We start from the raw sequence: 60,948 nt of genomic DNA on the forward strand, positions 1-60,948 counted from the left end.
GGAGTAGGTCATGCTTTGTTTACACAGGACATAATTGTGACCACATACTGAATACCATATACTGCTTTGGTCTCCTTACTTAAGGAAGCCAGGAAATGTATTGAAGGAGGTGCGATGGAGACTTACCAGATTGATACCTGCAATCATCAGGCTGTCTCAAGAGGGAAAACCTTGACAGACAGAATTTATGTTCACTAGAGTTGAGAAGAGTGAGGGGTGATTCCATAAGATAAAGGGGTAGAATGAGGCCATTCAACCCATCGAGTCTGGTCCATCATTCGATCATGACTGATAGGTTTTTCAACCCCATTATCCTGCCTTATCCCCTTGATTCTGTTACGAATCGAGAACCTATCTATTGCTGTCTTAAAGAAACTCAGTGACTTGGGATCAACAGTTTTCTGTGGCAATGAGTTCCGCAGATTCACTACCCTCTGGCTGAAGAAATCCCTCATCATCGCAGTTCTAAAAAGTCATCCCTCCACTCTGAGGCTGTACCCTCGGATCTTAGTCTCTCCTACCGGTGGAAACATCTTCTCTATGTCCAATCTATCCAGGCCTCTCAGTATTCTCTAAGTTTCAGTCAGACACACCCCTCATCCTTCTAAACTTCACTGACTACAGACCCAGAGTCCTCAACCTCTCCTCATAAGACAACCCCTTCATACCCGGGATCATTTCTGGTAACCCCCTCTGGGCCCCCTCCAACACCATCACATTCCTCCTCAGATATCCCATTTGCCTTCCTAACTGCCAACTGAACCCTTATATTAACTTTAAGAAAATCCTGTGCCAGGACTCCCAAGTCCCTTTGAGTTTCAGATTTCCAGAGCCTTTCCCAATTGAGAAATTAGTCTATACTTGTCTTCTTCCAAACAAAGAAACTTAATATTTTCCCACACTGTACTCCATTTGCCACTTCTTTGCTCACCCTCCTACCCTGTCCAAGGCCTGTTGCAGCCTCCCCACTTCCTCAACACTACCAATCCCTAAACATATCTTTGTGTCATCTGCAAACTTAGGAACAATACCCTCAGTTCTTTTTTTCCTGATCGCTAATGTATAATATGAATAGTTGTGGTCCCCACACTGACACCCTGCAGAACCGCACTCGTAACCAACTGCCATCCTGAAAAAGAATCCTTTACTCCACCCTCTGCCTCCTGCCAATCAGCCAGTCCTCTACCCATGCCATTACATTGCCTTTAACACCATGGCCTCTTATCCTACTTTGTCTAAGGCCATCTGGAAATCCAAATAGATTACATCCACTGGCTCTCCTTTGTCTAATTTGCTAATTACCTCTTCAAATAATTGTAACAGTTTAGTCAGGCATGACCTCCCTTTCACAAAGCCGTGCTGACTCTGCCCTATTTTCCCACACACTTTCAAGCACTCCGCAATCTCACCCTTAATAATGGACTCTAAAATCTATCCAACGACCAAGGTCAGGGTAACCAGCTTATAGTTTCCTGTCTTCTGCCTCCCTCTCTTCTTAATCAGGGGTGTTACAGCAGCCATTTTCCAGTCCTCTAGGATCCTCCCTGACTCCAGTGATTGCTGAAAGATGCCACTAAAGCCTCCACAATCTCCTCAGCTATCTCCTTCAGAACTCTGGAATGTAGTCCATCTGGTCCAGGTGATTGATTCACCTTCAGACTTTTCACCCTCTCCAGGATTTTCTCCTTAGTGATGGCCACTACACTCGCCTCTGCCCCCTGACATTCTGGTGTGCTGCTGGTGCCTTCCGCTGTGAAAACTGATGCAAAGTACCTGTTCAGTTCCTCTACGATTTCTTCATTCCCCATGTCTACTTCTCCAGACTCATTTTCCAGTGGACCAATGTCCACTCCTGCCTCTCTCTTACCTTTTATATGTAGAAAAACTCTCCCAATCTACTTTTATTTTACTAGCTAGCTTACTTTCAAATTTCATCTCCCCCTTTATTGCATTTTTTGTTACCCTCTGCCGGTTTTTAAAAGCTTCCCAATCCCTTGGATTTGCACTAATCTTCACCACATTGTATGCTCTATCTTTTGCTTTTATTCTGTCCCTGAATTCCCTTGTCAGCCATGTGTGCTTCATTCTCCCCTTGGTATGTTTCTTCATCCTTGGGATGACTTTCTGCTGTGCCTCCCGAATTACCCGCAGAAATTCCTGCCTTTGATGCTCCATCGTCCTCCCTGCTCGGCTCCCCTTCCAATCAACTCTGGCCAGCTCCTCCCTCATGTCTTCATAGTTACCTTTACTCAACTGTAATATAGTTACATCTGATTTCAGCTTCTCCCTCTCAAATTGCACAGTGAATTCTATCATATTATGGTCACTATCCCCGAGGGGTTCCTTTACCTGAAGCTCCCTCATCAAGTCTGCCTCATTACACATCAACAAATCCAGAATCACCTGTTCCCTAGTGGGATCTACCACAATTTGCCCCAAAATACCATCAGAGACATTCCACAAATTCCTTTTCTTAAGATCCGCTACCAACTTGATTTTCACATTCGACCTGCATAATGAAGTCCCCCGCCAATCCCCACCCCACCCCACCCTCACTCCGGTTACTGTAATAGTGCCTTTCTTACATGCCTTTTATCTCCTGATTTATGTTCTTCCCCACATCCCAACTACTGCTCAGAGGCCTGTACATTACACCCATCCGGGCCATTTTTTTCTTTATTGTTCCTCAACTCTACCCACATGAATTCTACATCTTCTGACTCCATATTACTTCTTCCTATCAATTTAATTTAGATTTTATTCACAAGGCAAACAACCCCCCTCTGCCCATCTGCCTGTCCTTTTGATAGGAGGTGCCTCCTTAGATATTTAATTCCCTATCCTAATCCCCTTACACCCATGTTTCTGTGATACCCTCAACATCATACCTGCCAATTTCAATTTGCACTTTAAGCTCATTTACTTTATTTCGTACACTGCACATATTTAAATATAAATATACATATACCCTGTTGGTCCTGCATTGACTGCGCCCATTCTCATTGTTGTCCTCTTATCTGCTGCGCCTGAAGTTAGATTCCTGACCCTTACCATATGCTCTGGCCTATTACTTGTTCTGGAAACTTTAATAATCTCTGCTGAGCCCTCCCCTACTTTAATCTTTTCCATAATTTTCCATGCAGCTGAAACCCCCCACTACCGACCGCCAACCTTCCCCACACTATCAAGTTTAAAGCCCTGTCCCCAACCCTAATTCTGTGAATCACCAGGACTATGGCCCCACCCCGACTTGTGTGGAGACGATCTCATCGGATTTGATTGAAGTTGATAGGGTCCTGAGGAGTCTTGCCAAGTTGATGTTGAAATGATATTTCCTCTTGTGGGTCAGCTCAGAATTAAATCAGAATTTAATCATCTTTCTAAGACAGAAATTAGTGTAATTATTTTGGTTCAAAAGGTTGCTCTTTTCATTAGCATGTCCGTACGTGTTCATCAATTTTCATATTCTTGATACAGTGAGCAGCTCAATCCATCATATCATCCCACTGTCTATTTTCTGATGCATTTCTCATCGTCCACGGATTGTTATAAAGCATTTGCTGTTTCCGAATATATCCGTATTGCTAACAGTGGGTTCTCTCTTCATAGAACCACTACACTGTGGAAGCGGGCCAGTCAGCCCCTCAAGTCCTCCAAAGAGCATTCCACCCAAAGCCAACTGCTTATCCCATCCCTGTAACTCTGCATTTCCCATGGCTAACCCACCGAGCCTGCACACCACCACACACTATGGGGAATTTAGCATGGCCAATGCAAACTAACCTGCACATCTTTGGACATGGGAGGAAGACCACAGAGGCAGTCACCCGAGGCTGGAATTGAACGCAGGTTGCTGGCACTGTGAAGCAGCAGTGCTAACCACCGGGCTCCTTTGAGTATAGTCCAAGTAAGGGTGGAAGTTTCCTTCCCCTAAATGATCTTAGTGAGGTCTTTCCTGATAACTGTTTCATGTTTCCTCCTAATTCTAAGTTCTAATTGATCTCAAATGTCACCATCTGTCATGACAGGATTTGAACCCAGGTCCCAGAGCATGAATAGCCTAGTCATAAAACCACTGGGCCATCACCTCCCTGCACTTTAGGGATAGGTTTAGATTGGATTAACTGTGCCTTGAACAAGCTTGAATTGCATATATTTGGGGCATATATCATTCACCTGGATACTTTGTGAAAAAAATAACCAAAAGAACAGCAGATGCTGGAAATCAGAAACAAGAACAGAAATTTTGAACATTTCCAGTCCAGTTCTGAAGAAGGGCCACTGGACCTGAAATACTAACTCTGATTTCTCTCCATAGATGTTGCCAGACCTGCTGAGTTTTTCCAGCAATTTCTGTTGTCATTTGTGAAGAATGCTTTGTCCCGGTCTGTACACAGCTTGTAGTGTGGAGTTTAAAACTACCACTGTTCACCATGCAAAACATGACCATGGTCTGCTCAGCATGCAATGCTTAGCAGAGATCTTGTGCCACAGGCCAGACAGCGTATTATCACCAGTCTACATGAATTCATAGAGTTCTACAAAATCATGAGGACTATAGGTAATGTGAATGGCAAGGGCCTTTTCCCTAGGGTGAGGAGTTCAAAACTCAGGGTCATATTCTTAAGGTGAGAGGAGAAAGTTTTCAAAAGGACATGAGGGGCAACTTTTTTTACAGAGAGAGTGATCCGTGTGTAGAATGAACTGCCATAGGAAGTGATGGATGCAGATGCAGTTGCAACATTTAAAAGACATTGGAATAAGTACATGAATAGGAAGGGTTTGGAGTGATATGGGCCAAATGCAGGCAAGTGGGACTAGTTTGGTTTGGGATTATGTTCAGCATAGACTGGCTGGATGGAAGGGTCTGTTTCCATGCTGTATGTCTCTATCTTGTGACAGGCTTGTGCAGCTTTATATTGGGCTGGTTATGATTTAGTACGGCAATGCATTCGCGCACTCTGTACAGTGCTCAATGCAGGAGAGACAACCGACCAGGAGTACCTACCAATGCATTGGCATGATCTGTTCAGTTCCATTTGCCCGATGGATATTGCGCCTGGGTTTGCTGACAATCCATTGGCATGATCTGTTCACCACCCTTTAAGTCTGGTCTGAGTTTGCTGAGTGATGCCTCTGTGCCCTGTGCTCAATGCTGGACCTATAGCTAGCCCCTGCTGTGCTGAGAAATCAATCAGAGCTGCCTGCACAGTGTTTCAGGTTGGGCAGCAATCTGGCCTGTGTTAATGCCACAATCTTCTGGCCTGTATGCACCTCGCCCTACCTTCATAAAACTCAATCCGGGGTGCAGCGAGAAATGTGTTTGTATAGACATGGGCAGCAAAGAGGCCCATGTTAGGCACTGGCTCAGACCAGTAGTCGGAGTAATGCGCTAATGTGCCTGCGTAGCTCCACAGGTTGGGCAGTCTGCTTGATTAAAAGAAAACTTCTGCAGTTGCTGGAAATCTGCCATGAAACAGAATTTTCTGGAGACCTGAGCAAAAGACAAAGTGAGTGATAATGGGGGAAAACGGTGATGGCGATGCAGAATAAGAGTAAATCATCAATTTGAAAATGGGCCCACTGTGCTGAGAGTAAAGCCAGCAAGATATAACCAAGACATGGCTTGGAGTGATATAGCTGGTGGTGGTCATCAAAATGAAGGACAGACCTCATGCTCTGAAGTGGTTGAGTTCAATGGTGAATGCAAGAAGCTAAGTGTAAAATGATGTATATATATCAAATGCCATTAGAAAACGGTTGCAGACTGAGGATGGAAACATAAGTGCAGCTTATTGCAAAGGCAAGCAAAGAGACCATTTTTACAGAGAGAGTGGTGGACTGCCATGGGGCAGCCATCTTGTCTGCGATTGGTCGTACCTATTTAAAGGAAATCACATTGCGGGCAGCAAAGGTAAAGTTGAAAGAGGTACAAAAACTTCTTCATGTGGAAGGAGCTTTTTGGAGTCTTGAGTATTGAGGGGGAGAGGGGAAGGAATGGTTGGTGATGGTATCCTGCTGATTATGGCAGAAATAGCTCAGGGTGATCATCTCAATGTTGAGACCAGTGGCATGTAAAACAAGGATGTTGGGAGTGCAGAGGCTGGTGGTGTGGAAAGTGAGGATGATGGAAATTTAGAGGTTGGTGGCATGGAAAGAGAGGATAAAGGGAATGCATAGACCTGTGGCGTGGAAAGAGAGGATTATGGGAATGCATAGACCTGTGGCGTGGAAGGAGAGCATTATGGGAATGCATAGACCCGTGGCGTGGAAAGAGAGGATTATGGGAATGTATAGACCTGTGGTGTGGAAAGAGGGGATTATGAGAATGCATAGACTTGTGGCGTGGAAAGAGAGGATTATGGGAATGCATAGACCTGTGGCGTGGAAAGAGAGGATTATTGGAATGCATAGACCTGAGGTGTAGAAAGAGAGGATTATGAGAATGCATAGATCTGTGGTGTGGAAGGAGAGGATTATGGGAATGCATAGACCTGTGGCGTGGAAGGAGAGCATTATGGGAATGCATAGACCTGTGGTGTGGAAAGAGAGGATTATGGGAATGCATAGTCTTGTGGCGTGGAAAGAGAGGATTATGGGAATGCATAGACCTGTGGCGTGGAAAGAGAGGATTATGGGAATGCATAGACCTCTGGTGTGGAAAGAGAGGATTATGGGAATGCATAGTCTTGTGGCGTGGAAAGAGAGGATTATGGGAATGCATAGTCTTGTGGCGTGGAAAGAGAGGATTATGGGAATGCATAGACCTGTGGCGTGGAAAGAGAGGATTATTGGAATACATAGACCTGAGGTGTGGAAAGAGAGGATTATGAGAATGCATAGGCCTGTGGTGTGGAAGGAGAGGATTGTGGGAATGCCAAGACTAGTGGCATAGAAAATGAGGATGGAAACCTATCATTGTTCTGAGAGGGATGGCAGGGAATTCTTGGTTCAGGAAAAAGGAGCACTGTCAGAGGTATCCTGATAGAAAGTGACATCATCAGAAGTGATGTGGCAGAGACGGAAAAACTGGGAAAATAGAATGGGGAAATGCAGGAAGCAGGGTGCGAGGAATTGTAATCAAGGTAACTATAAGATTGGATGGGTTTGTAATGGATATCAGTGGATAGCCCATCCCCAAAAATGGAAATGAAGTCAGGGAAAGGAAGGAGAACGTCAGAGAGAGACCAGGTGAAAGTTAGAGAAAGATGGAATTTTGAAGCAAAACTGGTGACATTTTTGTCATGGAGGGGCAATCTCCAGAGGAGATGAGGCCTTTGACTGTCCTGGAAACAATGGCTTGGTGCTCAGTGGTGGGGTTATGGTCCAGAGGGAGACAGGAGGAAATATCTGAGAGTTGGCACTCAGCCTCTGCCAGGTGGAGGCTAGTACTCCAGACAACAACACCTGCCAGGTTTTATAATCAAGTCAGGGTTGGACCGGAGAGAATAGAGTGCAATGAGTTCCAAGGGACATTGGTTAGAGTGAATGAGTTCCAAGGGACATTGGTTAGAGTGAATGAGGGGTGCAGAGAAATGAAGGCAGTCGATGTCTTTGTGAACAGTTCTTGATGGAGAGATCAAATGCCAGTGAAAGGAGAAAAGGAGATTCCCATGTGAAAGGTATGTATTGAAGTTGGGTGAAAGGATCTGTGGAGGGGAAAGAGGACTCCTGAGTAAAGAAGTGGGCATGTAGGTGAAGATAGCAGCTGAAGGGATTTACGTCATGCCATGACTGAAACTCACTGCAGTGGCAGGCAGGGGAGGCTCCAGCTTCGCTTGGCACGGATCTTTTAGCATCAGACAGGGAAGGTCTGAGTGTATTGTGAAAACACAGTAGGGTGTGAGGTTAGAAGAAGGGGTGGAGTCAGAGGAAAGAGAGGGGAAGAAGAATTCAGAGGGCTTTCAGTCCTCTTGAGTTTTGGGAACTTACATTCTTTAATGTCTGAAAGGAAGAGAAAATACAGAGCTTAGCGTAGAAGCATCAAATGAGGTGAAGAATGTGATGTAAGTGGAGACAAAGAGAGCTTTGAGATAACATGAGGTGGTGCAGGTGGACAGGTTGAGAGTGTGAGTGCACATGACACTGGCCATGGGTCCCAAGGTTTGGCTGAGCTGCTCGAAGAAGACAATAGCATAACTCGAAGATGCTGGAGTTGAGGGTTTTGAAACATGAGCTTCAGTTGGAATCTGTGTGGGGTAGGCTGGAACAGGAGGCACAGTCACTGACGAAGGAGGTGTGGCTGTGAACACCAGTGTCTGCAAACACTTTTTTGAACTCCAAGAAGAAAGAACAATGAAGATGTGCACGCTAAAACATTCAAACATAAATCTTCTTCGCTCTTCTTCAAGGTCATTTATGAGCTGAAGAGCCATGTGGGATTTAAGACGATAACTAGCTTCCTCTTCCCATAGATTCTGCTAGACCTGCTGAGTTTCTACGGTAATTTCTGTTTTATTGCTATTTTATTTTCTGCGGTATCTTGCTTTCATTCACTGGCAATTCTCTTCCGGGTTTGTCCACCTTGACAAAGACCTTTGTTCCTGACTCTCAGCTGAACATATATCCAGCAAGATGAAAAAGCCCTTTCTAATTTATTGAAAAGGAGTTGACTTCCAAAATGCTGTCATAGAGAGACTTTACAATAAATCACGGAACACAGCAACACATTTGGAAATCCCAGTAGTCCTCAATCAAACAGCAGATATTGTCCCCAGAGTGATGTATAATTCAGATTGCTTGCTTTCCTTGCAGTTAACATAGTTACAATATTCATCCTGCTACATAAAGATTGTGGACTGTCTCGGTAAGTCAGTCATGACCTGGTAGCCATGGCAGCGGATGATCTACTGGCCATTATCCTCGACCTGATATTGAGACACATTCCAATCATTTATGGGGAACAGTTCTATCCCCTGATGTCCATCTCCATGTGCAACATCCACGCTGCCCTCCTTTATGTAGCCACTGACTGTTCTGTCTGGTTCACTGTCACTTTCACCTTTGATCGATTTGTGGCCATTTGTTGTCAGAAGCTGAAAAGTAAATATTGCAGTGAGAAAACGGTGGCTGTGGTTCTGGGAACAGTGACTGTGCTGAGCTGTTTAAAGAACATTTTCTGGTATTTTATGCTCACAGCTCGCTATTGGTTGTGGAACGTCCCCTGGTTTTGTGATGTAACAGACGATGTTCAAACGTCATATGTCTGGATCACAATCGAGTTCCTCCATTACATTCTAACTCTTGCATTTCTCCTGATTCTGATGCTTAATGTTTACACCATCAGACACGTTTTAGTGACCAGCAGAGCCTGCAGGAGACTCCGGGCTCACAGCAAAGAGAAGAGCCTCAGAGACACAGAGATGGAGAGTCTAAGGAAATCCATTATCTTACTGTTTGTTATCTCAATCACTTTCATCATATTATAGTCAATGCTTAGGATTTATTTGTTATGGAACTAGATGTTCAATTTTAAATATCAGTCTATGCTTCTGGATTATTTTGTTGAGGAATTGGACTTCATGCTGCAATTCTTCAGTTGCTGCACAAATACTGTGATTTATGCAGGAACCCAGATTAAGTTCAGACAGCAGTTGAAGAATATGCTAAAATACCCCTTTCTTCCAGTGAATCAATTAATCAAATCTAATTAATTAATCACTCCTGGATTTCAGTTTCTACTGTCTCACCTGAATTTGAATCTTTTCTAACTCAATTGATTTGCCATTTGCTCTGTCATTCTTCCAGTTTCAAATGTTGCCTCAGTTATTTCTGCCTTGCTTGCCCATACATTTGAAGTAAACCCTTCTCTGTTAATTCAATGAGGCTAAACTTGGCATTCTTTGCAACTTAGTGTCATGAAGTCATAGAGATGTATAACATGGAAACAGACCCTTCGGTCCAACTCATCAATGTCGACCAGATATCCTAAATTAATCTAGTCCCATTTGCCAAGATTTGGCCCATATCCATCTAAATCCTTCCTATTCATACACCCATCCAGATATGCCTTTTAAGTGTTGTAATTGTAGCTCCAGCCTATTCAACCTCTCCCCAAAGCTTAAACCATCCAATCATGACCACATCCTTGTAAACCTTTTCTGAACTCTTTCAAGTTTAACAACATCCTTCCTATAGCAGGGAGACCAGAATTGAAAGCAATATTCCAAAAGTGACCTAACCAATGTTCTGTACAACCTCAACATGACCTCTGAACTCCTATAGTCAATGCACTGGCCAATAAAGCAAGCATATTAAATCCTGTTTACCTGTAACTCTACTTTCAAGGAGCTATGAACCTGTACCCCAAGGTCTCTTTGTTCACCAACACTCCCCAGGACCTTACCATTAAGAGTATAAGTCCTGCTCTGATTTGCCTTTCCAAAATGCAGCACCTCAGATGTATCTAAATTAAACTCCATATGCCAATCCTCGGCCCATAGGCCCATCTGATCAAGGTCCCATTGCACTCTGAAGTATCCTTCTTTGCTATCAACTACAACACCAATTTTGGTGTCAACTGCAAACTTACTAACCATACCTCCTACATTCATGTCCTAATTTATATAAATGACAAAAAGCAGTGGACCTAGTACCGACCCTTGCAGCACAGTGGACTGGAGAGAATTGTGGCTGTTCCTATTATTGAGGCCGCTTTTAGTGCTGGAGATGATTTCCCCGATTTCTCGGCGCATTAATTACTGTTGCTATAAGTGGTACTTAAGAAAGAGAACAATACTTTAAACAAGAGGAAAGAGAACAGGAGGCCACATGGGAACATGGTTGGTTGCAGAATGGCTCTCAAGTCAAAAAACAATTACACAGGGTAAAGAATATTCCCTTTCCAATAACAGGTTGTAACTACCCCATCAATGCCACTCCTAATTATATAAACCTCCATTATATCCCCTCTAAATCTGTATTGCTCCAAAGAAAACATAAGAGCCTCTCTAGTGTGCTATAAAGTTACAACATCACTTGCTCACTCTTGGTTGGAATGTTTCATCTGAAAATAGCCTTTATCTAGTATGTTTTCCTAGCCATTTTATCTGCTTGGGTGGCACAGTGGCTCAGTGTTTAGCATTGCTGCCTCACAGTGCCAGGGACCTGGGTTTAATCCCACTCTCGGGTGATTGTCTGTGTGGAGTTTGCACATTCTTTCCGTGTCTACATAGGTTTGCTCTGGGTGCTCTGGTTTCCTCCCACAGTCCAAAGATGTGCAGGTTAGGGTGATTGGTTGTGCTAAATTGCCCCATAGTGTCCAGGGATGTGTAGGTTAGGTGGATTAGCCATGGGAAATGCAGAGTTACAGGGATGGGGTGCATCTGGGTGGGATGGTCTTTGGAGGGTCAGAGTGGACTCAATGGATTGAATGGCCTGCTTCCACACTGTAGGGATTCTGAGAGACTACTTGACTCCCCCCCACTACCGTCAGAGATTGTATGATGTGCATACCAAGATCAAAGATATTTCCAGGGCCCTCCAAGGGTAAAATATCCCCCAAATACATTACCTCACATGTTTCTGGGTTGAATTCTATATGGCTTTGTCCAATGAAGTTGCCCCATCTGCAAGTTATGGCTACTTTCCTCATTATTTAGGATGTTATCACTCATCATGTCATTCACAAACCTCTTCAGTATACACACAACTCACAAGTCCAAATCGTGAATGTGTACCACAAACAGTAAGTGTCCCAGCACTGATTTTGGCAGAACCCACTGGGAGCAGATTCCAGTCTCAGAAACACCCCTTTAACATGACTGTCTAATTCCTGCCTCTCAGCCAATTAGGAATCTGATGTGCTACTTTGACTTGGGTCCCATTGGATCTGACTTTGTTGACTAGGCTGTTATGGTTGGCATTATCAAAATCCTACAGACCACATCAAATACATTTCCATCATCGATTCTCCTGGTTACCTCATTAAAGAGAAATAGCGATCAAAACCTTCCCATAATAAATCCATGTTGGCTGTCCCTGATTCCTCCCCAGTTGTGTTCCTTAGAATTTTTTCTAATCATTTCCACATTTTTGTTGTTAGATTGACCAGCCTGTATTTTCTTGGTGTATTTCTAAAATTTCTTAATGATTGGAAAATGCTAATAACTTCCATTTCTCTGCTACCACACCTGTGCCAAGGATTCAGTAATAATAGATAACAAGGTGTAGAGCTGGATGAACACAGCAGGCCAAGCAGCATCAGAAGAGCAGGAAAGCTGACGTTTCGGATCTGGACCCTTCTTCAGAAAAATTTTTTTTTTCTCTTCTGAAGGAAGGTCCAGACCCGAAATGACAGCTTTCCTGCACCTCCGATGCTGCTTGGCCTGCTGTGTTCATCCAGCTCTACGCTGGCCTGCTGTGTTCATCCAGCTCTACGCCTTGTTATCTCAGATTCTCCAGCATCTGCAGTTCCTACTATCTCTGCAAGGATTCAGTAATGACGCTTTGGGCATCTGCTATCACCTCTATATCTCATGCAACCATCCATCTCACCCAGAACTGCAGAATTAGCCACTTTTGTGGCTGCTAACCCTTCCACTGTCTCTCTCTACATTAATTTCTTCAAAACATTCACAACTGTCCAAACTGATTTAGAGTTATAGAGTTGTACAATACAGAAACAGATCCTTCGGTCCAACTCGTCCATGCCAACCAGACATCCGAAATTAATCTCGTCCCATTTGCCAGAGGTTGGCCCATATGCCTCTAAACCCTTCCTATTCATAATTGTTCCAGCCTCCACCACTTCCTCTAGCACCTCATTCCATACACACACGACTCACTGTAGAAAAAAATTGCCCCTTAGGTCCCTTTTAAATCGTCCCCTTCTCATCTTAAATATGCCCCTCTAATTTTGGACTCTACTACCCTGGGGAAAAGACCTTTGCTATTCACCCTATCCACGCTCCTCATGATTTTATAAATCTCTGTAAGGAACCCCTCAGCCTCCAACACTCCAGTGAAAGTAGCCCCAGCCCTTTCAGCCTCGCTTGATAGCTCATACCCTCCAACCCTGGCAACATCCTTCGACGTTTTCTCTGAACCCTTCCAAGTTTCACAACATCCTTCCTGATATCTAAACCTGCATTGTTCTTTTCTTTTGTGAATCTGGTGCCAAGTAATCAGAAATACAAATATTTAGGTGCTGTTTTAAACCATCACTATGGCCACAAACTTCTGTAGTTTCCTTAATCCTAATCTTTATATCCAATATCATCCAGAGTTCTTCAGATATAATCGCACATTTGTTTTTAAGGGAACATTTTCACCGATGCTCCTGCTGTTCTCTACATGAGTACATCCCTTGGCCGTGATGGAAGTTTTTGACTCAACAAGGGGCTCCACTTGGACCAAATCGCAACTTTCTCTTATTAAAAGGAGGTTGTAAGAGTTAAGCGGGGATTTCTGTGTTTGCAGCAAAACCAAACGAGCAGAATTTCCCAAACTGATATTATACTCCAAAGTGGTTGATATCAGTGGAAGACGGTGGGAAAAATAAAGGATTATCTGGATAAGAAAAAAAGGGGAATGAGGATGAATTAAGCAGATAAATGAGGCATCAAGTGGTCAGAGAGACAGAGTCAGGCTAGGCCAAGTGACAGAAGCTTTGCTTGACTGCGGAAAGTGGTGCAGCCAAAACAGGAGACATCAGTTTATTACGTGATTCTGCAGTGACCAGGCATGAATTTCAACAATTAACTGTGGTAGTTACAGTGTAAAGTAGTAAAACATCTTTTCATTCTGAAATCGGCAGAGTCCAATTTGAAGCAGCAGAAGACAGAGACTTTCCGTGTTCCTTTGAACGAACAATCGCCTGAAATTGAGACTCATATAGAACATAGAACATAGAACAGTACAGCACAGAACAGGCCCTTCAGCCCACAATGTTGTGCCGTTCATTGATCCTCATGTATGCACCCTCAAATTTCTGTGACCATATGCATGTCCAGCAGTCTCTTAAATGACCCCAATGACCTTGCTTCCACAACTGCTGCTGGCAACGCATTCCATGCTCTCACAACTCTCTGTGTAAAGAACCCGCCTCTGACATCCCTTCTATACTTTCCTCCAACCAGCTTAAAACTATGACCCCTCGTGCTAGCCATTTCTGCCCTGGGAAATAGTCTCTGGCTATCAACTCTATCTATGCCTCTCATTATCTTGTATACCTCAATTAGGTCCCCGCTCCTCTTCCTTTCCTCCAATGAAAAGAGACTGAGCTCAGTCAACCTCTCTTCATAAGATAAGCCCTCCAGTCCAGGCAGCATCCTGGTAAACCTCCTCTGAACCCTCTCCAAAGCATCCACATCTTTCCTATAATAGGGCGACCAGAACTGGACGCAGTATTCCAAGTGCGGTCTAACCAAAGTTTTACAGAGCTGCAACAAGATCTCACGACTCTTAAACTCAATCCCCCTGTTAATGAAAGCCAAAACACCATCTGCTTTCTTAACAACCCTGTCCACTTGGGTAGCCATTTTAAGGGATCTATGTATCTGCACACCAAGATCCCTCTGTTCCTCCACACTGCCAAGAATCCTATCCTTAATCCTGTACTCAGCTTTCAAATTCGACCTTCCAAAATGCATCATCTCGCATTTATCCAGGTTGAACTCCATCTGCCACCTCTCAGCCCATCTCTGCATCCTGCCAATGTCCCGCTGCAGCCTACAACAGCCCTCTATACTGTCAACGACACCTCCGACCTTTGTGTCGTCTGCAAACTTGCTGACCCATCCTTCAATCCCCTCATCCAAGTCATTAATAAAAATTACAAACAGTAGAGGCCCAAGGACAGAGCCCTGTGGAACCCCACTCACCATTGACTTCCAGGCAGAATATTTTCCTTATACTACCACTCGCTGTGTTCTGTTGGCCAGCCAATTCGGTATCCAGAATGATCAATCAGTAGAACGAAAAACAACAAAATCTCTCTGTCTCCATAATATCCTCCAAGAACACGACCACTTCCTGATTCCATAAGCTCTTCCAACAACATCGACTCTCCATGTCTGCATAATCTCTACCAGCAACACCACCTCTCCCTATCTCCATCATCTGCGCCAGTAACACCACCTCTCCCTATCTCCAGCATCTCATCCAGCAATATCACCTCTCCCTATCTCCAACATCTCCTCCCACAACACCACCTCTCCCTATCTCCATCACCTCCTCCCACAACACCACCTCTCCCTATCTCCATCATCTCCTCCAGCTACACCACTTCTCCCTATCTCCATCATCTCATCCAGTAACACCACCTCTCCCTATCTCCATCATCTCCCCCAGCAACACCACCTCCCCCGAACTCAATCATCTCCTCCAGCAACACCACCTCCACCTATCTCAATCGTCTCCCTCAGCAACACCACCTCTCCCTAACTGCATCATCTCCCCCAGCAACACCACCTCTCCCGATCTCCATAATCTCCCACAGCAACACCACCTCTCCCGATCTCCATAATCTCCCCCAGCAACACCACCTCTCCCGATCTCCATCATCTCCCCCAGCAACACCACCTCCCCCGAACTCAATCATCTCCTCCAGCAACACGAACTCCACCTATCTCAATCGTCTCCCCCAGCAAAACCACCTCTCCCGTACTGCATCAACTCGTCCAGCAAGACCACCTCTCCCATACTGCATCAACTCGTCCAGCAACACCACCTCTCCCTAACTCCATAATCGCCCCCAGCAAAACCACCCCTCCCTAACTCCATCATCTCCTCCAGCAACCCCACCTCTCCCTATCTCCATCATCTCCAACAGCAACACGACCTCTCCCTAACTCCATCATCTCCTCCAGCAACACCAAATCTCCCTGTCTACATAATCTCCTCCAACACCACCTCTCCCTATCTCCATAATTTATTTCAGGGACATCACATCACCATGTGTCCAAAATCTCCTGCAGCAACACCACCTCTCACTAACTCCATCATCTCCTCCAGCAGCACCACTTCTGCCGATCTCCATAATCTCCCCCAGCAACACCACCTCTCCCAATCTCCATAATCTGCCTCAGCAACACCACCTCTCCCTGACTCCATCATCTCCTCCATGAATACCACCTCTCCCTAAATCCATTATCTCCCCCAGCAACACCACCTCTGCCGATCTCCATAATCTCCCCCAGCAACACCACCTCTCCCTGTCTCCATCATCTCCCCTAGCAACACCACTTCTCCCTATCTCCATCATCTCCTCCAGCAACACAACATCTCCCTATGCCCATCATCTCCCCCAGCAACACCACCTCTCCTTATCTCCATCATGTCCCACTGCAACACCACCTTGCCCTAACTCCATCATCTCCTCCAGCAACACCACCTCTCCCTGGCTCCATCATCTACTCCAGCAACACCACCTCCCCCTAACTCCATAATCTCGTCCAGCAAAACCACCTCCCGCTATCTCCATCATTTCCCACAGCAACGCCAACTCTTGCTAACTCCATAATCTCCTCCCTCAACAAAACCTCCCCCTATCTCCATAATCTCCCCCAGAAACACCACCTCTCCCGAACACCATCACATCCACCCACAACACCACCTCTCCCTATCTCCATCATCTCCTCCAGCAACACCACCTCTCCCTAACTCCATCATCTCCTCCAGCAACACCACCGCTCCCTAACTCCATCATCTACTATCGGCAACACAACCTCACCCTATCTCCATCATCTCATCCAGCAACACCACCTCTCCGACATCCATCATCTCCCCCAGCAACATCACCTCCCCCTATCGCAATCAGCTCCACCAGCAACACCACCTCTCCCTATCTCCATCATTTCCCCCAGCAACACCACCTCCCCCTATCGCAATCAGCTCCACCAGCAACACCACCTCTCCCTATCTCCATCATCTCCTCCAGCAACACCACCTCTCCCTGTCAAAATAATCTCCCCCAGCAACACCGCCTCTCCCGATCTCCAAAGTCTCCTCCAGCAACACCACCTCTCCCAATCGCCATAATCTCCCCCAGCAACACCATTTCTCCCCAACTCCATCATCTCCTCCCACAACACCACCGCTCCCTATCTCCATTATCACGTCCAGCAACACCACCTCTCCCTATCTCCATCATCTCCTCCCACAAGACCACCTTCTCCTTTCTCCATCATCTCCCACAGCAACGCCACCTCTCCATAACTCCATAATCTTCTCCCACAACACCACCTCACCCTATTTCCATCATCTCCTCCAGCAACACCACCTCTCCCTAACTCCATCATCTCCTCCAGCAACACCACCGCTCCCTAACTCCATCATCTACTATCGGCAACACAACCTCACCCTATCGCCATCATCTCATCCAGCAACACCACCTCTCCGACATCCATCATCTCCCCCAGCAACATCACCTCCCCCTATCGCAATCAGCTCCACCAGCAACACCACCTCTCCCTATCTCCATCATTTCCCCCAGCAACACCACCTCCCCCTATTGCAATCAGCTCCCCCAGCAACACCACCACTCCCTATCTCCATCATCTCCTCCAGCAACACCACCACTCCCTAGCTCCATCATCTCCTATCGGCAACACAACCTCACCCTATCTCCATCATCTCCACCCACAACACGACCTCTCCCTATCTCCATCATCTCTTCCAGGAACATCACATCTCCATGTGTCAAAAATCTCCTCCAACAACACCACCTCTCCCTATGCCTTTAAGCTACTCCCGCAACACCACATCTCCCTATCTCCATCATCTCCTCCAGCAACACCACTTCTCCCTATATCCATCATCTCCTCCAGCAACACCACCTCTCCTGATCTCCATCATCTCCCCCAGCAACACCACCTCTCCCTATCTCCATCAACTCGCCCAACAACACCACCCCTCCCAATTTCCATCATCTATCCCAGCAAAACAGGCTCTCCCTGCCTCCATCATCTTGTCAGCAACACCACCTCTCCCTAACTCCATCATCTCGTCAGGCAACAGCACCTCTCCTGTTCACCATCATCTCCGCCAGCAACCCCACCTCTCCCTGTCTCCATCATCTCATCCCACAACACCACCTCTCCCTATCTCCAACATCTCTGCCAGCAACACGACCTCTCCCTATCTCCATCATCTCCTCCAGCAACACCACCTCTCCCTGTCTACATAATCTCATCCAACACCACCTCTCCCTATCTCTATCATCTCTTCCAGGAACATCACATCTCCATGTGTTCAAAATCACCTCCAGCAACACCACCTCTCCCTACCTCCATCATCTCCTCCAGCAAAACCACCTCTCCCTATCTCCATCATCTACTCTAGCAACATCACCTCTCACCATCTCCATCATCTCGTCCAGCAACACCACCTCTCCTGATCTGCATCATCTCATCCAGCAACACCACCTCTCCCTATCTACGTCATCTCGTCCAGCAACACCAACTCTCCCTATCACCACGATCTCCACCAGCAACACCACCTCTCCCTAACTCCATCATCTCCTCCAGCAACACCAACTCTCCATATCTCCATCATCTCGTCCAGCAACACCACCTCTCCCTAAATCCATCATCTCATCCAGCAACACCAACTCTCCCGATCTCCATCATCTCCCCCAGCAACACCACCCCTCCCAATTTCCATCATCTTTCCCAGCAAAACCAGCTCTCCCTATCTCCAACATCTTGTCAGCAACACCACCTCTCCCTAACTCTATCATCTCGTCCAGCAACAGCACCTCTCCCGTTCACCATCATCTCCTCCAGCAACACCAACTCTCCCGCTCTCCAACATCTCCTCCAGCAACACAACATCTCCCTATCTCCATCATCTCCTCCGGCAACACCACCTCTCCATGTCTACATAATCTCGTCCAACACCACCTCTCCCTATCTCTATCATCTCTTCCAGGAAGATTACATCTCCATGTGTCCAAAATCTCCACCAGCAACACCACATCTTGCTATCTTCTTAATCTACTCCTGCAACATGAAATCTCCCTATCTCCAATATCTCCTCCAGCAACACCACCTCTCCCTATCTCCATCATCTCCTCCAGCAACACCACCTCTCACTATCTCCATCATCTCGTCCAGCAACACCACCTCTCCCGATCTGCATCAACTCCTCCAGCAACACCACCTCTCCCTATCTCCATCATCTCGTCCAGCGACACCATCTCTCCCTATGTCCATCATCTCATCCAGCAAAACCAACTCTCCCTGTCTCCATCATCTTGTCCAGCAACATCACCTCCCCCTAACTCCGTCATCTCCTCTGGCAACACCAACTCTCCGTATCTCCATATCTCGTCCAGCAACACCACCTCTCGCTAAATCCATCATCTTCTCCAGCAACACCACCTCTCCCTGTCTCCATCAACTCCCCCAGCAACACCACCCCTCCCAATTTCCATCATCTTTCCCAAAAAAACCAGCTCTCCCTGTCTCCATCATCTTGTCAGCAACACCATCTCTCCCTAACTCCAACATCTCGTCCAGCAACAGCACCTCTCCCATTCACCATCATCTCCTCCAGCAACACCAACTCTCCCTATCTCCATCATCTCATCCAGCAACACCACCTCTCCCTATCGCCATCATCTCCTCCAGCAAAATCACCTCTACCTATCTCTATAACCTCTTCCAGGAACATCACATTTCCATGTATCCAAAATCTCCTCCAGCAACACCACCTCTCCCAAACTCCTTAATCTCACCCGGCAACACCACCTCTCCCGATCTCCATAATCTGCCCCAGCAACACGACCTCTCCATAACACCATCATCTCCTCCAGCAATACCACCTCTACGTATCTAAATCATCTCCTCCAGCAACAACACCTCTCCCTATCTCCATCATCTCCTCCAGCAACACCACCTCTCCCTATCTCCATCATCTCCTCTAGCAAAACTACCTCTCCCAATCTACATCATCTCCTCCAGCAACACCACCTCTACGTATCTAAATCATCTCCTCCAGCAACAACACCTCTCCCTATCTACATCATCTCGTCCAGCAACACCACCTCTCCCTATCTGCATCATCACATCAAGCAACACCACCTCGCCCCATCTCCAGCATCTCGTCCAGCAACACCACCTCTCCCTATCACCACGATCTCCTCCAGCAACACCACCTCTCCCTATTTCCATCAGCTGCTCCAGCAACACCACTTCTCCCTGTGCCCATTATCTCGTCGAGCAACAACACCTCTCCCGATCTCTATCATCTCATCCATCAACACCACCTCTCCCTATCTCCATCATCTCCTCCAGCAACACCACCCCTCCCTGTCTACATAATCTCCTCCAACACCAGCTCTCCCTACCTCCATCATCTCTTCCAGGAACATCACATCTCCATGTGTCCAAAATCTCCTCCAGCAACACCACCTCTTGCTATCTCCTTAATCTACTCCTGCAACACGATATCTCCCTATCTCTAAAATCTCCTCTAGCAACACCACATCTCCCTATCTCCAGCATCTCCTCCAGCAACACCACATCTCTCTATCTGCATCATCTCGTCCAGCAACACCACCTCTCCCTATCTCCATCATCTCGTCCAGCAACACCACCTCTCCCTATCTCCATCATCTCGTCCAGCAATACCACCTCTCCCTATCTCCATAATCTCCGCCAGCAACACCATCTCTCCCTAGCTCCATCATCTCTTCCAGCCACACCACCTCTCCCGATCTCCATCATCTCCTCCAGCAACACCACCTCTCCCTATCTCCATCATCTCTTCCAGCCACACCACCTCTCCCTTTCTCCATCACCTCCTCCAGCAATACCAACTCTCCCTATCACCACGATCACCTCCAGCAACACCACCTCTCCTATATCTCCATCATCAGCTCCAGCGATACCACCTCTCCCTGACTCAATTATCTCGTCCCGCAACACAACCTCTCCCGATCTCCATCATCTCATCCATCAACACCACCTCTCCCTATCTCCATCATCTCCCCCAGCAACACCACCTCTCCCTGTCGACATAATCTCCTCCCACACCATCTCTCCCTATCTCCATCATCTATTTCAGGAACATCACACCTCCATGTGTCCAAAATCTCCTCCAGCAACACCACCGCTCGCTATCTCCTTAATCTACTCCCGCAACACGATCTCTCCCTATCTCCAAAATCTCCTCCAGCAACACCACCTCTCCCTATCTCCATCATCTCGTCCAGCAACTCCACCTCTCCCTATCACCACAATCTCCTCCAGCAACACCACCTCTCCCTAACTCCATCAACTCCCCCAGCAAAACCAGCTCTCCCTGTCTCCATCATCTTGTCCAGCAACATCACCTCTCCCGAACTCCATCATCTCGTCCAGCAACATCACTGCTCTCGATCTCGATCATATCCTTCAGCAACACCACCTCCCCTTATTTCCATCATCTCCCCCAGTGACACCACCTCTCCCAAACACCATCATCTCCTCCCACAACACCACCTCTCCCTGTATACATAATCTCTTCCAGGAACATCACATCTCTGTGTGTCCAAAATCTCCTCCAGCAACACCACCTCTCCCTATCTCCATAATATCCTCTAGCAACACCAACTCTCCGGATCTCCACCAACTCATCCAGCAACACGACCTCTCCCTATCTGCAACATCTCATCCAGCCACACCACCTCTACCTAACTCCATCATCTCGTCCCGCAACACCACCTCTCCCTATCACCACGATCGCCTCCAGCAACACCACCTCTCCCTATCTCCATCATCTGCTCCAGCAATACCACCTGTCCCTGACTCAATTATCTCGTCCAGCAACACAACCTCTCCCGCTGTCCATGATCTATTACAGGAACACCACCTCCCCCTAACTCCATCATCTCCCCCAGCAACACCACGTCTCACTGCTTACATAAACTCCTCCATCACCACCTCTCCCTATCTCCATAATCTCTTCCAGGAGCATCACATCTCCATATATCCAAAATCTCCTCCAGCAACACCACCTCTCCCTATCTCACTCATCTCCTCTAGCAACACCACTTCTCCCTAACTCCATCATCTCCTCCAGCAACACCACCTCTCCCGATCTCCATCATCTCCTCCATCAACACCACCTCTCCCGATTTCCATCATCTCCTCCAGCAACACCACCTCTCCCTAACTCCATAATCTCCCCCAGCAACGCCATCTCCCCCTATCTCCATCATCTCCTCCAGCAAGACCAACTTTCGCTGTCCCCATCATCACCCCCAGCAACACCAGCTCTCCCTGTCTCCATCATCTTGTCCAGCAACACCACCTCTCCCTAATTCAATCATCTCGTCCAGCAACACCACCTCTCACAATCTCCGTCATCTCTTCCAGCAACCGCAAATCTCCCTCTCTCCATCATCTCCTCCCACACCACCACCTCTCCCTATCTCCATCATCTCCTCCAGCAACCCCACCTCTCCCTAACTCCATCAACTCCCCCAGCAAAACCAGCTCTCCCTGTCTCCATCATCTTGTCCAGCAACATCACCTCTCCCGAACTCTATCATCTCGTCCAGCAACATCACTGCTCCCGATCTCCATCATATCCTCCAGCAACACCACCTCCCCTTATTTCCATCATCTCCCCCAGTGACACCACCTCTCCCAAACACCATCATCTCCTCCCACAACACCACCTCTCCCTGTCTACATAATCTCTTCCAGGAACATCACATCTCTGTGTGTCCAAAATCTCCTCCAGCAACACCACCTCTCCCTATCTCCATCATCTCATCCAGCAACACCACCTCTCCCTATCTCCATAATATCCTCTAGCAACACCAACTCTCCGGATCTCCACCAACTCATCCAGCAACACGACCTCTCCCTATCTGCATCATCTCATCCAGCCACACCACCTCTACCTAACTCCATCATCTCGTCCCGCAACACCACCTCTCCCTATCACCACGATCGCCTCCAGCAACACCACCTCTCCCTATCTCCATCATCTGCTCCAGCAATACCACCTGTCCCTGACTCAATTATCTCGTCCAGCAACACAACCTCTCCCGCTGTCCATGATCTATTACAGGAACACCACCTCCCCCTAACTCCATCATCTCCCCCAGCAACACCACCTCTCACTGCTTACATAAACTCCTCCATCACCACCTCTCCCTATCTCCATAATCTCTTCCAGGAGCATCACATCTCCATATATCCAAAATCTCCTCCAGCAACACCACCTCTCCCTATCTCACTCATCTCCTCTAGCAACACCACTTCTCCCTAACTCCATCATCTCCTCCAGCAACACCACCTCTCCCGATCTCCATCATCTCCTCCAGCAACACCACCTCTCCCGATCTCCATCATCTCCTCCAGCAACACCACCTCTCCCTAACTCCATAATCTCCCCCAGCAACGCCATCTCCCCCTATCTCCATCATCTCCTCCAGCAAGACCAACTTTCGCTGTCCCCATCATCACCCCCAGCAACACCAGCTCTCCCTGTCTCCATCATCTTGTCCAGCAACACCACCTCTCCCTAATTCAATCATCTCGTCCAGCAACACCACCTCTCACAATCTCCGTCATCTCTTCCAGCAACCGCAAATCTCCCTCTCTCCATCATCTCCTCCCACACCACCACTTCTCCCTATCTCCATCATCTTCTCCAGCAACGCCACCTCTCCCTATCTCCGTCATCTCCTCCCACAAAACCACCTCCCCCTATCTCCATCATCTCCTCCAGCAACGCCACCTCTCCCTATCTCCATCATCTCCTCCAGCAACACCACCTCTCCCTGTCGACGTAATCTCCTCCAACACCAACTCAGCGTATCTCCATCATCTCTTCCAGGAACATCACATCTCCATGTGTCCAAAATCTCCTCCAGCAACCCCACCTCTCCCTATCTCCATCATCTCGTCCAGCAACACCACCACTCCTTATCTGCATCACCTCGTCCAGCATCACCACCTCTCCCAATCTCCATCATCTGGTCCAGCAACACCACCACTCCCTGTCGCCATTATCTCGTCCAGCAAGACAATACTTTCCCTGTCTCCATCAGCACAACCAGCAACACCAGCTCTCCCTGTCTGCATCATCTTGTCCAACAACACACCCCCTCCCCAACTCAATCATCTTGTCCAGCAACACCACCTCTCCAATCTCCATCATGTCCTCCAGCAACACCACCTCTCCCAATCTCCATCATCTCCTCCCACATCACCACTTCCCCCGATCTCCATCATCTCCCCCAGCAACACCACCTCTCCCTATCTCCATTATCTCGTCCAGCAACACCACCTCGCCATATCTCCATCATCTCCCCCAGCAACACCACCTCTCCCTATCTCCATCATCTTCTCCAGCAACACCACCTCTCCCTATCTCCATCATCTCCCCCAGCAACACCACCTCTCCCTATCTCCATTATCTCCTCCAGGAACACCACCACTCCCTATCTCCATCATCTCCTACCACAACACCCCCTTCCCTATCTCCATCATCTCGTCCAGCAACACCACCTCTCCCTATCTCCTTACTCTACTCCCGCAACACCAGCTCTCCCTATCTCCATGATCTCGTCCAGCAACACCACATCTCCCTATCTCCATCATCCCCTCCAGCAACACCACATCTCGTTGTCTTCATAATATCCTCCAGCAACTCCACCTCTCCCTATCTCCATAATCTCCCCCAGGAACATCACATCTCCATGTGTCCAAAATCTCCCCCAGCAACTCCGCCTCCCCCTGCCTCCATAATCTCCTCCCACAACACCACTTCTCCCTGTCTACATAATCTCCTCTAGCAAAACCACCTCTCCCTACTTCCATAATCTCCCCCAACAACACCAAATCTCCCTATATGCATTGACTCTTCCAGCAACACTACCTCTTTCCTCTCTCCATGACATCCTCCAGCAACACCACCTCCTTGCAATAATTCCACTGAGACTGGTATTGCATCCTTTATTTTCATTTGCATAGTACATGACACTGATTCAGCTCGCTCAATGCTGGCTCTTAGAATGAACAGAATCTCTGACACTTTTGATTATATCCATCAGCCAGGGCTCCCTGTTTGGACCAGGTTAACAGCCCCAACTATGGAGCTCATATTTTATGAGGTGCAACAACAAAGTTGCTGGAAAGGCTCAGCAGTCCTGGAAGCATTTGTGAAGGAAAAAAACAGAGTTAACATTTCGGGGCCAGTGACCCTTCCCCAGAACTGATGGGCACCTGTCTGACCTTGTTACAATCACGACATCCGTCCCTCTCTGAATCCTGAGACATAATCCTGTTCTTTGTCCTGTAGCTTCTCCCAGAACATTTTCACACCAGGTCCGGTTCCTCCGACTCTGCCTTGGATACTGGTAGCATATACCAGACAGTAACCCACCCGTAGCGTCTCAGCCAAAACTCATCTTCTTCATCAGGCAGTAATGGCATCAAAGCTGTCATGTCCATCTCATCCTCAGAGGTTCCTTCAAAGCTAGGCAGATTGGGAGAACCCATGGGCCCTGACAGCCGTGCTAGATATTCTGAGCGGCTGGGTATGTTTTGCTCCTTTCTTGCTTTCATGTGATTCACATGTTTGTTCACATCCACCTCGCTGACCCGAACTTTGGACATCACCGGACCTGGCCTCACATCGACCATGCCTCTTATCCATGCAGGCCCATTCCTTAGCTTTTGACGCCAAACTTGTCCCCTGAAGTAAACTGCATCCCTCACCTCGTGGAGTCTTGTGTCCAGCATTGGCATTCCTGAAGCCATTTCACTGCCCCCCCCCCCATCCCAGGCTTGAGATAAACAGGTTCGACCTGCTGTGGACTCTTCTCCCTATCAGTAACTTTGCTGGACCTTGTCCCTGTAGTTGCGTGAGGGGTGTTCCTATAATCAAATCGGAACTGGGGCAGTTTGATATTGAGTAAAGTTGTGGGCTGTTTCCTTAAGCCTGCCTTCAAGGTTTGCCACTTTGAATGGGCATCCACAATGACTAAAAACATTGAGCCCATGAAAGGACTGGCATAATTGATGTGGAACCGAGTTCAGTGTTGACCCAGCTATTCGCACAAATGTGGGCAGTGCTGCTGCTGGTTGTAATTTCTGTCCTTGTTGGCACTCTGGGCACTGCCCCACCAATGCCCCACTGTCGGCATCCAATCCTGACCACCAGACGTAACGTCTCAGCAACACAGAGTCATAGAGCTGTACAGTATGGAAACAGAGCCTTCTGTCCAACACGTCCATGCTGGAGACCCCTGGATGACCCTGATGGAGCTCAGCCAGTATCTGGCAGCAGCATTTTCTCGGGACAACCACTCATGCTCCCCATAATAAAATGCCATCCTAATGATCTGGTCTCTCCAGGTCCAGAAAGCTTTCAGTTCTGGTTGTGATTTTGCCCCATCACCACCAGCTCTTTCAGCTTTGTCAGGACAGGGTCCTTTTGTGTCCACAGTCTGATATTACCTGCGGTGACCAGAAGAGTGTCCAGAAAGTCGAAAACCAGAATGGACTCTTCCAGTGGTGGCACTGTCAGTGATAATCATCAGTGGGATGCAGCACAAGGAATCCGCATTTGCCAATTGGCGTCCTGGATGGTAATCCAACTTACAATTGTATGCACTGAGAATAAGGGCCCACCACTGAATTTGAACTGAAGCTATGGGCAGTATAGTCCTGTCCTCTTTCAGTAGGCTGAGCAGTGGTTTATGGTCTGCTACTGCTACAAATTTGTGGCCATAAAGCTATTGGTACGACTTCCTCACACCGAAGATCACCGCCAAACCATCCTTCTTTATCCAAGTGTATCTTCATTCTGCCAAAATCCAGGAAGCATACACCTTCAGGCATTCCTCTCTGCTGGGCCACCAGTGAGCCAACACTATCCATTTATCATACAGGAGAAATGCTGAAGCACTATGTCCAATTTCTCCTTGTGCTCTTTATTGGTCTTCCCAGTTATGAGCACGTCATCCAGATAAATAGCAACCTGGTGTAGGCCTTGTAAAATGTTCTCCATCATCCACTGGAAATTGATACCCCAAATGACAGTTTCATACTTTGGTACAAACCCTCATGGGTATTAATTGTAGCAATCTTCTGGGAATCCTCATCAAACTGGAATTGCAGGTACACATGGCTCATGTCCAGCTTTGTGAAGGACAGCACCCCCCTGCCAGCTTTCTGTATAAATTCTCTATGTGAGGGATTGTATTTATCCAGCTGTAAGAAGTGGTTTACTGTTTGTTTAAAATCCCCACAAAGGCAAACTGAGCCACCAGGCTTCACGATTGGTATGACCGGGTGCTGCCCATTCCACAAACTGGACTGGTTTGATGATTCCTTTGCTTCCTAGCCTCCTGTTATCCCAGGTTCTCGAGCTTTGGCAGTTCCTACTATCTCTGGTTTGATGATACCTTCACTTCCCAGCCTCCTGTTATCCCAGATTCTCCAGCATTGGCAGTTCCTACTATCTCCGGTTTGATGGTTCCTTCGCTTCCCAGCCTCCTGTTATCCCAGATTCTGCAGCATTGGCAGTTCCTACTATCTCCGGTTTGATGGTTCCTTTGCTTCCCAGCCTCCTGTTATCCCAGATTCTCCAGCATTGGCAGTTCCTGCTATCACTGAAACAACTGTGCCAGTCTCAAACTCCATTAGGACCAGGTGACCATTTAGCCAGACATTTATTTTGATTGCTTCTGATTTGGATGTTGATATGCAGTGTAACCGTTCCAGATCAGCTGTAGGAGGTAGGTTCTGTTGGAGGAGGACAAGTTCTGAGGAAGGGTCACTTGACCCGAAACATTAACTCTGTTTTCTCCCTGTCAGATGCTGCTAGACCTGCTGAGCTTTTCCAGCAACATTGTTTTTGCTCCTGATTTACAGTTCTTTTGGTTTTTATTCAGATGTAGGAGGACTTTTGAGGGTGTGCAGTCTCCTGGACACCAGCCTATTAGTTCACTTACTCTAATCAGGTCTAATGGGACTCTCTAGCTGTCTCAAGTCCGCATACAAGCAGCAACTACAATGATTTGCCAGCCCAGTTCCAGAAGAAAATTTTAACCATTTGGCTGAGGTTTGGCTTTGTTTTGGAGCTTTGCTGTGGGCCGACAGAGAGTCCCTCTGCTTAAGATATGTCCTGAGTGAGGCTCTGCAATTGCCTTTACTCAAGAAGCATCCCCCAAGCTCAGTGGCGAGTGTGCCCACTTCCACTGGCATACTCTGTAACTCATATACTCCACTTGCCACATTTTCTAATGGCAAAGCAGTTGCAGTGCTTGTTTGAAGTTCAATTGGGCTTCAGCTAGTAGGTGCTTTTGCATGGTTACGTCGTTAGTCTCATTATCAAACAGTCCCTCAGCATTTCTTTTAGGATTAAACCAAAATCACATGCCACTGCCAGTCATTTTAACCTCATCAAAAATCCCAATATGGATTCCCCTGGTTCTCAAGTTGCTGAGTAAAACCAATAGCGTTTCAGAATTAGGGGAGGCTTGGGGATGGGGTTGAACCAAGTCATCAGCTCGTAAAAGGTTTCAATATCTGTTGCCTCCAGGAAAATTAAAGCTGCTAATAACCGAAAAAGCTGCAGGTCCACAAGCTATCAGGAGAATTACTCATTGTTTTTGTCTGGCCCAATTTGCCTGGAAAAATATAGTGCCTTCTTTCCACATACTGGGCTCAGTCTTCGATGGCAGGATCGAATGAGTCAAGCTTCTCAAATAGCCACATAATGCCAGAAATGCTTACCCCACTCAAAGATAACTCTTGCAAGTGAATCTCTTCAGGGACATGTTTTTCTCTCATTGCCACTGAACTAGCTCCATGAAGGCCGGCATCCCATCACCAAATCACCCTCAATTTACATGTGCATAATATATAAGACTGACCCAGCTAGGTCACAGTCAATTCTTGGGGTGAACAGAACCTCTGACACTCCTGTTTATATCTGTCAGCCAAGACTGCCTGATTGGACCAGATAAACAGCCCCAATCAAGGAACTCATACTCTATGGGATCCACTTGGTGACATCATTTCAATCACTACATACATTCAAAAGACATTTGGACAGGTACATGAATAGAAAAGTTTTAAAGGTATATGGGCCAAAAAGAAGACAAATGAGACTAATTCAGTTTAGGACACAGGGTCAGCATGGACAAGTTGGGCTGTAGGGCCTGTTTCCATGTTTTATAACTCTATGACTCCATGGTTCTATGGTCAGGATTTACCTTGTGTTGGGGAAAAGATAATTGAGTTATATGAAGAGTATTCTGTCAGACCTCCAACTTGCGCCTTTTCAAAATATATACTCTAATCAACCTGTTGGTAGATGTTAGCACACACATCTGGAGGAGCATTTGAGTCTCCTGGCTCAGAGGTAGGGATACTGCCACCACACCACAAGAACCCTTACCTTGTACCTTATGAATAAGGAGAGGTGTTGAATTACTTACCACTGAATATCCAGGCTTAACATGACTGGTTTGATCTTGCTGAGATCTTTGAAAGAATGCGTAAATTGAATAATCAGGAACAAACACATACAGTTGTGACAGATAACATCAAAGAAGCATTTGTCGATGGAATTTCTTGGGACCCTCAGAGGGTTTTCTCAGGGAGGGGAGTGAGTCCTGGAATCCCCTTCCTCTCAAGGCGGTGAATGCAGAATCTTTCAATATTTCAAAGACATGGTTAGAGAGATTCTTGACAAAGATTATCAGAGAGATGCAAGAATGTAGTGTTCAGGTTAAAAACAGATTGGCCATGACCTCAGTGAATGGCAAGGCAGACTCAAAGGACTGAGCAGACTTTATTGAACCATAAAACCATACAATACAGAAGAGGCCTTTCAGCCAAAACTACACTACCTTCTGCACAGTTCTCACTTTCCCTCACGTGGTCCACATCATTGAATGTTACGACATTACAAGTGCTCATCCAAATACTTTTCAAAGGCTGTGAAGTTAACACCCACCCCCAACACCAGAACCCAACCCAAGCAGTGCATTCCAGGCCCCCTTCAGCCTCTGAGACAAAATATTTTACCTCAGCTCCTCTTAAAACCAACTGACTTGCATTTTAAAATTACTCCAACAGCTGCTTTCTATCCACCCTGTCCATGCCACTCATAATCTTCAATATCTCTATAAGGTTCCCCCTCAATCTTCTCTGCTCTAAAAATAAACCTGACTCTGACCCAAGCAATAATCTTAATCCTAACACTAAACCTAAAACTAACCCTAAATCTAACCCTAACCCTAACCCTAAACCTAATCCTAACTCTAAATTTAACCCTAACCCGAAACATAACCCTAAATCTAAACCTAATCCTAACCCTAACAGTAACCTTAGCCCTAGCCCTAATCCTAATCCTAACCTTGACCCAAACCCTAACTCTAACTCTAACCCCAACCCTAACCTTAACCCTATCAGCTCCCCCATCAACCAAATCCCCCATCTTCTCCAAACAAAACAGTGCAACACTGACCCTAACCCTAACCCTATCGCAATAACCCTAAACCTAACCCTGACCCTAACCTTAATCCTATTGCAATAACTCTAACCCTAAACCTAAACCTAACCCTAATGCTAACCCTAAATCTAACCCAAACGCTAACCCTTACCCATAAGCCTAACTCTAACCATAACACTAACCCTAACATGACCTGTAAGCCTTACCTTAGCCCTATCCCTAACCTTAAACCTAAACCCTCAGCTGTGCCTGCACAAAAGATAATAACCCTGATCCTTGCCCTAACCCTATTGCAATAATTCTAACCCTAAACCTAAGCCTATCATAATAACTCTAACTCTAACTCTAACCCTAACAGTAACTCAAACTCTAGATGGGACACTTTCTCTGTTCCATAGAAATCAACGTGACCCTAACCCTAACCCTAACCCTAACCTACCCATGACCCTAGCCCTAGCTCTTACCTTAATCCAATTACAATAACTCTAACCCTAAACTTAACCCCAAAACTAAACTTAACCCAATCAGGTCCTACCTCAACTTTCTGTGCTCGAATGAAACCAACCCAATCCAACCTTAGCAATAACACTAACCCTGATCCTAATCCTAACTCTAACAGTAATCCTGACCCTAACCAAAACTTTAACCCGGAGATAATAACCTAATGCTAACCGTAACTCTAACTCTAACCCAAACCCTAACCCTAACCTGAACATCTCTGCTCCAAAGATTACAACCCTAAGCCAAAACTTGACTCTAACCCGAAGCCTAACACTAACCCTAAGACTAGCCATAACCCTCACACTGGCCCTATTCCTAACCCTAACCTTCTCTACTCCAAAGAAAGCAACCCAACCTTAACCTGATACTAACTCTATCCCTACCCCTGAACCTTACCCTGACCCTATCCCTAAACTTAGCCATAACCCTAACCCTAACCTGGCCATGACCCTATCCCTAACCCTAACCCTAATCCTAACTTGACCCTGATGCTGTCCCTAACCCTAACCCTATTCGGACGCTAATCCAAATCCTAATCCTAAATCTAACCCTGACCCAAACCCTAAGCCTAACCTTAACCTTGTATCTAACTCAAACTCTGAACCTAACCCTAACTCTGACACTGTCCTTAACTCTAACCTAACCCCAACCCTGACCCTAACCGTAATCTTAACCCTAACCTGATCCTGATTCTAACCGAAACGATAATCTTAATCTTGAACTTAACTCTAACTCTGACCCTAACCCCAACCCTGAACCTAACCTGACACTAACCTGACCCAAACCATAATCATTACCTTCATCTTGACACTAACCCTGACCCTTACCCTGGCCCTAACCAGAACCCTGATCCCAACACTAACCTTGACTCTGACCCTTACCCTTACCCTGATCCTGATCTTAACCCGAATGCTCTGTCTCTTGTTGATAGGTCAGCCTTGTCCAGCAGAGTCTCTCAGCAGGACCCTATTTTCTCCATCTAACGTTGTGCTATACTGCAACAAACACAACTGAGAATTAATGCAAATAGTGACCTATATCTGCAAACCTTTCACTGTCAAATTTTTAAAGACAATTTTCCATAATACCATTGTAAGGAGCGACAGTGTTTTATTATTGTCAAGTAAAAACAAGCAGCTTGTTCAGCAAAAAGACACTAATGAATAGAAACATCAACATGGTAAATTCTTCTGGTAGTTTGCAAGGATAGTTAGTACCAGGCCGTGTGCAAGTTTAAACTGGGTGCACTGACTCTGACAAGTTGAAACATTCCTCAAGGAATGAACCACAGAAAAGCAGTTGGAAGAGGGTTATAATCAACAGCTGAGCTTTAGTTCAAATATTGAGTAGCAATAATTTTTACTAAACACCAAATTTTAAATCTGATTTCTGGTTCTTGCTGGCTGGCTTCTCAAGTTGTGCTGATTCAGGGGCCCAGTAATTGAGCTCTGGCACTTGGATCTGGCTACTGTCCAAATATCGGGCCTACCTGCCAGAATGTACTGCTCCTTGGCTGTATTTCTAAGCCCTTATATAGCAGCTGCTCCTGTCTTCTGTTAGAGGACACTGGTCATTGCCAGCCCTGATTCTGAACCAAAATGTCAATTCACATGGAGAGGCAAGGGACAATGCTGAGGTATTAAATGAATCCTGTGCACGTGTATTTATGAAGGATGTAAATACTAACAAGGTGTCTGTAACAGAGCAGGAAGCACTGTTCAAAATTGGTTCAAAATTGACAAGAAGGAAGTGTTCCACACGTCAGTGTTACTTAAATTTTAGAAGGCACTGTCACCAGATCAGGTGCATTCAATGATATTTAAGGAAATTACAGTGGAAATTATAGCATCTCTGCCTATAATGCTTCAGTCTTCATTCAATGTAGAGTGGCAGGCACTAATCCTTTGTTCAAAGGTGATTGTAAGGGCAAACTGAGCAATTACAGACAAGTCAGTTTCACTTCGATGGTGGGGAAGTTTCTTGGAACATTTACTCTGGGTAGATTTTTCAGCCAGATGAGAAAAGGTGGGCTGCCTCGGAGGAGCCAGCGTAGATATCCAAAAGTATAAGTGCATAAGTCACCAGAAATTTCATTTCTAGGAAGAAGTAAATTAGAATAATGGTGTTTGTGTGATGCACATAGATGTCAAAAAATTATTTGACACAGTAAAACACAACATGATTTGTGAGTCAGATGATAGCTCATGGAATCAAATGGATAATATCAACATTTGTATAACATTGAAGAGCAATAGTTAAAGCAGAGTAGTGGTCAATGAATGCTCTTTAGGATAGAGGAAGGTTTGGAATGAAATTCACCAGGGGGATATATTGGGACCCTTGCTTTTCCCAATATGCATCAAATATCTGAGTTTTAGTAAGCAAGGGGGTAATTTCAAAGCTTCTAGTTATTACAAAACTTGGTACTGTAAACTGTGACTGTGCAGATCATTAACAGGACATAGTAAAGTTGATGGAGTGAGCAGAAAGTGAGCAGAAATTTCAACGCGGAGAAGTGTGAGGTGATGTTTTGTTGTTGGAGCAACATGGGCAGACAAAAGGTAGTACCATACTTAAGAATTGCAAGAGGGATGTGGGTCAATAGATCACTGGAGAAGGGAGGGCAGATGAAGGCAGAATATCATAATTTCGGCAGTATCCTCAGCTTGATTAAGGATGGCAAGGAGTGCAACAATGTTATGGATCAGATCAGACCCCCACAAAATAGTTTAAGAAGGGAGCCTAGACCCTGACTTCCTTTTGTTTCAAAGGCAAATGTAATGTGCTGTGTTCCAGATTTGATTTGATTGGTCAAACTATTCAACATTAAGCAAAACATAATTTATTTAAACACTTTCGTCAAAATGCCAGAAAAGAAAGAAAAACTTAGAATAACATATTTCTTTTGGGAAATAATAGCTGTAGTAACTATTCTTAAATATCTGTTCCAATATAGTAACATCCCATAAACACACTGCTTGACCAAACGGCAAATTCAGAAAAATAAATTTGTCTCACAGGTAACTCAGCAACAGAAAGAAACCCCAGTTTCTCACTGTAACTGAGAGAGGGAAAAGTTAGCCTCTACTTTATCAGAACTCTAACAGCTTCTACCCTGTTGAGACTCCAACAGCAACTGCATAAAGCTGAACTTAAAAACTAAAAGAAAAACTAGAAATCCTGGGTCTGTGAGAGCTGGTCACAACCAGCCAAGCTGCTTCTATTGTTCCAACTTTTAAAAAAAATTCCAAAGCCTCACAAGCTGTTTACTAGCTTTCCATGTAGGCTGGTTGGTACTTCTGTCATAAAACTTCTCTTTAAAAAGACCCAAGACAAAATAACCTCTTAAAGCCACAGCATCATCACAGTAGCAATGAGATTGAACTGAAGTTATCCAATTAGTTTGTTGTCCCTCTGTTGAATTAATGTGTACATTCTGGGCACCCACACTGTAGGAAGGAACTAAATGCATTTGAGCAAGTGCAGCAGAGGTTGACCATAAAGTGTCCAGGAGTGAGAAACTTCAGTGATGAGGATTAGACAAAGACTGAGAGGAGACCCAACAGATATTTTCAAAATCATGAAAGCTCTGGATAGGTTTCACAAGGCTGTCTCCACCTATTCACTCACTCCATTCCCTTCCAACCCCTGTCATCAGCATTAAACCACCTTTTCCCAGCTACTATCAGTTCAGAAGAAGTGTCACTGGACTTAAAACATTAACTCTGTTTTTCTCTCTTCACAGATGCTGCCAGACCTGCTGAATTTCGCCAGCACTTTCTGTTTTTGCTTCTGATAAGGAGAAACTATTCCCATTCTTAAACAAGGTTTGAGGGAGAGACGACTCAGATTTATAATGAGTTTTAGATGTAGCAAATTTGATGGGAGGGGAAATCAATCTTATTTCTTACAAAATAAAGAGTGGTTCAGGTCTGGAATGCTCTATTTGCAGTAATAGTGGAGGCAGAGTGAATTGAAACATTCACAAGAGCATTGAACACAAATTGTAAAAGTTACAGGAAAAATATATTAGAATGGCACAACCTCAGAATGTTGATTTGATATCCAACATAGACACAATGTACTGAATCATCTCCTTCTGTAATGTAACAATTTTACGATTCTGCAATCCTATGTGGAGGGCTCAACAAGATACAGGAGCAGAATGAGGCCATTTGGCCCATTGAGTCTGCTCCACCATTTGTTCGTGGTTGATATGTTTATCAGCCACATTCTCCTGCCTTCTCTCCGTAACACTTGATCCACTTACTTATCAAGAACTTATCTATCTCTGTCTTAAATACACTCAGTGGCATGGCCTGCACAGCCTTCTGTGGCAGTCGATTCCACAGATTCACCACCCTCTGGCTGAAGACATTCCTCCACATCTCAGTTTGAAAGGGTCTTTCCTTCACACTGAGGCTGTGCCCTTGCGTCCTAGTCTCTCCTATTAGTGGAAACATCTTCTCCATGTTCACTCTACCCAGGCCTCTCAAATTTCTAAATATAAACTAATTTTCTGCATTGCGCAGACTGTCAATAAGTTGTGTTTGTTTGTAACAACCTGTGCCAGGGACAGTCAGAGTACTCTGCTGTGGAGTACGATGAAATAACTGCTGCTTTCTGTTGATCCAGACTCTTTGGCTCAGACATAGCATCCCACTTTAACATTTGCTGCTGCCTTTTCTCAGATATTCTCCAAAGAACAAAAGGTGATCCAGATTCACTCCCACCTGAGATAGGCTGAGACTATGCTTTATTCTCAGAGCACAAAGCTAGGTGCAGTTTGTTCTTCACACCTACACTTAATAGGTTATCATCAATGAATAACGGGCTCTCCTCCGCATCCTCCCCTCAGCCCCAGTTATGGATTCACCTCTAAACAGCAATGTCTTTCCTCAAATTTCCTGTTGACTTTAATCTGTAGTTTAATGGATTTTAAATAGACAGCAGCAATTAAAATGTCTTTACTGTCAAAACTGTTTTTTTTTTGCAATCTTCTCTGTAGGTTTGGGTGTCCATGAATGACACTGACATATTTTAGCAAGTTAACAGACAAAGATGATTTGACAATAAGATTTTTTTTTAAAAAAAGCTTCTTTTTCACTGATTAGGAACAAAAGTGTTCAATATGACTTGGCAAGAATGAGTTTATACTGAACTCCAAGAAACTCCAACTGTGATCAGGCTGGAAATGTGAAATAAATGAATCAGCTCTGAAGAAGAGTCATACTGGACCCGAAACGTTAACTCTGTTTCTCTCTCCACAAATGCTGCTAGACCTGCTGAGTTTCTCCAGCATTCTCTCTGCTTGTCCCACAGTCTGAAATTTGTGACAGCAAAATAAAGTGTTCTCGAAATATTGCATAATGTCCAATTCTCGTTTTGCAAGGCAACAGTGTCTGTACAGATTTATAATATGTTACGGTATGGTCATTATCATCACCAAAAGAAGCAGGCAGCACGATCCTGGCTCATTTTTGACGTTCATGATGTTTTCAGACTCTGATCGCTGCATATACAATGGGTTCATTCTCAGTTGTTTGTGCCAATTGCTGGCCAAGTGTGCGAGAGTCATTCTGTAAAGTTAAAGAAGTTGTGTTCAGATATGGAGCTATTTTGAACATGACCTGAAGGTGGTGATAGTGTGCTCTGCAGACCAGAACACACTGTTAACTCGGATAAATGTCCTAATGTCCCTGCTCCGGGAGATGTCTGTTACAAGATATTGAGAGATGAACTCAACTTTTCATTATAGATCAACACAAATAGAAAATGCACCAATATGGGATCACATTTGGTCAGTGTGATTTGAACATATTAAGATGCAATTGCTTGATCTGAATACAAAAAGAAAATCTTTCATTCGTTAATTGTTTGCCATCGTCTACCCATTGAAGCAACATACCTCAGTGTTTGTTGACAATTGTAGACTACTATAAATTATGAAATTGTCATTCGTTTTGGTGTCAAGGGTGGACTCTTTCAATTTCTTCCTGAATAAAGACAGATACATGCATTTCTCAGAATGAGATTTCAACCTTAATCAAATATAGAATGTGTTCATGAGAAGGTTCACTGGACTCAAAACATTAACTCTGTTTCTCTCTCCACAGATGCTGCCAGGCCTACTGAGCTTCTCCATCAAATTTGAATCTTCTGTGTTCCAGAATGTACTGGCGCAATCAATTACACCAGAATGTCAGGGAAAGGATTGTGTTGCTTCCTAAACATACCAACTACATTTCATATCTTGTTAAGTTGGTCAGCTAAGGTGCTTGGACAGCTAGTTTGTAATGTAGAGGGGAACAAATAGCATGGACCCAATTCCTGACCCTACGACTGAAGTCCCCATGAATGTGTCCACCTTTTTAAACAGAGGTCTGATGAGCCTCAGCTGAAACTGCCGCTAGCTCTCTATCTCAAGCAAGAATACTGCTCGATGCTACCTGCTACTTAGAAAAGATCCATTTGTTCTGATTCTCCTGTCCCTGGCCTGAGCCTAAAAACCAATTCTCAATCTGAGAGAGTACATCACCATCTATTCCATATACTTCAATCTTACCAACCAACCACTGATATGAGACCTTATCAAAACCTTTCCTCAAATCTAAACACAACATATCCACTGGTTCTCCTTGGTCTATTGTAGAGGATGAATGCTCAAAAATCTCTGGGAGATTAGTTCAGCATGATTTCCTTTTCAAAAGACCATGCTATCTTTGTTTCATCCCACACAATTGATTTTGAAGTCTCTTAGCAATAAATAGCATTTTCCCCACACCTGGGTTAACTGCCTTGTGATTTTTGCACATTTTTTTTTGTTTCTTCCTCCTTTAGAAATAGTGGGGTTACATTTATCACACCCCAAGCTGTAGGAACTGCTGCAGTGTTGATAGAACTTTGGAAGATGGCCACGAAAGCATCCAATATTTCCAGGGCTAGCTCCTTTTGTACATTGGGAGGGAGATTATTAAGCTGTGACAATTTATCAGCTTTTAACCTCATTCTTTTCTTTAAGCCAATGTTCTTTTTAACTCATACTGATTTTCTTCAATTCCTTCCTCTAAAGAGACCCTTGGATCCCTAACATTTCTGGGAAAATACTTGTTGCCCACTTTTGTGAAATCAGAACCAAATATGTGCCTCAATTGTCTGACATTTCTTTGTTCCCACATGTCTGACTGTAAGGAATCTCCTTTTGCCTTTGCTGATTGTTACCTGTTCACATATTTATAGAAGCTTTTACGTCAGTTGTTATTTTTCCTGAAAGCATACTCTCGTACTTAATTTTCCCACGTCTTGAACAATCTTGTCCTCTTCTGATAAGTTCTAAACTGTTCCCAGTCCTCAGACTTGCTGTTTTGCTTTGGTAATTTTATGTGTCTCCTATGTTTGAAAGCTATGGTTCAATCCTCTTTCCTTGCGCTTGATTGAAAGGAATAATCGTTGCAATTCATACATACCTTCCTTAAACACTAGCCATTGCTTATTCACTGCCAACACATTTAGTAAGGTTCCCCAATCCATCACTGCCAACTTATGCCTCAAGCATGCCTTGAGCCCTTTACTTAGCTTCAAGACAATTCACCTTCTTCACTCTCCATCTTAATGAATAATTCTATTATTTTATGGTCACTCTTCCACAACTGATCCTCCACAAGAAGATTGTTACTTTGTCTTTTCTCAATGCCCAGGACCAAATCTAGGACAGCCTGCTGTCTTGTTGGTTCCTCAACATATTGGTGTAAAAGTGCATGTGTGTACACTCCAGTAAATTCTCTTCCACAGCATTATTACTGCTTTGGTGTATCCAAACTCTGTAGATTGAAGTCACCCACGATTAAAGTTGTACCATTAGTGCATGCATCTTTCAGCTTCTGTTGACTGTCTTCCCTCACATCCTTACTGTTGTTTGGAGGCTGATAAAAAACCAAAACTCTCTGCCCCTTGGTGCTTCTCACTTTCAACCAGACATTATCTCTAGTTATAATTCACCCCTTTATGAACAAATCCACTCCAGCTCCTTTTTCCAGCTTGTCTGTCCTTCCTAAATAATGTATAACCTTGGAATTTCAGTTCCCATCCTTGGGCATTGTACAGCCATGTCTCTGTAATTCCAAAGTGATCATGACCGAGTCTATCTGTTTGCCTTGTAGACTTATTTTTCATGTTCAACTCATTAAGACACAATGCTTTTACACTTGTACCTTAGTAGCCATAGAATCCAGACAGTGTGGAATCAGGCCTTTCAGTTCATCACTCCACATTGCCTCTCTGAACACCACCCCACACAGACCCAACTCCTATCCTATCCCCTGTAACCCTGTATTTTCCATGGCTAATACACTTGGCTTATACATCCCCGGACACTATGGGCAATTTAACATAGTCAGCCCACCAAGCCTGCACATTTTTGGATGGTGGGAGGAAACCGGAGCACCTGGAGGAAACCCACACAAACATGGGGAGAATCTGCAAACTCCACATAGACAGTCATCTGTGGGTGGAATCGGAACCAGGGTCCCTGGCGCTTTGAGGCTGCAGTGCTAACCGCTGAGCCACCGTGCTGCTCATCATTCTTGTTTTCTTCTGGCTTCCACACTGGCTTCTTATTTTTCTGACTTTTGTTGTGATCCTTATTCTCCCCTTCTCTCTCTCTCTCTCTCTGTCTCCCTGCTCAGGTTCCTAGCTCCCTGCCTTTGCAGGTTATACCCAACCCAACAGCACTAGAAAGCCGCATGCATTGGTCCCAGTCCTGAGCGGATACATCCTGTCCTGTTTCATTCAGTCTCAACTTCCCAAGAAATGCTCCCAAGGTCCCAGGAATCTGGATCCCTCCCCTTAGACCATTTCAACAGACACATATTATATCCTCTCTCTAGCATGTGGCACTGATACTAATCCTGAGATAACTACTTTTGGGGTCCTACACTCAGTTTGTACAAACTCATCTGTTTTTCAATCTGAAGCCATTGCTCTTCATTCTCTCCTTGCAGATTACCCTTGTAGCTACTGCGAGATAACTTTGACCCTGGCACCATGGAGGTAACATACCATCCTGAAACATCTTTGGCAGCTGTTGTATCTGTTAACCTTACTCATTTATCCCCTATCACTATACCGATGCCATTCTGCGTCCTCCCCGCTTGTCCTGCAGATCACCCACAGTATCACAGGCCTAGTTCCTCCTGCTATCCCCTCCAAAGTTGTTGCTCCCAATGAAGATCCAAAATTATGTCTCTGTTACAGAGGGGTTGGACATGGGAACTCCTGCATTGCCTTCCTTCCTCTATTCTGTCCATCAGTCATCTATTACCCTTCCTGCATGTTCGGTCTTTACCTGCAATATGACCACCTCACAGAATGTACTGTCCATGATAATCTCAGTATCATATATGCCCACCAGCAAGTCCAGCTGCAGCTCCCGCTCTGAAATGTGACAAGTCAGGAGCTGTAGCTGGACTCACTTCCTGCACATAAAGGGGCCAGGGACACTGGAAATGCCCATGACTTCCCACATAGCACAGGAGAACAACATCACGGGAGTAAGCTCTGCTGCCATGACTTCCTTTGGTGCAGTCATTTACTCATTCTCATACTGTGTACTTCATTCTGCAACTGTTTCAATCATTTTCATGTTGCGTTACTGTTTGCAATGCTTTGCTGTTCATGCTTGTCCTGTGATCAAATGACAAGGAGGGGAGAGAACACAAATTCTCTGTCACCGTGCACTTTCCTTAAGAACTAAAGGCTAGCTATGGATATCACATGACAAAATAAAACCTTCTGTGAGAGACCTCACTAATGGCAGGAGATGATTTGCTCATTAAACAGATGTAAACAAGAGATAACTATGCAAATGCAAACAAAAATGCACCGAAAATTTACTGAACCACACACCATCGTCTCTAGGTTGCGAATAAAAATATTTGGCCAGGGAGCTGTTGTCCCACAGAAAGTCTGCATTAACGCTCACTATGAGCAATGGTTCAGCATATTATTCACACATTTGGGTGGAGAGTGAGATTTTATTCTGTTGATCACTTACATCCGTAACATTATGATTGCTGCAATTGCAATGAAAACACTAAGCCCAGCCGCTATTCCTCCAATCATGAGAATATTTGTCCCAGACGTCCCACCTAAAGTATGTAGAAATGAACAATGTTACACAGGAGGGAATTCATGTGAATCAAGAATTCTGAATCATACTATCCTTCATGATGACACGACAAGGCAGAAGGCAGATTAAGGGCACCGTCTGTCATAAACTGTTTCTCCTTCTGTTACTAACTTGTCCTGAGATGCAAAAGGCATATGTAAACAATGAAATATCATCTCCACGTTCTGATGTACAAAATACATCTGAGAAAATCAAAGATTACTACATAATACCCAGGACAATGCATCATTTGATCAACAGTGCTTCTTCTGAGCAGCGCCAATATTTTCCACTTAACCCGTCTAGGGTTGGTATGCCACACCGCTGATGGGACTCTAACCTAAGCCTCCTGAGCCCATTAGACACTTGGCCCAATTTCACGATGCATCTCCACAGACTTACGTAAGGTCAAGGTAATGCAAATGAGAGCGAGTGCTTTAACAGTAACCAGTTAGACTGGGAGTCAGTTTGAGCAGGTTACAAATAAATGGGTATTTCCATTGAGGCAAACTGCAGAAGGCAGTATGCAGTGAAACCACATCGGGTATTCAACGGAAATGTTTTATCTTCCAGTACCACTGCTGTTCAGACAGTTTAATTACACATGATACTCAAAAATGTCAAAAGACAAAAACATAAGCCGCTCAATGCTGTTCAAATAATGATCGACCAACAATGGGCAGCAGTCCCCAATAAGCTAGAGATTCAATCTTGACCTGCTGAATGAAACTGTTCTGTTCTGATGCTAATAAGGTTCATATATAATAACTGGCAAGTGTTGGACAAGCTAGCATATATGTTGTAAAAGTGGGTAAATTGAACATGTACCATCAGAATGGAGCTGATACTTGCTGATGCTATTGCCATGCTCATTGGCTGCAATACACGTGATCACATCTCCAGTTTGAATTGGATGATCCTGTGTCAGCGAGAGGTGCAGGTGGGAATTTCTCTGGTCCCATGTGTCGGCTTCTCCATTTGAGCCATTCCCAGACATCATTCTCCCATTGGCTTCCCATGTTGTGTTGGCTGGTGGATTGGCTTTGGAGGTGCAAGTACAATTTATCCAATACTCAGATGTGGTGCAGATCGGACCTGCCACTATAACGGGTCTATCTAAACCAAAATAAACAAAAAACAATCTTGTTTGTCAGTATAATGGTGAATTAAGGACATATTCATCAGAATGAAATAAACTTGCTACATGACTTGGTGGCTCATCATATTATCCTCATCACATTTAAGCACATCATGTAACAAAATCATATTTTATGCAAAGAATACACATTACAGACAGTTTCACTGTGTTCAGGGATTTTATGGATGTTGCCTGAGATGAATCAAGTTTAAACTGTCATTTATCTGTCAGAAGGAAACAATTGGCCTAGTCGGTCATTATTTTTTCAAAGATCGTCAACTTGATATATTTCTATCCAGCCTCACATTTTATTATCTTGGAATCTCCAGCATCTGCAGTTCCCATTATCTCTGATATTTCTATCACTGTTTACTTTTTCTAACATCTGCTGAGTAATTGGCCATTCATATGTGCCTTCTGTTGGTCTGTATGTTTCAGCAATTCCAAATCAATATGTTCACAGATGGCATTACACACTTCTGCAACATGTGGTACTTGAACCCAGGCCTCTTGACTCACTGTTATTCTAACAGGCTGAAGCAGAAGAACATGGTGTACTGAGGTAGGAGCAGGAGGATGCTAATTACCCCTGCACGTTTCTCCCCTACACTTTAATATACTAGAGATCTGTGATGGAGCTCTGATCCAAATTGTTTGTATTGGGGTTGTGCTAAGCATTAGCCGTCATTTCAAAGTTTAAGGCTTTATATGTTTTTGGTGGTGGAAATTGCTTTCAAAACCTACTCGGATATATGAAAATGTATGGTTAGTATTAAATTTAAGCTTGCATGCATTCAGTTTTAGCCAAAGGAAAAAGGATCGCAAGCAATTCTTCCCGCTCACTGGGTTTATTGAATATTTGGAACGTCATGCACTGAAATTTCCTAATCTTCATCATTCAAGGAATCATCAGAACCACCATTCTAAACAGACAATCTTTGACAAATGATATGTAAAGTTCATCAAATACTTTACAATGGGTTAATGGCAGGATTTAGAATCGTTCATGTCACTCTGTGTTTCATCAACTTCTTTAGGAGACAGCATTTCTGAAGTTGATGTCCATGCTGTGCAAGTTTAACGAGGCTAGCCCTTGTTCTTCTGCTCAGAAAAGCACAATCGATTTATCCTGTCCCTCTAAATGTGTCACTTCATATTTCCCTTTCACGTTACATGTCTCACTCAATGCCAATATAATTTATGGAGCAAAACCGGAGAATCCTGGAGAAATTCAGAAGGCCTAGCAGAATCTATGTTGGAAGAAACATTGTTAACATTTCAAGCACAGTATAACTCTTCTTCAGAATTGAAAGGTGATAGGAAATGGTTGGATTTTGTTTTTAATATAATTTTGACAGGAACAGAAGACAGATGAGGGGAGCACCGTGCAAAACATAAAGGGATTGTTAATGTTGGTGGAAGAAAAGATGCAAAATGAATGTAAACAGAGGCACTGAGAGGGAAAGAGTGGGTGCTCCGTACAGACAGCAAAGTAAAGAAGCCACAAACAAGAAGAGGTTTGAGAGGGTGTTTTAGGGGGAGAATGCAAAAAAAAAAGTTATGACAATTCCATGTAAGATTGCAAAGTGCAGCAGTGGAAAATGAGGTCTTGTTCTTTGAGCTTACACTCTCACGACAACACACAGAATGATTGATCATTTTAATGAACATCTCCGCTCTGTCCATTTTGATCATCCTGACCTCCTAGTTCCTTGCCATTTCAATAAATCATCTTGCCTTCTCTCATGCTAACATTTCCATCCTGGGCTTGCTGCAAAGTTCTAACAAAACACAGCACAAGCTCCAGGTAAAATGCTTCATTTTCCACTTTGCTGTGCTGCACAATGTCGATGTCATGAACTAATTCTTTAACTTCAGACATTGATCAAATGATGTCTATTCTCCACTGATCTTACAGCAGCCCCCACCTGTCTCCACCACAGCCACGTGATAGGAGATCTTACTATACAAGATAACAAAGTGTGGGGCTGGATGAAGACATCAGGCCAAGCAGCATCTTAGGAGCACAAAAGCTGACGTTTCGAACCTAGACCCTTCATCAGAAAAGGGGGAATGGGTAGAGGATTCTGAAATAAATAGGGAGAGAGGGGGAGGTGGATCAAAGGTGGATAGAGGAGAAGATAGGTGGAGAGGAGAGTATAGGTGCAGACGTAGGGAGGGGATAGGTCAGTCCGGGCAGGACGGACAGGTCAAGGAGGCGGGATGAGGTTAGTAGGTAGGAAATGGAGGTGCAGCTTGAGGTTGGAGGAGGGGATAGGTGAGAGGAAGGACAGGTTAGGGAGGCGGGGATGAGCTGGGCTGGTTTTGCGATGCAGTGGGGGGAGGGGAAATTTTGAAGCTGGTGAAATCCACATTGATACCGTTGGGCTACAGAGTTCCCAAGTGGAATATGAGTCGCTGTTCCTGCAACCTTCAGGTGGCATTGTTGTGGCACTGCAGGAGGCCCAGGATGGACATGTTGTCTAAGGAATGGGAGGGGGAGTTGAAATGGTTCACGAATGGGAGGTGCAGTTGTTTATTGCAAACCGAGCGTAGGTGTTCTGCAAAGCGGTCCCCAAGCCTCCGCTTGGAGGAAGCCACACCATGTACAGTGGATGCAGTATACCACATTGGCAGATGTGCAGGTGAACATCTGCTTAATGTGGAATGTCATCTTGGGGCCTGGGATAGGGGTGAGGGGGGAGGTGTGGGGGCATGTGTAGCACTTCCTGTGGTTGCAGGGGAATGTGCTGGGTGTGGTGGGGTTGGAGGAGAGTGTGGAGCGGACAAGGGAGTCACAGAGAGAGTGGTCTCTCCGGAAAGCAGACAGGGGAGGGGATGGAAAAATGTCTTGGGTGGTGGGGTCGGATTGTAGATGGCACAAGTGTCGGAGGATGATGTGTTGTATCCAGAGGTTGGTGGGGTGGTATGTGAGGATGAGGGGGATTCTCTTAGGGTGGTTATTGCAGGGGCGGGGTGTGAGGGATGAGGTGTGGGAAATGCAGGAGACACAATTAAGGGCGTTCTCGACGACTGTAGGGGGGAAGTTGCGGTCCTTGAAGAATGAAGACATCTGGGATGTGCAGGGGTGGAATGCCTCATCCTGGGAGCAGATGCGACGGAGGCGAAGGTGGATCACAATCTTACTATACATATTGACTGTGAAAAACCGTTTGTGCAAATGTTACCTGCAGGAGGAGTTCACAGGATGTTTTAAAGATAGTACCTGAGAATAGTGTGTTCTGCAGATGACCATGTATAATGGATATGGTATTATGCCACGATTGGATTAACTAATGATCCCATATTTAAGACAATGTAAGATAGTAGCGTCTCTAATATAATTGAATATTAAATTTAACATAGGGGAGAGAGGAGTGGGTCTGAAACAATATTTTCCAAACTTGAATTCAGCATAATCCTGATCAGGTGAAAGCAAAACTGTCTCATAGAACTGGCAGAGGAAGTGGAAGGAGAGGTCAATAGAGACACATTAGCAGACGTTTAATGGGTGTTTCAGAATTTACAGAACACATACATTCCAATGAAGAGAAACAAATCCAAGGCCACATGATCAGGTACTATTTCAGAATATGAAATGGAACAGAAAATAATGGCTTCAAGATGAAGAAGGGAGAAATCTTCAAATCAGAAATAAAGTTTACTAGAAATGTAAAAACAGATACTTAGAGTTTTTATAGATAATTGAAAAAGAAAAGAGTTAACACAGTCAGTGTTAATCCGATAAAAAATCAGAATGGAGAATTAACGAAGGAAAATAAGGAAATGGCTGATGAATGGAGCAGGCACTTTTCAGGATTCTGCATGAGAGAGGATTCAAGTAAAATTCCAGAAGCATTGATGTATAAGGAAATGGAAATGTGTGAGGAAATCAGGAAAATCACAATCAACAGAATTCTAAATGAGTAAATTGTTGGATCTGTAACCTGATGACAGCCCAAACTTCAGCCTGGGCAGTTAAAACAAGTTGCTGGTGAGATCGTAGGTCTATCAGATTTAATTTCTCAAAACTCCCTTGATTCAGCGATGGTCTCATTTGATTGGATAACAACAAATGTAACTTCATTCAAAAAGAGAGGGTGACAGAAACAAGCGACTACAGAACAATGAATGTGACTTCTATCACAGGGAAATGAAAGAGAATATTCATAAATTGGTTACAGTGCGACCCTTGGATAAGTTCAAAGTAATAAAACAGAGAAAAAATATGTATTCTGAAAAGAAAATCTCATTTGACCAATTTATGGGAGCTACTTGAGGGAATAACAAGTGCTGTGGATACCTGGGAGCCAGTGGTTTATACTGAACATATATATTCAGAAAGTGCATTGTGTAATGCCATGGCAAAGGTTTATGTGCAAAATATAAATTAATGCTGAAGTAGCCCAATATTGGTTATGGTTAGTAGACTGGTTGCCTAACAGGAAGCAGACAACAGAGCTAAACATGTATTTTTAAGATTGACAAGATGCAATGAGTAGAGTGCTGTAGAAAATGGTGCAGATACCTTAACCACTTAGAAATTCTATAAATGACTTAGATGAGGTGAAAGAAGCGATAGCTATCAATTTTGCTGAAAAAAGAAAACCAAGAAAGTAAGTAATGAGGAGGAGAAAATAATCTTGCAAAAGTACATTGATTGGTAAAGTAAGTGGGAACAAATGTTGCAAATCAATCATAAAGTGGGGAATTGTCCATTTTGACAGGGAGACTAAAAAAGACGCATATCATCCGAATGGTGATATATTGCAAAATTCTGAGATGCAGTGGGACCTGGGTATCCTTGTGCATGAATCACAAAAAGGCTAGCATACAGGTACATCAAGTAATCAGGAAAGGGAACGGAATGTTACAATTTATCATGAGCAGAACTGAATACAAACTTGGTACATTAGGCTTCAGTCATAAAAGACTCCAGTGAGACAGCATCTAGATGACTGGGCATAGTATTGGTCACCTTATTAAAGGAAGAATATTATTGTGATGGAGGCAATTCAGGGGAAAGTTCATGACCCAACACCAGGGTTGGAATGTTTTGGCTGGCCAGGCTTGTTTCCAGTGGATCATCAAAGATTCATTAGTGAACTCATGGAAACAGATAAAATCCTGAGGGTGTGAATTGGTAGCAGAGATAGATTCTTGTTAACTGTGGGGTTCAAAGGTTATCAGAAGTGGGAAAGAATTTAATTTTGAGGTTACAGTTTGATCAGTCATGGTCTTTTTAAAAAGCATTGAATTCTTGATGGATGGAATGTCTTAGTCCTGCACCTGTTCACAAATATAGCAAACGATGCGACTTTATTCACATAGATCATTTTAAAGACAGAGCTGGGGGATGGAAAATTGGTGTTGGAAAGCTGTTGTCTGTACCAACTGTGTTTTTGTTTTTGATGGGAGGGCTATGTCAAGAGGCAATGGAAAACCTTGTTTCCTTTCTGTAAAATGGAAGTAAGCCTGTGACCACAGGTGACTGGGAAGATAGAGACTCGGTTATGAAACAGACACAGGGTTGTAGAATTTCAGTTCATAGCAGGATCGGAAAGTGTAGATTAAAATAAAGGAAGAACTGCAGGTACTAAAAACTGAAATTGCTGGAGAAATTCGGCAAGCCTGTTTGCAGAGAGAGAAACAGAGTTAAAGTTTTGGGTTGAAAATGACTTCTCCAGAACTAGACTCAAAATGTTAACTGTGTTTCTCTCTCCAAATATGTAGCCAGACCTGCAGAGTCTATTTAGAAGGTTGAGGGGAGATCTAATAGAAACTTACAAGATAACATATGGCTTAGAAAGGGTAGACGCTGGGCAGTTGTTTCCGTTAGGCGGGGAGGCTGGGGACCTGTGGGAACAGCTTTAGAATTAGTGGGGGTAAATTTAAAATGGAAATGAGGAGACATTTCTTCAGTCAAAGAGTGGTGGGCCTGTGGAATTCATTGTCACGGAGTGCAGTGGTGGCCGGGACTTTAAATGTATTCAAGGCAGAGATCGACAAATTCTTGATCTCACAAGGAATCAAGGGCTATGGGGAGAGTGCAGGGAAGTGGAGTTGAAATGCTCATCAGCCATGATTTAAATGGTGGAGTGGACTCGATGGGCCCAATGGCCTTACGTCCACCCCTATGTCTTATGGCCTTATGGTCTTATGGTCTTTACTCAACAAGTTCTGTCTTTCTTCCAGTGAAAGTGCCGATTGTTTGTGGAGACTGGAGTGGCCCTGAGAAAGGTGAGGAAGAACGGCGCGGCATGTCAGCTGAAAAAGCGATCAACATCACAGCTCTGGGAGTCGAGCTGAGAGGGATAATGTTTTTGGGAGAGTTTCATTTCTTTGTTACAGGAAAAGTTTTAGATTATGAAAAGTAAATATTCTCCATCTTTTGCTTTGTGGTTGCTGGCGAAGTAGAAATCGTTTTGTTTTTAAAATATTGATCACCACGGATGGAAACCACACTGAGGATCATGATAAACCAACAGCTGCTGAATTAATGACGTGGGATAGTTGCTGGAGAGTGCCCGCCATAAACTCACTGATATATTTACTGTTTTCACCTACTGTAAACTGTCGTGAGCGGGAAAGCACCGTGACAATGACGAGGTGACCTCCCTGTACATTCGAGGGTATAGCTCCTATTTAAATTTGGAACAAACTATTCCTATGCACAGTCAGCAGACATTGTGTAAAGACTAGTTCACCTAAAAAAAATGTGAAGCCAACATGCCCAGCAATACCACTCCTCATCCCAATTCATTGTTACCTGCTCGTTGTCTAAGGTGCTCTAACATCGGAGATCCATTCTGATTCCCAGTCAGTGTTACTATCTGGCATATTGAAATAATGTTCAGGTTAAGGACCTGAATGCAGTTGACCATTTTAGGGATTGATTATTCTGAAATCCTAAATCACACACCAATTCGTGGGTTATCCATTGTGGAAAAGACATTGATTCCCATGTAACAATTTCATAGTTAAGGCTGAAGAAGTGCTAAATTCCTAGCAAAGTTCCATATTCCAATTTCATATTTGGAGCTGCTCTCTCATTGAAGAGAGATGACTGATGGTGGTTTAAGTTGACAATCACCGTGCCTCAGGCAAGGGCTTGAACATTTTACAGTAACTTCAGCTGTTGTGGCAAGGGAACGCATAGTGTTAGTGCTAGTCTGTATCAGAAACCAACCATCCAGCCAAATGAACTAATCGACATCTAAAACAAATCAAATGGCAAGTAAAAAAAAGTTGGATACAACATCTAAGAATGAGGATGTTTAGACCAGACACTCACACTTAACCTGCAAGATGAGAGTTTCAGAAGAGGAGGTTTGGAGGCTGTTCCTTGTAATGGTACACTTGAAAATTGTGTCATGATTGACAGCTGATGGAATTAATGTTAGCATGGATGAAATTGTCCGAGACCCTGAACTTTCATCAATTATTACACCTCCTTCTTCGACGTCCAATTGAAGAGGAATTGACAGGTTGTGATAAGTCCATTTCAATTGTAGACAGTCATCGGGGCAGCTCTGAGTTATTGAACAGTTCAATTGTAAAATTTGCCCTGCAATAATTTCTCCAACATGTGAAATTGTTGGCTTTTCTGTAAGTGAAGCAGAAAAGGTCTGTTAGAATGATTTGTCATTTTCAAGGTGAAAGAGGTTATTTTCAACTGCATCAATTGTTTTGAATGAACCTGTGGTCTTTATTTTCTGTCATATGTTGTAAGGAACTTGCTATTCTAAACAATTCCTTAGAGATATATTGGAGCATCATGGACCTTTATTATATGGCCTAAACATTAATACCTGTTTACTTTCATTGTACGAGGTACGCAAATCATCACTATTCTGTTTAGAGTAATGTCCACTGGTCTCTCGCAAATGATCCTGTCCCTCTTTTTTAACAACAACTTGAGATCTGAATTTTGATGGAGGGTCCTTGTTCAGAACCGTTAACTCTGTTTATCGCTCAACAGATGCTGACCGGCCTGTTGAGTTTCTCTAGAATTTCTGCTCTTCTTGCGGATCTCCAGAAACCGCTGTTCTTTGTTTAATTTGATTTAGTCTGGGAAATTAGGATAATTAGCGATTTGGAATAACGAGTATTCAACCTCAAGTACTTGAACTAGAATCTAAAGCAAATTACAAGCAAACTCACCTAAAACAGAGATATCGATCTCAGAATGTTCAGTGACATTGACTTCTGAAACGAATACCAAAATGACTTGATATGTTCCTTGATCACTTCTCCTGGTATCATTTATGAGAAGAGAGCACTGTCTTTTTTCAAAGTCGCCAACAAACACAACTCTCCCAGTATAGTTAATATGTTCTCTGCTTGGATGTGCTGAATCATAAAGCACCAAGGCACTGGGGTTCACAGCATTAACAGCCTTCTTTATCCAAATCGCTATTAGGTAGGTGTAATTTATCGCATTATCAAAGGTACACTGGATTTCTGCACATCCACCAACTACTGTCAACACATGTTTTGGCAGTATCACAGAACACTGACCACCAGAAATACCTTTGAAATTTAAAAAAAAGCCTTTAGTTTGAGGATTTTTTTAAAAGAAAACCATTGAAATTCCTTAAACAGATTTCAGTCCTAAATACCACAATCACTATTGAAATACCAGGTAAGATGTTTTGCAAAACCATTCCACAATAACAAGGTTGGTTACTGAACAATTCATTCATGCATCAACACCATATCCATTTCATAAACTGACTATGTATGCTTAAAACTCTACAATATGCATACCCATTAAAAATCAAATGCTGCAATATTCACTGAAGTTCATGACAAGCCAATAAAAATACAACAGAAAAAAACATTAACTAAACCTTAAATGATTTCAAACATTAATTTCAATGCTAGTTATTATGTAATACAGCAAGTGGTGCATAGAAAGGCCAATAATGATTATTTTCCTTGACTAAACAAAAGCATTGAGTAATATAATATTACATTCAGGAATGTCCTATCTCTTTGTATTAGCACAACTTATTAATGAAATCTGCCTGAGACAATGTCCTGAACAAAAACAGTTACAGCTGCTGAACCTCAGCCGGTCTGTGGAAAGAGAAACAGAGTTAATGTTTAGATTTTAAAACTTGGCTCGAAGGTAGGAGACAGAGGGTGGTGGTGGAGGGTTGCTTTTCACACTGGAGGCCTGTGACCAGCATTCTGCCACAATGATCTGTGCTGGGTCCACTGCTTTTTGCCATTTATGTAAATGATTTGGATGTGAATATAAGAGCATGGTTGCTAAGTTTGCAGATGACACCAAAAATGGTAGTGGCCTGGACACAGAAAAGTATTACCTCAGTGTACAAAGGCGAATCAGGACAGGACTTAATGGTAAAATCCTGGGGAGTGTTGCCAAACAGAGACCTTGGAGTGCAGGTTCATAGTTCCTTGAAATAGGCTGGGGCTATCTTCCCTGGAGCGTCAGAGGACAAGGGGTGGATGTATTGAGGTTTATAAAAACATGAGGGGCATGGGTCAGTGAATAGTCAAGGTCTCTTGCTCAGGGTAGGGGAGTCCAAAACTAGAGGGACATAGGTTTAAGGTGAGAGGGAAGAGACTTAAAAGCGACGTGAGGGGCAACTTTTTCACACAGAGGGTGGTGCGTGTATGGAATGAGCTGCCAGAGGAAGTGGTGGAGGCTGGTACAGTTACAGCATTTAAAAGGCATCTGGATGGACATATGATGAGGAAGGGTTTAGAGGGATTTGAGCCAAATGGTGGCAAATTGAGCTAGATTGTAGTGTGGTCGGCATGGACAAGTTGGGCCGAAGGGTCTGTTTATGTGCTATACAGTTCTATGACTCTCTCAGCTCAGTGACCCTTCTCCCGAATGGAACAATATTCTGTTCTATTCCTAGAAGATTTTCTCACCAGTGGAAATTTCTAAAAGGTAAGAAACATACCTTCTGCCAATATCAGGAGAGAAACGAACATCCAATTCCGCATGACTGGAAAATGGGGGGCTGATTTCACTGAAAATAGAAACAAACTATTTCACAACCAGCTAAAAACGAAAAGAACTGCGGAAGCTGTAAATCAGAAACAAAAGCAAAAGTTGCTGGAAAAGCTCAGCAGGTCTGGCAGCATCTGTGAAGAAAAAAAAATCAGAGAATATAGTTCTGAGGAAGGGTCACCGGCCCCGAAATGGTAACTCCGATTTTATCGTCAGAGATGCTGCCAGACCTGCTGAGCTTTTCCGGCAACTTTGTTTTTATCTCACAACCAGCACCATGGTTCATTCTCCCCGGCGCTGTCATGTGGGGTTTCATTGGGAATCAGTATCAGATCTCCTGGCTAGCAAGCAATCGATCCCTTCCTACAACACTTATCCACGCAGCCTCTTGGTGAGGGAAGCAATTTGCAAAAGACACCGTGCTGCGAAATATGTTGTTCTTGCAAGGTGAACAAATCCAAAGATACACAACATGGAAACAACAAAATAAATCAAAGAACTGCAGATGCTGGAGATGTGAATAATAATAAACGTAATCATCGAGCTGAGGATTATTTGTGTTTGATACAATTCGTCAGAACTTCTTAGTGTAGTTCTATAAGCTCTAATTTATAAAGTCCTCGATCCTTTATATGCTGATAACCGTGCTCTCAGTATGACCTGCCACTTGTAACGTATTTAGTTGATATAGAACATAGAACATAGAACATTACAGCACAGTACAGGCCCTTCGGCTCACGATGTTGTGCCGACCTGTCATACCAATCTGAAGCCCATCTAACCTACACTATTCCATGTACATCCATATGCTTATCCAATGACGACTTAAATGTACCTAAAGTTGGCGAATCTACTACCATTGCAGGCAAAGCGTTCCATTCCCTTACTTCTCTGAATAAAGAAACTACCCCTGACATCTGTCCTATATCGTTCACCCCTCAATTTAAAACTATGCCCCCTCGTGCTCGCCGTCACCATCCTAGGAAAAAGGCTCTCCCTATCCACCCGATCTAACCCTCTGATTATTTTATATGTTTCAATTAAGTCACCTCTCAACCTTCTTCTCTCTAACGAAAACAGCCTCCAGTCCCTCAGCCTTTCCTCGTAAGACCTTCCCTCCATACCAGGCAACATCCTAGTAAATCTCCTCTGCACCCTTTCCAAAGCTTCCACATTCTTCTTATAATGCGGTGACCAGAACTGTACGTAATACTCCAAGTGCGGCCGCACCAGAGTTTTGTACAGCTGCTGTTGACAAATTCTTTTGAATCTGTCAATAAAACTGTAGAGGCTAGAAATCTGAAACAAAAACAGCAATTGCTGGAGAAACTCAGCTGGTGTTGTAACATCTGTGGAGAGAGAGAGAAATAGATGTAACCCTGCTTCAGAAGCGACACTGGACTCGAAACGTGAACTATGCTTCTCTCTCCACGGAAACTGCCAGACGGGCTTTGCTTCTAACTGCGCTTTACGACTGTTCCTTCATTGATTGCCTTCGTATTTTCTGACTAAAGGGAACCACTTTTCACCTTCATGTTTGAAATTCTATCCGTCCATCTAACCAACTAGTCTTCTAGATTGCGTCTTTTTTCCTTTTAACGTTGTCAGGTTAACAGTTCACAAGATATCCAATTATGTTTTAATTCGCTGTTTTGCGACATTGCACTGCTCCCACCTTTGGAATTCATCAATGTATCTCAAATTATTCGGAGGCCCACACAACAACCATGAAAACACTCGAGAGTTTCCCTCGTTCAAAACATACAATATTCACCACGACTTTCTGCTTCTTGGCACTTAGTTTCTTCCATCCAATTCTACAACTGTCCCTTTATTGTATGCGATGTCATCGACAGATAAGTCTACTGTGTGGAATGTATGCTTTACGAAGGTTCATAATGTGTTTTCTCATGCAAACATCAAAACTTCGTTTATTTTCAGTTAAGTCCATGTAGATTTTAGTGAAAATTGATTTGCCCCGTGTAATTTTAGTCGATCTCCAGGAAATGTACGAAAGTAACTGTTGCTTTTATCCCTGGTTATTAATTCTGATGATAGTCCATCGGCAACATTGCAGCGGCGAGGCAACAGTTGCTGCTCATATTGTTGTAACTTCTTTTTTGGATCCATGGTGTAGTAGCTGCAATTCTCTGTTAACTGGTAGTACCTCAAAATCTTAAAATGATTTTATTTTGAAAGAAAATAACCAGTCTCATTTCTCTCCTGCTCTGTTTAACTGCGTCCTGAGAGTCTCAGAAATAGCATTATATGCCTCGAGAGCAGGTGGGATTTGAACCGGGCTCCTGAGCCACAGCATCCTTAGCTGCACAGGCTAGACATTCCCCTAACCAACCCTTTCAGAGATGTTACTCCAGACCTCGGGAACAGATGGAACTTGAACTTGGACCTGCTGGGGCAGAATTCGAGCACGACTCCTGCAATCCTCTCCAACCTTGGAGTCTTCCAAAGCAAAATAATTCCTTGTGAAGTGAGAAAGCTACCGATGCGTTTGACAGAAACAACATAAAACAAGCATGACACTGTGTCACAAGGAGATTCTGGTTCAGATGACCAATAATTAAACCAAAGAGGTCGAGTCTCAGAAGTGTCTTAAAGGAGATGTCGCGAGCAAAAGATAGTTTTCAGCGTTTGATGTCTAGTAAAGAGGGCATGGTGAATGATGGTGGATCAATTGATATTGGAAATTCATACCGTGACAGAATTAATGTAACACACTTACTCCCGAGGTCCTCTGGATTGGAACTGAAACTTGGACGAGATTTTTAAAAATGGAATAATTGGAGAATATCATTAGAGTGATAAGATCCAGGCACTGCATGACCCAAGCCCAACCCAGATCAGAAAGCACAGGTGGAAGGGGAGATCGCAGTTGCAACCAGCGGAGGTAATGACACCAGAGGGGAGAAGTTGGGAGAGAAGCCAGGTTTGCTTTGCAAGAAGTAAGTTCAAAAGAGGCGGCCAGCAGACGGGCCACCGAAGGATTTTAATGAAGCAATATGATTGATTTCAAGATGTTAGGTTTCAGATCAAACACCAGCATGAAGTTCCAAAGAATTGATGGAAAAACTCAGCAGTTCTGGCGGCATCTATGGGAAGAAAACAGAGCTAACGTTTCGGGTCCAGTGACGCTTCCACAGAACTTGAGTCGAGACTTCAATTATGCTTTCCCGCCACACATGCTGCCAGACCCGCTGAGGTTTTCCAGCGATTTATGTTTTCTTTTTCCTCATATTCCAGCACCCGCCCTTTGTTTATTTTTACCAACATGAGGTTAGACCCTTATCTCAGCCTCAGACAGGACACTACGTAGACACATGGCCTCCATTTTCTGAGCTGTCGCATTGACTGAGTTAGTAGTTCATGAACCAAGTGCTGATAACAGACTCGTTGAATGGCACTAATTTTTCCCAACATGATCAGATCTATGTCTCTCACCGAAAACTTACAATTGGATAACGATTAACCGTCAGCTGACACAGTGTTTCGTCTGCACTATCCCCAATAGACATGATCTGCGATCAGCTGCACTTCCACTGCGAAGACATCAAATACAAAATACCTTTGTGGTGGACTTGCAATTTCCCGAGAACTATTCCACCGAATCGCCCAAACTCCCTCCTATCCTTCCTAAAATGTAGTTAGCAGGACCGAAGACTACCTTGTAGAAACAGCTGAAGCTGATATTTACAGAGTTTCAGCGGAAGTTTTCTTTTTCGGTCCTGAACAACTGTCTAAAGCCATCAATTGCTCTGGACATGCCCTCACACATTTGTCTTTCTATGGAATTTGCACGCATTTTGGAACTACGGAACTCTAGCATTGCCCCTTTCCATTCTTCGAAATTCCTTGAATTACAGCTCACTATATTAAATGCATCTCTCCGTGATTCTGACTTTGCTGCTATTTAAGCCCTGTCTGAACTACTCTAATGAACACGAATTAAAAAGAAATGCTCTTACATATATAACACAACACTGGGCCAACAAAAGTGAAAACGACCCATATTGAAACAATATTTGTGCAGGAAGCTAAACGGGATAACACTGTGACATTCACAATGAACGAGTTTTAGCGAGAGCTGTTCATGCTAATACATGATGGAATTTAACTTTCTCATTTCTCACAACTCATTAATCAGATCCAGTAAAATTTTGCTGAACCTCTAGTTCAATGAAGGAACAAACATTAACTTCAGAAACTGAACAAGGCCAGGGAAGGGAAAGTCCTAATGGACCTGAGGGCTGCTCTCTCATGAAGGAGATAGAGACCAGCGATGGTGTTTAACGCGAGGGAGACCATGCCTTAAGGGAGGGCAGAGTTTGAGAGAATCCTGGATGGTCGCTTTCGTCAGGGTGAGAACCTGCGCTGTTGACGTTAAATGCTAAGACCAGGTATCCAGCCACATAGTCTAATCAACCCTCAGGCTGCCAGACAAAAAAACGCTGTTACTGAAGGAGCAGGATAGAGGTTGGGACTATTCTGCAAAGTAATTTATTTCTTGACCACTCAAATCCACAGCACCAGCACCAAGTCAGGAAATGCGATGGAATAGTCTCCCGTTCTCTGTGACTTTTAACAACTTCCAGGAAACACGAACCCATCCAGAACACAGCCTCATGCTTTCCTGCTACTACGTGCGCCACCTTCAGCATTCAATCCCCCAGCACTGGTACGAGAGTGCGTGCCTTATACCAAACACAATTCCTTCAGTCTGGGAGGGAGGGATCCAGACTTTGGCCTGTCCCACCTCGATGTAAATTTACGATTAGAATTAGGTTTATTGTCACGTCAATGTACAGGGAAACTCAGTCACCTGAAAATTTTCCGCTAAACCCACATCCGGCGTTGGAATGTTCCTCAGTATCAACTTAAAACTCCTCATCAGCTGCAGGGGAGCTGCGCCTTCAACACATGGAGAGTGACGTTGGAGAAAGAGTGAACCCAGCAAGACTCACAGTACCCTGAACGAAAGTTCTGGGGATTTAAAAAAAACCTACACAGGGGTGTAAAATACAGTGTAAAAGTAGCGACTTACCCGAAAGGCTCCCTTGTCTACAGAATGGGCAGGACCACTATCTGGTGATTCACCTTGTTGCTGATTGGCATCTTGCATCTGTTCTCCGTCTGACAGTCTGCAGTTAAATATGGTCTCATTGTATTTCGAGCGAATCGCAAGTACAGCAACAGCAAACCTCAGTTGCCAGCATAGGCACTGAAGGTACGTTATGTCTGGCAATAGTCTCAGGTTTTGGTTCAACACACACGTTGCCCAGCGGCAGTGGTCTCTGACACATATTTCATATAAATCGAGCTTTCTGGCACCAATTGTGACTGAGTGTTAGGGTTATTGAACCTCAGTTGCTATCTTTTACAGGCAAGTGGTTTCCTCACATTCACCAAACATTGCTGCTGTCCTCGTCTCTGACAACAAAGATCCGTTTGTCACTGAAGTGTTTGAAACCACAGGGAGATCATTATTTTGCCTTTAATTCATTAAGGTTTCATTTCCACTCCCATGTTATTTCCTGTCATGAAATGGTCCAAAGGTTTATCCCATTTGATTCGATGTGAGATTTTTTTAAACAAATAATAGGCAAATACCTTTGAAAGATAGATGAGCGAAACATAAAACTGTCCTGCACTGTGCAATCTCAAAATTGAGGTCATACATAACAGAATGTTCGAACATTTATGTCTATCTTTAGCAGGCAGTGGTTTGAATTAGATGGGCATATTATTGTTAAGATTTAAATTGATTTAAAATCAAATCGGTTTTTACCTGGAAGTAGGGACCTGAAACAAAGCTGTCACCGCAGGTTTCTGGCAATTATTCGAGTTCCCGCTGTTGCAGATTGGTTTTAACCCAAACCGTTGGTAACATGACCCGCTGTTCTAGGCTGTCTTCTCGTGCAACCAAACCAAGAACTGAGGGAGCTGGAAATCTGAAAGACAAACAGAAATTACTGGAGAAACTCAGCATTTGTGGAGTGAGAGAGAGAGAGGCATTCCGAGTCCAGTGAAATTCTGAAGAAGGGTCACTGGGGACTGGAAATGTTAACTCTGTCTTTCTCTCTACTTTTTTTTAAGATATTGGGGTGAGAGTGGCTACCGTCCAACCTATAGGAACTTTTCCAGGGTCTATAGAATCCTGAAAGATGACCACCTGCACATTTACTATTTCTCAGTCACATCATTAATTACTGTAGGATGTAGATTATCAGGCCCTGGGGATTTATTGGTCTTTAATCCATCAACTTGCCAAACACCATTTCCCTATTAATATTAATTTCCTTTAGTTTCTCCTTCTCACTAGACCCTACATTCCCCAGCATTTCTGGGACATTATTGATGGCCTCTTTTGTGAATTTAATTAGTTTGCCATCTATTTGTTCCTGGTTATAACATCCCTGTTTCTGACTAAGGGACCTACATATGTTTTTACTAATCTTTTTCTCTTCACATGCCTGTAGAAACTTTGGCAATCGGTTTGTACGTTCCCTGCAAGCTTACTCTTCTACTCAATTTCCTTCCTCTTCATCAATCCCTTGGTCATCCTTTGCTGAAATTGAAGCTGCTCCCAGTCCTCAGGTCTGCTCCTCTTTTTGGTCATTCTGTATTTTTTTAATTACTCATTCATGGGATGTGTCAGCAGTTATTGACCATATTAATTGCCCAGAGAGCAGGTAAGAGTCACACCCATTGCTGTGCATCTGGAGTCACATGTAGGCCAGGCCAGGTGAGAAAAGACAGTGACAGTTTCCCTCTGTAAAGGACATTAGTGAAATCAGATGGGGATTACTTTACCCCCTAACAACTGATTCAGGGTCATCATCTATTCGAGATTTGTGTTGAATTGAAATTCCACCATCTGGTGTGGTAGGATTTGAATGCAGCTCCCCAGAATATTACATGGGTATCTGGACTAATAGTCCAGTAACAAGAGCACTAAGCCATTACCAATGTTGACAACATTTGGCAAAAACTTTCAAAAGTTGATTGGGAGAGGCCAGTCACATGTAAAGGGGCAGTCGGAAGGTGGGAGGACTTCAAAAATGAGATAACGAGAGCCCAGTGATGATATGTTCCTATTAGTGTGAAAAGCAAACCTGGTAGGCATATGGGAATGTCGGATGACTAGTGAAATTGAGGCTCTGCTCAAGAAAAAGAAGGAGCCATTTGTCAGATATAGATAGCTGGGACTAAGTGAATCCTTAGAGGAGTAAGGGCAGTAGGAGTATACTTTAGACGGGAATCTGGAGGGCAAAAAGGGGAGGGGAGGTAGCTTTGGCAAATAGGGTTAAGGAGAATCCACAGATTTGACAAATACATTCAGGCCAAAAGAGTAACTCAGAAGAGAATAGGGCCCGTTAAAGATCAACAAGGCCATCTATGTGTGGAACTGCAAGTGAGATATTAAACGTTCATTTTGTGTCAGTATTTACTGTGGAGAATTTGCAGAAATAAATAGAGATTTCTTGAAAAGTGCCTATGTTACAGAGGACACGGTGCTGGTGGTCTTAAAATGTACATAAATAAATAAACCCCCAGGACCTGATCAGGTGGTCCCTAGAACCTTGTGGGAAGTCGGGAAGAGATTGCTGGGTCACTTGCTGAGATATTTGTATCATTGATACCCAAGGGTGAGGCATCAGAAGACTGAAGGTGGCCAGTTAAGAAAGTTGGAAAGGAAAAGCCAGAGAACTACAGACCAATGAGCTTGACATCAGTGGTAAGTTGTTGTAGAGGGTTGTGAGGGACAGGATTAACATGTATTTGGAAAGGCAAGGACTGATTAGACAACATGCCTTTGTGCATGGGAAATTGTGTCCCACTAACTTGGTTGAGTTTTATGAAGAAGTGACAAAGAAGACTGATGAAGGTAGAGCTGTGGACATTGTCTATATGAACTTCAGTAAGGCATTTGACAAGGCTCTGCATGGCAGACTGGTTAGCAAGGTTAGGTCACAAGGAATCCAGGGAGAGCTAGCCATTTGGATACAAAACTGACTTGAAGGTAGGAGACAGAAGTTGGCAGTGGAGGGCTATTTTTCAGAATGGAGGGTTGTGACCAGCAATATGTTGCAAGGATCAGTGCTGGGTCCACTGCTTTTTGTCATTTATACAAATGATTTGGATGTGAATGTTGGAGGTGCGGTTAGTAAGTTTGCAGATGACTTCAAAATTGGTGATGTATTGGACAGTGAAGAAGGATATCTCAGAGTACAACGGGACCTTGATCAGATGAGAGGCAGATGGAAGTTAATTTAGATCATTGTGAGGTGTTGTATTTTGGGAAGGCAAATCAGGGCAGGACATGTATACTGAATGGTATTGTCCTGGGGAGTGTTGCCAAACAAAGAGAGCTTGGAGTGCAGGCTTACAGTTCCCTGAAAGCAGAGCCCCAGATAGACAGGATAGTGAAAAGGGTGTTTGGTACATTTGCCTTCATTGGTTAATGTATTGTATAGGATTTGGGAGATCATGTTGCGGCTGTACAGGACATTGGTTAGGCCAATATAGGCCACTATAGGAAAGATGTTGTGAATCTTGAAAGGGTTCAGGAAATATTTGCGAGTATGTTGCCAGAGTTAGAGTGTTGGAGCTATAAGGAGAGGCTGAATAGGCTGGGCCTATTTTCCCAGAACATCAGAGGCTGAGGGGTGACCTTACAGAGATTTATAAATTCATGAGGAGCATGGGTATGGCAGTCCGAAACTAGAG

General features: G+C 44.2%; 2 protein-coding genes across 2 annotated transcripts; both read right to left on the reverse strand.

Moving 5' to 3' along the window:
• Positions 1–36,289: 36,289 nt before the first annotated feature.
• On the reverse strand, positions 36,290–44,097 carry LOC132207519 (sialic acid-binding Ig-like lectin 11). The gene is made up of 5 exons (XM_059643374.1): positions 43,953–44,097; positions 41,906–42,193; positions 40,964–41,057; positions 36,821–36,908; positions 36,290–36,491 (listed from the first exon to the last, which is right to left on the reverse strand). The coding sequence occupies exons 1-5, from the start codon at positions 44,095–44,097 to the stop codon at positions 36,411–36,413; spliced, it is 696 nt and encodes a 231-aa protein (XP_059499357.1). The 3' UTR covers positions 36,290–36,410.
• A 5,395-nt stretch (positions 44,098–49,492) lies between these two features.
• On the reverse strand, positions 49,493–58,158 carry LOC125448202 (sialic acid-binding Ig-like lectin 14). Its single transcript, XM_048523316.2, has 4 exons — positions 58,007–58,158; positions 52,157–52,225; positions 50,379–50,747; positions 49,493–49,821 (listed from the first exon to the last, which is right to left on the reverse strand). The coding sequence occupies exons 2-4, from the start codon at positions 52,197–52,199 to the stop codon at positions 49,493–49,495; spliced, it is 741 nt and encodes a 246-aa protein (XP_048379273.1). The 5' UTR covers positions 52,200–52,225; positions 58,007–58,158.
• Between the last annotated feature and the right edge of the window lie 2,790 nt (positions 58,159–60,948).

The sequence above is a fragment of the Stegostoma tigrinum genome, chromosome X, assembly GCF_030684315.1.
Source record: "Stegostoma tigrinum isolate sSteTig4 chromosome X, sSteTig4.hap1, whole genome shotgun sequence".
In the NCBI taxonomy this organism is placed as follows: domain Eukaryota; kingdom Metazoa; phylum Chordata; class Chondrichthyes; order Orectolobiformes; family Stegostomatidae; genus Stegostoma; species Stegostoma tigrinum.

Bases quoted from the DNA above. Each gene is read 5' to 3' on its own strand.
- LOC125448202 (XM_048523316.2), bottom strand. From the start codon at position 52,199: ATGCGGAATTGGATGTTCGTTTCTCTCCTGATATTGGCAGAAG. The intron at 50,748-52,156 runs GTATGTTTCTTA...TAAATTTCAAAG, and splicing joins TCTCCTGATATTGGCAGAAG to GTATTTCTGGTGGTCAGTGT. The intron at 49,822-50,378 runs GTGAGTTTGCTT...CTTCACTTACAG, and splicing joins GATCGATATCTCTGTTTTAG to AAAAGCCAACAATTTCACAT.
- LOC132207519 (XM_059643374.1), bottom strand. From the start codon at position 44,097: ATGTCTGAAGTTAAAGAATTAGTTCATGACATCGACATTGTGCAGCAC. The intron at 41,058-41,905 runs GTACATGTTCAA...TACATACTTTAG, and splicing joins GTATCAGCTCCATTCTGATG to GTGGGACGTCTGGGACAAAT. The intron at 36,492-36,820 runs GTATGTTGCTTC...TTAACTTTACAG, and splicing joins AATTGTCAACAAACACTGAG to AATGACTCTCGCACACTTGG.